The sequence below is a fragment of the Anomaloglossus baeobatrachus genome, chromosome 4, assembly GCF_048569485.1.
Source record: "Anomaloglossus baeobatrachus isolate aAnoBae1 chromosome 4, aAnoBae1.hap1, whole genome shotgun sequence".
NCBI classification, from domain to species: Eukaryota; Metazoa; Chordata; class Amphibia; order Anura; family Aromobatidae; genus Anomaloglossus; species Anomaloglossus baeobatrachus.
In genome coordinates, this window is record NC_134356.1 from 64,215,419 (window position 1) to 64,287,507 (window position 72,089).

Consider the following 72,089-nt stretch of genomic DNA (forward strand, 5'->3'; position numbering starts at 1 on the left):
CCATCTAAAAATCAGTGCATGGAGGCAGATCAGGACCATCAGCAATATCAACGGGAGCAGATTCCCAGATGAGCTCCCCCCGAGAGGCAACAGCACCCAGAGACTTGGTTTACTTATGTGTCAAAGTCTATTTGATGGTCGCACCAACATGCACACGGCCTGAGTGAGTACGCTGTTTTCCTCCTGCGTCCTGACTGCTGCGCGGCTGCACCCCGTGTCCCTGCACCTCCACCATCCAGAGTCTAGGGGCCTGCCCTACCCGTGGAGGGAATATCATCTGGCTGCCCTGCTCCATTTCCCACGGGAAACTCCCATCGGCAGCGGCGGTACTCCCATTTACCACGAACCACAGGTGGTGTCACGAACAATAAACTCCCCTATAAATAGCCCCCTTCTTATTTTTGAGTGTCTGCAAGTCCCGGGGTCCGGAGACCCTTGAGCCACAGCAAACCCTGGACTGACTGCTGCAGGGGCAATACAGTTGTACTTGAGAGATAGTTTAATCTCAATAGAAGCACTCAATATTTGAGTATGACCAAATCCATGAACTTCCTATTGAGCGCACTTTTACCTCTTCCTTTCATCAATTAGTGGGGGTCTCAGGACTGATCAAAGCTACTCTACAGGGTCTACAACATATCAGCATGCACTAAAGAGTTCAATTAACCCGACATGTAGGGCGTCCCCTGACAATAACAGCAGGTTGCTGTGCTGTCCTTGCAGCTGGACCCCCTATAATCAGCCAATCATTGATGGACCTTTTAGATGTATAGGGGATGTCGAAACTTATCATGATAAACAAAAGAAACAGTGACAAAAATAGTCCTGATACATCTACATGTAACATAGGGGGCACATTTGTGTGTCCTAATTATACTACAGTCGTGTCCTAATGTCAGAATACTGCAATTATTCTCAATTTTCAACCAGACAAGAAGCATGGAATCACTGGACACCTGTATTTTATGTTCTTTATCATTTGGACAGCAATGCAGTCGTAAATATAAGTTGCCACTTGCTCTGGCATGAAAAGTGTATGCAACCTCATCCCACGTGTGGGCAGGGCATGGACGTCTCTACCGTGGTATTGTACTGTATCTGGATGGCTATGTCATTATATGGAAAACAAAGCCAATAGCAGCTGTCACGTTCTAATGGCTGAAAGAGCCCCTGGAACATCAATTCAGCAGGCGCGTTATCATTACCAATATCCGGATTAACACTTGGCTGGAGTCCATGTCATCTGTGTTACCGATGAGAAAATATTGGACTGCTCTACATTGGAGCAAGAATTCTGCATGTTTAAAACCCAAATGGTAATAAACAGGATAAAATATTTATCAGTACAAGTAGTCAATTAATAAAAGAACATATGCAAGCCAATTCAAGAAGAAACACAGAAAAACACACATAGCCCAAATCAACTAATGTGCCAAGTAGAGAAAGAGCTTAAAGAGTAAACCGTTGTTTTCCTTTTTATTTCATAAATCAATATTACACATGAAAATAAGCAACTTTGTAATATATTCTATAATAATACCACACTTAGCTGCAATGAAAGAAGGGTTAGCTGCTGGAGTAGGGATAGCATATTAGAGGCATCCAATCAGGGATTTTTTGCTTACAGTTCTTGGTGCTGCCACATACAACCAATAGTCCTTTCAGGGTCAATATAAATAGATTGTATTCTCTAATAATTTAACTCATAATTTAAAGTGTGCAGTAAGGGACGGAGAAGTGGATGGTGGTGCATGCAGAGACCATGGCTATGGGCCAGGACAAACCTGGCCTGCTTTGAGAATAAACCAAACACATGCATCATCTAGACATAGTATCCTGTGTCACTTTGCAAGGGGGTGCTTGACACCAATGTTAAAGCCACACCAGTGCGCACAGGTTGTGGATTGGATTGCAGATAATGCTTCAAGTCTGTTTCCCTGCATGACCATCTCTTCCACATGGTCCAGTCTCACTAGCCAAGAGTCTGAATCACATAATCCTATCTTTGATTCTCCTTCCTCCCGCTATGATGAGTCCCAGTATACAAGTGACTCGGCACTTGGACACTTCGAGGAGCCCCTTACATTTCCATTTATGGCTTTGTTTGGCCTCTCACTGTACATGTGTCAAGAGGGACATGAGGGGATTGTGTGTGGTGATGCACAAATATCTGAGCAGCCATTGTCAGAAGAAGACAATTAGGGTACCGTCACACTTTCGCGACGCAGCAGCGATCCCACCAGCGATCTGACCTGGTCAGGATCGCTGCTGCGTCGCTACATGGTCGCTGATGAGCTGTCAAACAGGCAGATCTCACCAGCGACCAGTGACCAGCCCCCAGCCAGCAGCGACGTGCAAGCGACGCTGCGCTTGCACGGAGCCGGCGTCTGGAAGCTGCAGACACTGGTAACTAAGGTAAACATCGGGTATGTGTTAGGGCCAGGTGGACGGGCAGACCCAGGAGGTGGATCCACTGGGCTGAACACCTCACCGAGGGCAAGGTGCCCGGTAGCCGGGGCACTAGCAGGACAGTCCGTTTAGAGGAGTGGAGTAAAGAAGTCCCTGGGACCACGGGGTCTCTGATGGTAGTCCGGGTGACGGAGCTCAGGTTCGGAGGCCGAGATGTCGTCAGGCAGAGTCCGGAACCAATGGAGCGAGAAGACGGGTCACCACAGGGATCGGAGATGGCAGGAGCTGACGGGATGGCAGGCCGTCACCGTTCGGGGTTCGGGTATCGTCAGGACCGGTTGGCGCGGCAGGATCGGCTCTACGAGAGAGATAGGTAAGTATATCACAGACACAAGGAGACCTGACTCCTAGCTTGGAAAACACGAAGAACAGGCCCCGCCCACTTGGACATTAAACCCCTTTATACCCTGTACCTGTGTGTTCAATATCCTGTCAGTGGATGCTGGCCCTTTAAGAGAGGGTCAATGACCGCGCGCGCGCCCTAATGCGCATGCGCGAGGCCCGGGTGCCAGAAGCCAGGGCAGGGAGCGGTGAGCAGGAGGCAGAAGAGCCAGGCTGGAGCAGGGATGCCGACGGGCGCCGGGAGCGGGGACCGGGCTGCCTGGGGACCGCAGGTGCTGTAGCATGGAGGCTGTGGAGCGGGGGACGCCTGACAGAGGAGCCGGGGAGCGAGGCAGGTGAGCCGGGGAGCGTGGCAGGGGAGCCGGGGAGCGTGGCAGGGGAGCCGGCAAGCGTGGCAGGGGACCCGGGAAGCGTGGCAGGGGACCCGGGAAGCGTGGCAGGGGACCCGGGGAGCGTGGCAGGGGGACCCGGGGAGCGTGACAGTACCCCCTCCCCCACGCCCCCCTCCCCGCAACCGGGACAGCAAGGCACGTATCAGGGGAGTACCCACATTCTCCCAGGGTTCCCAGGACCTATCCTCAGGACCATACCCTGCCCAGTCCACCAGGAAGAACTGTCGGCCCCCGTCATGGCCACGATATCCCTTACCGCATAGATATCATCATCAGCAATAGGAGGAGGAGCAGAACTGGCAGCAACGGAGAAGGGACCAAGGACAACTGGCTTGAGCAGGGAGACGTGGAAGGAGTTGGGTATCCTCATCGTGGCCGGGAGCTGCAGCTTGTAGGAGACCTCATTTATCTTGCTGAGGACTTTAAACGGCCCGATGTAGCGAGGACCCAGCTTGTATGATGGAAGCTTCAATCGGACGTACTTAGAAGCAAGCCAGACCAGATCTCCTGGAGAGAAACACGGAGGATCCAGGCGCCTCTTGTCTGCGTGTCTCTTCATCCGCAGGGAAGCACGTCCAAGGGACGTCTTGACAGAGTCCCAAATTGTTGTAAAGTCACGGACTACAGCATCAGCAGCAGGGACATCCGAGGAAGAGGATACGGGTAATGGGACGGAAGGCTGAAGTCCGTAAATGACATGGAAGGGAGAGCTGGAGGAGGACTCACTGACGTGGTGGTTATGTGAGAATTCAGCCCAAGGAAGAAGCGTGGACCAGTCGTCGTGATGGGCGTTAACGTAGTGACGTAAGAAGGAGGTCAAGATCTGATTGACCCGTTCCACTTGGCTGTTCGACTGAGGATGGTAGGCTGAAGAAAAGTCCAGAGTCACTCCCAGATGTTTGCAGAGAGCTCTCCAGAAGCGGGAGGTAAACTGAGTTCCTCTGTCGGACACAATGTGTGATGGAAAGCCATGCAAGCGGAAGATGTGCTGTATGTAGGCGTCAGCGAGTTCCTGGGCAGAGGGCAGTCCAGCCATAGGGACGAAATGAGCCATTTTAGAGAACCGATCCACCACGACCCATATGACTGTGTGTCCGGAGGACAGGGGCAAGTCTGTAATAAAGTCCATAGCAATGTGTTGCCACGGAACGGAGGGTATAGGCAGAGGCAGAAGACGACCATATGGTAGGTGTTTGGGCGTCTTGTTCCTGGCACACGAGGAGCAGGCTGAGACAAAAAAGGCGACGTCAGTGCGAAGGGATGGCCACCAGTAGTGACGTACAATTGTGCTCCATGTTTTCTCGACCAGCATGGCCGGCTATTTTCGAGGCATGGCCCCAGAGCAACACTTTTTGTCTGTCAGTCTCAGAGACATAGGTCTTCCCGGGCGGTATCTGGGCCAGGGTGACAGGGGCCACCGGAATGATCTTACTTGGGCAGATGATGGGCTGGGATGTCTCCTCCTCCTGTTCCATGGGCATGAATGACCTGGACAGGGCATCTGCTCGCACATTCTTGTCCGCGGGTCGAAAATGGAGCTGAAAATCGAACCTGGCAAAGAACAAGGACCACCTGGCTTGCCGTGGGTTCAGTCGCTGAGCGGACCGCAGGTATTCCAGGTTCTTGTGGTCCGTGTAAATGATCACGGGGTACACTGCTCCCTCCAGAAGGTAGCGCCATTCCTCCAGAGCCAGTTTGACTGCTAATAGCTCTCGGTCACCGATGGTGTAGTTGCGTTCAGGCGCTGAGAAGCTCTTGGAGTAGAAACCGCAAGTAACCATCTTCCCGGAGGAGGACTTCTGCATGAGCACTGCTCCAGCTCCCGAGGAGGAGGCATCCACCTCCAAGGTGAACTGTCTGTTTAACTCAGGACGGTGGAGCACAGGGGAGGAAGCAAATGCCTGTTTTAGGGAGCCAAACGCGGCGTCGGCCGCAGGTGACCAGTCCTTTGGATTAGCCCCCTTCTTGGTCAAGGCGGAGAGAGGTGCAGTCAGGGCAGAGAAGTGAGGAATGAACTGACGGTAATAGTTCGCGAATCCAAGAAAGCGTTGGATTGCCTTCAGTCCAGAAGGAGGGGGCCAGTTGAGAATGGAAGATACCTTCTCTGGGTCCATCTGCAGGCCGGTATCGGAGATTACGTAACCCAGGAAGGGAAGAGAAGACTGCTCGAAGACACACTTCTCGTACTTGGCGTACAGCCGATTCTCTCTCAGTCTTTGTAGTACCAGCTGCACGTTCTCTCTGTGGGTCTGGAGGTCCAGAGAGAAGACCAGGATATCATCAAGATACACCACCACACAGACGTAGAGAAGGTCCCGAAACACGTCGTTCACCAATTCCTGAAAGACTGCTGGTGCGTTACACAGGCCGAAGGGCATCACACAGTATTCATAGTGCCCATCGCGAGTATTGAATGCGGTCTTCCATTCGTCCCCAGAGCGGATGCGGACCAGGTTGTAGGCACCCCGAAGATCCAACTTGGTAAACACACAAGCTCCTCTAAGCCGATCAAACAATTCGGGGATGAGCGGCAGGGGGTATTTATTTTTCACGGTGATCTGGTTCAATCCCCGGTAGTCAATGCATGGGCGTAGGTCGCCCTCTTTCTTCTTAACGAAGAAAAAACCTGCTCCAGCAGGAGAGGAGGATCTCCGAATGAATCCCCTTGCCAGGTTCTCTGTGATGTAGGTAGACATGGCCCTTGTTTCAGCAGGAGACAGCGGATATATCCGTCCTCGAGGTGGTGTAGTTCCCGGGAGTAGGTCGATGGCACAGTCGTAAGGACGATGTGGCGGCAGTACCTCTGACTCCTTTTTATCAAAGACGTCCGCAAAGGACCAATAGGCCGAGGGCAGTCCCGGTAGGGACTCCGGAACCGGAGGTCGTCGGATGGGCTGTATAGTCTTCAGACAGTTCTCGTGGCAAGAGGAGCCCCATCGGATGATTTCACCAGTACCCCAGCTGACTGACGGTTCGTGTGTCCGTAACCAGGGGAGTCCCAGCAGGATTTGATGAGACATGTGTGGGAGGACGTAGAGAGCGATGTTCTCGGTGTGCAGGGCACCGATACGTAGTTCCACCGGCTTGGTGATCCACGAGATGGTGTCAGAGAGGGGTCTCCCATCTACAGAGGCAATCACGAGGGGTTTGTCGAGTGGAGTAACAGGCACCTGGTACTTGTCCACCGTGGCCTGCTGGATGAAATTGCCTGCTGCCCCGGAATCGAGGTACGCCTCGGCCGTGAACCGCGTCTCTCCCGTGGTCACTTGAACAGTCCACGTAACCGGGTCTGAGAGAGTCCCAGCACCTAGGGTGGCCTCTCCTACCAACCCTAGGCTTTGGAGTTTCCCGGCCTCTCTGGACAGGAGCGTAGAAGGTGTGTGCCCTCTCCGCAGTAGATGCAGAGGCCCTTGGCGAGCCGTTCTGCTCGGCGTTGTTCGGACTGCCGCAAACGGTCAATCTGCATGGGCTCATGGACAGAGACACCAGACGACGCTGACTGAAGTACGGCGGGCTTCTGCGGAGGAGAGGAATGCCGTATCGGACGTCTCTCACGGGACACCTCTTTGGATCGTTCCTGGAATCTGAGGTCCACGCGGGTGGCTAGTGCGATCAGGGCATCCAGGGTGGAAGGAACATCGCGGCCTGCCAGCTCGTCCTTGATACGGCTGGAGAGTCCTTCCCAGAAGGCGGCGGTGAGGGCTTCATTGTTCCACCCCAATTCTGAGGCCAAAGTGCGGAAGCGGATGGCATACTGCCCTACCGTCGTAGTCCCCTGACGTAGCCTGAGGAGTGATGAGGCGGATGCAGCGGCACGTCCAGGTTCGTCAAAGGTGTTTCTGAATGCCTGCAGGAAGTCCTGGATGTTGGTAGTCACAGGGTCCTCTTTTTCCCACAAGGGGTTCATCCAGGCCAGTGCCTCACCCTCTAGATGTGACATCACAAACGCCACCTTGGCTTGGTCGGAGTCAAACAAGTGCAGAAGCAGCTTGAAATGAAGGGAGCACTGATTTAGGAATCCCCTGCAGGTCTTGGGATCTCCGGCGTACCAGGGTGGTGAAGCCAAACGAAGTCTGGAAGCATCCGAGGAGGCTGCCACGGGAGCTGTGGCCGTGGATTGTACCGTGGAAACTTGAGATGCCAACGATGTGGCCATCGCTTGTAGCGTGTTCAGGCGGGTATCCACAGAAGACATGAAGTTCAGCATGCGGGTCTGGGTCTCGCGCTGGCGTGTGAGTTCCTGCTGCAAGGCCGCTAGTGCTTCGGCGGGATCCATGGCCTGTTCTTACTGTTAGGGCCAGGTGGACGGGCAGACCCAGGAGGTGGATCCACTGGGCTGAACACCTCACCGAGGGCAAGGTGCCCGGTAGCCGGGGCACTAGCAGGACAGTCCGTTTAGAGGAGTGGAGTAAAGAAGTCCCTGGGACCACGGGGTCTCTGATGGTAGTCCGGGTGACGGAGCTCAGGTTCGGAGCCCGAGATGTCGTCAGGCAGAGTCCGGAACCAATGGAGCGAGAAGACGGGTCACCACAGGGATCGGAGATGGCAGGAGCGGACGGGATGGCAGGCCGTCACCGTTCGGGGTTCGGGTGTCGTCAGGACCGGTTGGCGCGGCAGGATCGGCTCTACGAGAGAGATAGGTAAGTATATCACAGACACAAGGAGACCTGACTCCTAGCTTGGAAAACACGAAGAACAGGCCCCGCCCACTTGGACATTAAATCCCTTTATACCCTGTACCTGTGTGTTCAATATCCTGTCAGTGGACGCTGGCCCTTTAAGAGAAGGTCAATGACCACGCGCGCGCCCTAATGCGCATGCGCGAGGCCCGGGTGCCAGAAGCCAGGGCAGGGAGCGGTGAGCAGGAGGCAGAAGAGCCAGGCTGGAGCAGGGATGCCGACGGGCGCCGGGAGCGGGGACCGGGCTGCCTGGGGACCGCAGGTGCTGGAGCATGGAGGCTGTGGAGCGGGGGATGCCTGACAGAGGAGCCGGGGAGCGAGGCAGGTGAGCCGGGGAGTGTGGCAGGGGAGCCGGGGAGCGTGGCAGGGGAGCCGGCAAGCGTGGCAGGGGACCCGGGAAGCGTGGCAGGGGACCCGGGAAGCGTGGCAGGGGACCCAGGGAGCGTGGCAGGGGTCCCGGGGAGCGTGACAGTATGGTTACCCGATGTTTACCTTAGTTACCAGCGCACACCGCTTAGCTTAGCGTGTGCAGGGAGCAGGAGCCGGCACTGGCAGCGTGAGAGCTGCGGAGGCTGGTAACGAAGGTAAATATCGGGTAACCACCTTGGTTACCCGATGTTTACCTTGGTTACAGCTTACCGCAGGCTGTCAGACGCCGGCTCCTGCTCCCTGCACATTCAGGATTGATGCTCTCTCGCTGTCACACACAGCGATGTGTGCTTATCAGCGGGAGAGCAACAATAAAAAAACGAACCAGGGTTGTGTGTAACAAGCAGCGATCTCACAGCAGGGGCCAGATCACTGCTCAGTGTCACACACAGCGAGATCGCTAATGAGGTCACAAAAAACGTGACTCAGCAGCGATCTCAGTAGCGATCTCGCTGTGTGTGAAGTACCCCTTACTGTCTCAAAAGGTGAATGTTAATGAGACACAGTTGCCAACAATCAAAAAGACTGCTGGAACACCATTGTAAATGTGAACAGGGTGCTAGCTAAAATATACACAATCTACTGTATATGAAGTGAAAGCTGCACACCAAATTCAGAGAAATATGAACAAACATAACTGCTTTATACAGTAATACATAAGGAAAAAAAATACAATTAGCAATATGAAAAATTGAAAAAATTGAAATGTGACATTGCATAACTACTGAGGATTATTTGAAAAAAAAGAGATATTTAGCTAATGTATTGATCAATTCATTACTGCCCCATAACCACTTCACGGTAATCTCTTATTTATGGGGTCCCTAACCAAATGTTACCTCTATATGCGGTTAAAACCTGCTTGTGTGCATGGGTACTTAACCAAATGTTACCTCTATGTGTGGTTGAAACCTGCTTGTGTATGGGAAGCAAGGGACCTGGCTGTATAGGAAATTGAATAAACAGTTTCCAACAAGTCATGTTAAGTCAACAAGTCAGGAGGAGGACCAGAATAAGGAAGTGGAAGACAAGGTGGTGGATGATGAAATCACTGACCCAATCTGGCAAGGTGGCATGCAGAGTGAGCACAGAAGTGCAGAGTAGGAGACATCTGCACAGCAACAAACAGAAAGAGACAGTGGGGTGGCCAGAGGGAAAAGGTGAGAAACTGTTGCCCAGAGCACCCACACTCAGCCAGATGCAAGGCCAAGGGTTAGGTGTTCTCCAGTCTGGCGCTTTCTTTTTTACCGAAAGTGCAGAAAACAAGAAAACAGTCATTTGCAAACTGTGCCTTTCTAAGCGCAGCAGGGTCTAGACCACTACCAGCCTGATCACCACCAGCATACTCAGGCACATCATCCAAGCACCCAAATAGGTGCCTGGTCCAGAATCAGTGACACCACTGACTCTTTGCCTGTGCTACATGCTGGGCAAACCCTTTCGAGGGTGCAGGCACAGATGACAATCAGCAACCACGGCCACTTCCTTGTTCCAGTGTAGCGTTCAGCTGCCTACCCCAGACCTTAGAAGGCAAGCAGAAATACTCAGCCACTCACCCACAGGCCCAAACATTAATTGGCCACAGTTCCAGACTGCTTGCCCTGGAAATGTTGCCGTTTAGCCTTTTGGACACTGAGATTTTCTGCAACCTCATGGTGGTGGGCATCCTTCAGTACTCCGTCCCCAGCCACCACTATTTCTCCCAATGTGCAGTCCCTTCCTTACACAAACACATATTCTAAAACATCACCTGTGCCCTGACCAACGCAGTTACTGAGAAGGTCCACTTACCACCGACACGTGGACAAGTGATTGTGGCTAGGAACACTAGATTTTACTGATCGAACAATGAGTGAACCTTGAGGAGGCTGGAACCAAGCCAGACCCTGGAACGGCACACGTGCTACCAGTACCTACAATTGTGCCCTTTGTTCTGAAGAGATTTCCCTCGCCTCCTAGACCAGTTACTGCACCTCTCCTTTTCCTCCTAATCCTCCATCTCCGAATTGACATCCCTATCCGTCTGACGCTGGAAGCATTGAAGCACTGCCTCAGTGAAACGGCAACAATCTCTGCTGAAACTGATAGCTTTATATAACATTTAGAACACCCCCGCACAGTTGTTGAAAGGTCTAACAGACGAAACAGATCTGTGGCACTCACTGCTGAACCTCCAACCAATCATGATCGTGTGTGATAATGGCCATAACCTGGTGCCGGCTCTGAAGCTTAGCAAGCTGCAACATGTACCATGTCTGTCCAACTTGCTCACCTTATTGGTTCAACATTTTCTGAAAACCTACTCAGATTTACCTGAGCAACCCTTCAAGGTACGCAACATAAGCACCCATTTTTGAAAGTCACCTACAGCTACCGCTAGTCTGGCAGTGCTTGTATGTTTCAGCTCACCAACTGGTTTGTAATCTGCCCAAGGGCTGGAACTCAACATTACATACAGAAAAAGATTGGGCACCCCTATTAATGTTAACCTTTTTTCTTTATAACAATTTGGGTTTTTGCAACAGCTATTTCAGTTTCATATATCTAATAACTGATGGACTGAGTAATATTTCTGGATTGAAATGAGGTTTATTGTACTAACAGAAAATGTGCAATCTGCATTTAAACAAAATTTGACCGGTGCAAAAGTATGGGCACCTCAACATAAAAGTGACATTAATATTTTGTAGATCCTCCTTTTGCAAAAATCACAGCCTCTAGTCGCTTCCTGTAGCTTTTAATGAGTTCCTGGATCCTGGATGAAGGTATATTTGACCATTCCTGTTTACAAAACAATTCCAGTTCAGTTAAGTTTGATTGTCGCCGAGCATGGACAGCACGCTTCAAATCATCCCACAGATGTTCAATGATATTCAGGTCTGGGGACTGGGATGGCCATTCCAGAACATTGTAATTGTTCCTCTGCATGAATGCCTGAGTAGATTTGGAGAGGTGTTTTGGATCATTGTCTTTCTGAAATATCCATCCCCTGCGTAACTTCAACTTCGTCACTGATTCTTGCATATTATTGTCAAGAATCTGCTGATTCTGAGTTGAATCCATGCGACCCTCAACTTTAACAAGATTCCCGGTGCCGGCATTGGCCACACAGCCCCAAAGCATGATGGAACCTCCACCAAATCTTACTGTGGGTAGCACGTGCTTTTCTTGGAATGCCGTGTTTTTTTGCCTCCATGCATAACGCCTTTTTGTATGACCAAACAACTCAATCTTTGTTTCATCAGTCCACAGGACCTTCTTCCAAAATGTAACTGGCTTGTCCAAATGTGCTTTTGCATACCTCAGGCAACTCTGTTTGTGGCGTGCTTGCAGAAATGGCTTCTTTCGCATCACTCTCCCATACAGCTTCTCCTTGTGCAACGTGTGCTGTATTGTTGACCGATACACAGTGACACCATCTGCAGCAAGATGAAGCTGCAGGTCTTTGGAGGTGGTCTGTGGATTGTCCTTAACTGTTCTCACCATTCTTCTTCTCTGCCTTTCTGATATTTTTCTTGGCCTGCCACTTCTGGGCTTAACAAGAACTGTACCTGTCTTCTTCCATTTCCTTACTATGTTCCTCACGGTGGAAACTGACAGTTTAAATCTCTGAGACAACTTTTTGTATCCTTCCCCTGAACAACTATGTTGAATAATCTTTGTTTTCAGATCATTTGAGAGCTGTTTTGAGGAGCCCATGATGCCACTCTTCATAGGAGATTCAAATAGGAGAACTACTTGCAAGTGGCCACCTTAAATACCTTTTCTCATGATTGGATACACCTGCCTATGAAGGTCAAAGCTCAATGAGGTTACAAAACCAATTTATTGCTTTAGTAAGTCAGTAAAAAGTAGTTAGGAGTGTTCAAATCAAGAAATTGATAAGGGTGCCCATACTTTTGCACCGGTCAAATTTTGTTTAAATGCGGATTGCACATTTTCTGTTAGTTCAATAAACCTCATTTCAATCCAGAAATATTACTCAGTCCATCAGTTATTAGATATATGAAACTGAAATAGCTGTTGCAAAAACCCAAATTGTTATAAAGAAAAAAGGTTAACATTAATAGGGGTGCCCAAACTTTTTCGTATGACTGTATGTTGGCAAGGCTTTGTGAGCAGCAGAGAGCAGTAGTTGAATACCAGCTACAACATGCCTATTGGTATTCTGGGTAGCCAAATTTATGTATACCCCCAGAGGTAGATGTTTTTCAGCCCTTGCACTTAGTGCATCTGTAGCGCCCCTGAAGCTTCAGTCGTACTGAGTATTGCAGCTCATTTAAGCTGCGGTATTTGCCTTAAGGTAAAGAGGGGGTTAATCACCGGTGTTCCACATTCACACTTTACATAAAGCTTAGGAGTGTAATGTCAGGGGAGCTAGACTAGGGTAGGCAGGAGGGTGGCCAACACAGAGCTTGGGACTGTTGCGGTCACTAGGACAACCACTTAGGGGGGGGTTCCATTTGGGGTAGAAATAGGAGCAAACTCACATGATCACTAGTCAGTCTACCCGGGACATCAGTTCTGGGACACAACACATGCACCACTTTCTTCTCTTCACAGGGCCTGCAGGTTTGAGCGGATTGCTCAGCCCAGGTTCCTACCAGCAAGAAGGGCAACTTTGGGAAAGGACTTTCTTCTTCTTTTAAACAGCGGTGGCTTCTCCTAACTTACCCAGGGTCGACAGGGCCCATCACAGCGGGTGACCAGTACTACCTAGGCGAGTGGCACGAACTGTGAGTAAAGACACCTGGAACCGCAGTAGCAGACTCAGACTCTTTATTACTGGCACTGCCCCGCGCCACGTTACAGACTCATGCAGTCAAAAGAGACTTCCGGTTTCTACATAGAGGTTAAAAGGGTTCAGCTAGTCTGTTTTTAATCACAGGATCTGCAAATGGCCTGTTCAGAGAGGAAGAGGACTTAAACTCTAGCAGCATCTAAGAGGTTGCAATTCTAAAAGTCAATATCGACACTTTATCAAGTCTTGCCCTTTGACTTAGGATAGAAGCCAAACCAGAATCGTAATCTGCAGACAGTGTTTTGGGTGTATTGCAAAGTATGAGATGTGATAGGCATGTCACTCTCCACAAGGAGAAACCTTACCCCTTAATCATGTGATGTTATAGAAGGAATAGAAAAGAGAAGAATTAAGTGGGTAGAAATGCAAAATGAGCAATTTTAAGTACAGTGTTGTAAAATATGTTGACTGCAGTTGTCGCGGGCGGAGGAGGGGACGCTGCGCTCACCCACTGCTCGGGTCCGGCTACTGCTGCTGCTCGGTGGTGGCTCGAGCGGTGGGCCAGATCCCAGGGTCTCGAGCGGCGTTCCTCGCCCGTGAGTGAAAGGGGGAATTGGTGTGCGGTTTGGGGGATATATTGTCCGTGACGCCACCCACGGTTGTGGTGAGGTTGTGACACCACCGCTGCTCTGGACGGGTATCCCGGGAGCGATGACAGGGAGCAGCTTGGATGTTGGTTCTCCCCTCCATGGGTAGGGGGATTGGTTGTCCCAGGGCCCGGTGAGGGGGGTAGGGATGCAGGCAGGTTACGGGGCCTGGTGAGGTGCAGGGTCGCGGGGGCAGCGCTGTGCCGCACGGCACGGTGGTACTCACTCAGCCAGTAATCCACACAGAGTCTCTGGTCAAACAAACGGCTGGATGGACGGGTCCCACAGGCGGCTGCGGTTGTTCTCCTCCCGGCAGGTTGATGGTGACTGCCTTTCCCTGCACCTGTGTTGTGTTTACGGTTCCAATGGCTTCCCACCGGTAACCCTCTCCCCAGCTTGGATGGATGCTGAGGGAGTCCCTTCTGCCCGCAGGCTCTGGCCCTGGGAACTGTAGCCTTGGCGGTGACTGTGTTTCCCTCTACGGTGTGAGCTGTTGCCTTCAATCGGGTCTTGGCTGCTGGGAAACCCCGGAGGTTCCCTTCGCTATTGGATTTGACCGGTTTTACGGCGACTCCTAGCCTGGTCGGGGTCCATAAGCCCTGCCAAATGGTGCTGGCTTCTCTTCACTCCCCGATCCGGTACCGGCGGGCCACCGCCTGACCCCGGTCCTTACGGTTCACTTCAATCAGCCTCTCCTGCAGACGGTCACCACCGTCTGCCAACCTTGCTGTCTGTGCCCGGGCCACACACCCGGACACCGTCAGGCTGCTCCGCTACCACTTCTCTCCAAAACTAAACTGCCTGGTTTTCCCGCCTCCAGGACTGTGAACTCCTCGGTGGGCGGGACCAATCGCCTGGCCCACCCCCTGGTGTGGACATCAGCCCCTGGAGGAAGGCAACAAGGATTTGTGTTTGACCTAGATGTGCCTAGCCGGGGTGTGTTGTTGTAGTACCTGTGACGACCTGGCTTGTCCAGGGCGCCACACATTATATTAAGAAAATTTAAACTTTGATGGTAGTGCTTCTTTAACTTCATATTTAACAAAATTACATGGGACATGAAGGACATTTTTGGAGATTGCATAGGCAGCACTAAAAGGCAGCGGTGGCACTTTGGAGACAGAGACCTACTGATAAGTTCCCTTTAAACTGCAGATTTCCACTTGTATAGTCCTTTTGTGTTTTTACCCAGTGTATACTTATATGCAATGTAGCATGTTAAGTAATTTTAGAAGCCTATTCTACGGTTCAAGCTGCTAATGAAGGTTTCTTCCCAAGGTCTCTGTTTATTTCAGTTGAGCATCAAGGAGGGAGCAAGTCAAGCAACACCAAACAAGAATGTGCCCACCTCATGAAAAAGTTGGAAATCAGGGAGTTAAGGTAAAAAGCTAAATTACACAATAATTACCTAGTTCCTGTGGTTCTTTGGTATTACTACAACAATGTACAAAATTAACTGAGCCAAACACTGAAAATAGGCTGTAATGAGCCATGCAATTTTAGACTTTAATCAGATAGAGAAGCATTTAAGGTCTAAAGATTGTGGAGAATATAGCTGCAGTGTTTTACGGGAACAGTGGCTATAGGGATAAAGGGTTTATTGCATAGATGGCCCGATGGATGTGCCTGTTGTACCCTGAAATCATCGTGAATTTTAATTTTCTGCATCAATTTAATGCAGCGGGAACAACAATTATAGATGTATGAGGTGGTAACGAGCACCTTCCACATGGCCATTAACCCTAGAATGGCGATTTAAATGATTTTGTCAGCTGCTGTGCAAGTCTGCATTTATCCTGACTTTCACCGGATCTATAGAAAAACACTCTGTGTTATTTTTGCTTCATAAGAAAACACTATAATTGTATAGAACATTACATGTTTCCATCTGTTCACACACCCACTACTCTTTTCATCCTTCCTCTCGGTGAAATGTAGGATCAGCCACTGTCAAACACTTAGAAAGCAAGGGTTGAAAATCCATTTATTCAGCATTGAGTTAATGTTCAATAAATTGTTGTTTTTTTACTTTTCTATAGTTCAGGAGACGCACAGAACCGTCATTAGTAGACGGCAGGGATGCACACGAAAAAGGGTAATTCTATACATACAGAGCAGTGATAAACAGCTACAGCAGGAACAGGTGTAGCATATGTTTGGTAGTCACCGCTGAAGGGACGAGTTTGTCGGTGTTCATGTGCTCTAATGAGTAGTTGTAATGTTAATGGATTTACATAGGACTGCCTGTCAGTTGTCCGGCATTACACATCCAATAGTCACAGTCCGAGAGGACATGGGTCTCCTGTCCCATTATATTGAATGAGGCTATACACTTTTGGTGTACAGATTTGAGGCCAGTTCATACCTTGTGGTCCATACTGGGATCATGAATGTCAAATGTAGTGGCGTAACTAGAATTTGATGGGCCCCTGTGCACAATTTGGACCTGGGCCTCCATCCATCCCCACATGTTGTTCAGATGTATGTATTTGTATGTATACAATTAGAGTTCTAAATCAAGTTGCCCTCCCCCCATTATGTAGTAATGTCTGCTGTCATGTTCTAATGTATCCCATCCTAGTCTCCTTCCTGGTATATATGTTCCTTATCCTGGTATATATGCCCCCCATCCAGGTAATTATGTCCCCCATCCTGGTATATATGATCCCCATCCTGGTATATACTGTCCCCCTCCTGGTATATACTATTCCCCTCCTGGTATATATGTTCCTCTCCTGGCTACCTCCTGGAACATACTATCCCTCACGTGGTATATATGGTACTTACCCTCCCTGGCTGCCATGTTGTACGGCGACCTCCTCTATACCTGGCTCACAGTGGTCGGTAGCTTTCATTGGCATCCGTGCTATGACAACACATGATGTCATTGTCATGTGCCACCTCAGTTACGAAGACACCATTGAAAGCTCCCGGCTTCTGTTTGGACAGCAGTGTGCATTGCAGTGCAGGGACCCAAAGTGTCTATGCACTGCAATACATTTCAGATGGATGTGCGGCCTTGGTTGCACATCCAGCTAAATCAGGGACTGGGGCCGGTGGGCCCCCTACACCCTTGGGCCAGTTTGCAGTCGCAAACCCTGCGACCGCAATCATTCTGCCCCCTAGTCAAATGTGTGACACTAGCCTAAAAGTAATTGTTTAGTATATTGTCTTGTGTGCCTACATGAGGAATAGTGGTATTTCTGACTATTATATAACTTTTATCTTTCAGTTTTCCCCAGTTTTCCTCCCTGTAGGCTCCCACTCTACTTTCTAGCCATCTCTGCACTATTGGGGGGGAGACTAGCCGCTATGATTTTTCTCATATGAAGTATACACAGTCATCGGGGATTCCTGGTATCCAGTCTCTAAGTAAGAGATGCTTAAAAACAAAAACAGCATTGTGGACACTCTATAGTAGTACTAAGTAGTGTAGCTGTGAATCCAACTTTGGGTAAGATAAAAAAAAATCTTACTAGAAATCAGCAACAGAGGTCTGTGTGTGTTTGGGCCTCTCTTTTTCACTCCTGATCTCACTTTACCTCTGTGGGACTTGCTCCTACGACTTATGAATTTTTCAATTACCTGGAACCACCGTGTTCATTCTGCCGGCAGAGCTGTTGATGGAGGAGATTTTGTGACTAGAAACCTTGGGCTGCGCAGACTCTGTCCAGAAATATCCAGTCTGTGCCATTCTGTCTGGCAGTATAGGGATGTGCTGTCCATCTGAAATAATTAACCTGTACTTGGCCAGTGGGACAGCACCCCATCCTACCAAAACACCAAGCTTATTATAGCTGGGAGTTGCCAGGTATAGTTTTATCAGCCCTGGTTAGAGTCTCCAATCCAGCTCCTGTTTAGCCTGTTATTCATGTTCTGATCTCAGCCCATTTCCTAACTATTCTTCTGTCTTTTGATTTTCTTACTTGTCTGCCCTCCTGGAATCGACCCGATGACCTGACCATTGCTGCAAGCCTGCCCTACAGTCATAAATGGAGGAGCTCTCACTAAACTGTAGAATAAATTTGTATCCAGTAAATTTCCCCTAGTAGCAGCAGAAAGAAATTTAGAAGTCAGCTTCTTATACAACTACTAAGTGTTCCCTGTGGTATTGATGTCCTCTCACAGATTTAACTAAAGGTTCATGGCCTGTGGTTTAAAAGTTCAGCGTGCATGTCCCCCATTAATGGTAAAGCAAAATCTCTTCCTACATTACTGCTATGTACAGAGCACACAATTACAGAATCATACATATGTGAATATCATATATAAATAATGCAGCCATATACTGTACTAACAAATAATGGTGCTATATAATGTTTACTTCACCCTCCAACTGAGCCTCTCCCACTTTTTTCGAACTGTGATGGGGAAAGCATGGAAATGCAAAAAGTCATAATTTTTTGCTCAACTATGGTATTACACACTTGTCCCAGATCCGGGCTTTGCTCCCTTCCCTACATTTCACTGGACTCTATTGTGCTCCACGTTAGGCTTTGCAGGTGGCCTGGCATGCACACATTTGATTATCTGCCTGGGCCTATACAAGGCTCACTAAGACACACAAGTGTCTTGGTATTAAGACTTTTAATGGTCCTCTGTCTTTTTTGCCTGCAGCTTCCAGTACCTCTACTATCAGTCTCCACTCTGCCTGTGGCTTCCAGTACCTCTATTACCAGTCTTCTGATTGTGTGTAACTTCAATTACCTCTGCTACCAATCTCCTGTCTACCTGAGGCTTCCAGTGCCTCTGCTTCAGGTCTTCTGTCTGCTTGTGTAACGCCCCTGGACTATTCAGGTCGTCACAGGGTACTGCACGCTCTTTCTCTTCAGTGAAGGATTCAACCCCCCCATGGTTCTGGGTCTCCATCCTGCAGTACTGCCTCCACCAGCATGCACAAATCCTTGATACATCTTGCACCACACCCTGACAGGCACACTAGTGGGCTGCTTAGGCAGGAATAGGGCCGCCCACCTAGGGGTCAGGCAGGGAGGTGAGAGGTGTCAAGTCAGTCGAGTGGTAGCCCTCAAGCTGTAAAGAGCTCTGAGGAAGCTGGGAGTTGTAGCTCCCAGGGGAGAAGCAGACTAGGTCGCAGACGGGGGTCTGGACCTAGAGGAGTCGGACCCCCGGTCGCAGAGGATTGAGGCTGGGTGCCTGGGACCTGTCTTGGAGGACGGTCAGCAGCCTGGGCCTAATCACTGGTCCAGGACTGAAGGCACAACGGGGTACACGGACCTTAGGCCGGAGAGAAGCTTCAGGTGACCCGACAATTAACCTGCGGAGGACAGGGCCTTTATGGACTGTTCCCACGAACCTCAGAGATTGGGAGCACTAGCGCAACGAGGGGGATAGGGCTTTCCCAAACAAGCGGCCCACTGAAATCCCAAGTGTGAGCTCCTGAGAGCAGGCTCCTTCAATTAGCAATAGTGAGGAGTGTGGCCCGGAAAGCTCCAAGCTGACAGGCCTCAAAGGACACTCTAAATTTGTGCCAGGAGGCAGGTCACCGACCACCAGGCAGTGCTGCAGGGGACGGGACCCGGACGAGTTTGCCTCATTAGACAGCGGCAGTCAGAGACTTGCTTTACCCTGTTGTCAGCGTCTGCTTTATTGCTGAGTGAGTACCCGACTGACCCCTGCAACCAGCAAGCCTGCGCTCCCCCTGCATCCCATAGCATCATCCAGAGTCCCAGGGCCTTCCCCTACCCATGGAGGGTAACGTCATCTTGCTGCCCCATTCCATCACCCCGGGTACTCCCAACGGCTGCGACGATACTCCCAATTACTGTACACCACGGGTGGCGTCACGAACTATATCTCCCCTGTAAATAATCCCCTTCTTCATTTGAGTGTGGCCCATGAATGGTGAATGGTTACAAGTGGTCAGCTGGGTCCCAGATTAAATACACGGCAAAGCGGGAAGCAAATTGATTGCACAGTCTCAGTATAAGGAGGGCTACACCCCCATCTTGCGCTAAAGCAAGAAACAGAAAAAAAACACCTAAACAAACTGAGCTGTAAGAATTGTTCAGTAAACATGCAACATTACAAACATGAGAATGGCAGCTTCAAGACTAGAAAAAAAACAAAGAGAAAACTTGTATGAAAAATGGGTATGTGGCGCCCCTGACCTGGTCAGGCACCACTGAGTACTGCACCCATGCTGGGGACAGTACAATACAGGTAATCCAGATGGCTGACTGGGGTGTGGAACACAGGCGCATAGTGATCAGGCCTCACACATGTACCTAAGAGAGGACCCCTGGGGAACCCAGGAGGGGGCAGAGCCTACGCCTTCACTGGAATAGTGGAGGGGGTGAGAGCTTCCATCTCCTCTCAAGGGGTGTGGTAAGAGAGTCTGGTTGCTAGGTGGCGTAGGCAGACACAAGTGGGGAAGAAAAGAGAGATAGGAGGAGTTAGTTAGAGCTTGGAGCTCGGACTGAGGAGATGTCAGCAGAAAGAGCAGAGATGGAAAAACCCACCAGTGAGTCGGTTAGAGCAGAACTCCATAGGGCTCAGTGAGGAGCAGACCTGTGGGGCTGTTGCTGTCTAACAGCGCCCGCGCAGTGGCTATTGACGGGGGAGAACGGTCAACTAGAAGTGCTGCCTGAAAGCCAGCTTCAGCTAGAGAGTGCACGGAGTGGGAAGTACGGAGACTTCTAGAGAGCACCAGGCCCAACCGGGCGGCAGATCCCGAAGCGGGGATAGATTCAACTTTCTTCTGCTAAACCTGCCGGTGTGGGGCTCTTAAAGCCCACACCACAACACTACAAAAGCCGCAGCCACGTAACCGCAGTGAGGGCCCATAGGTCATAGGAGGCAAGAGGCTGGAGTGGCCTGGTCCGGGGAACAAGCACACGGCGAAACAAGAAGGGGAGAGAGGCTTGGAGCATCTTCCCTGGGTGACCCCCATAGGGACTCAAAGTCGGGGTTACCCCAAACCACCAAGGGCTAAGGAAGGCGAGTCAGTAGTCACCCTCATAAAGTCAGCCTGAAGGACACCTGGTTCCCATCTGGTTCATCTCAGCTACGCCCGGGCTACTCACCCTGCCATCTAATGTGAGTAAAAACCCTGAAAGACATCCTGCCTGTGTGGTCATTCTGCGACTTGTGGTACTACAAACCTACACAGGGCCCTGGGGCTTGCCTCACTCTCAGGAGGCTACTACATCTAACTGCACACACCATCAGCCCCAGGCGACCCTCAACCTGCAGTGGCGGTCCCTACTGGCCGCAATACTGAGAGTGGCGTCACGATCAAAAACAGAAGATTTCCTACCAGTGACGGAGATCCAGCAACGTGGAGTCCCTGAAGGTAACGCACCGACACCGACACAACACCCGTGGGGCTTCACATCTGGCGTCACGAACAGGATAAGGACTAGACCTGTTCAGACAGGTGACCATGTGCCTAGGCGGTCCGCTTGAAAAATTGGAAGCGCCGCCATATTGCCACCATGAAAAGCGCGCTGAAAAACAACAGCAGCCCGCGCTGGAAGAAGTTACCGCCCACGAAGAGGTGTGGCTACCCAGAGATCCCCTGCAGAGTTCTGACCTTGCCAGCTATGAGGGTGGAAGCGTCGAGAAACGGCGGAACAGAAAGGGAGCCACAAGCCTGCTGCTGGGAGAGGAGCTGCTGAAAGAGGCAGAACAGAAGCTGGACAGCTTGCTACAGGAGGCAGCGACGAGGCCACCGCTGGGAGATCGTGCGGAAGACGGCGCAGAAGGAATGGCGTCTGACAGCAGGAACCCAGAACCAGGCTCCGCTGCCTGGTGGTATCGGGAGCTGGCCCAGTTCTGTGATCGACTGGAGACCCGGGTCATAGAGCAGGTCAGAGAAGAGTACGCGGAGTTCCTGGGGATGGCTGCGGCGGTGCGGACCTACGAGGAGGGAGCCGCGCGACGCATGTCAGACCGAGCGGCGACGACGCAGACCCCGATGCTGCCACCGGTGGGTGAGTCAAGTGATGCCCCGGCCAGCGCGAGTGCCCCGACCCCTGCAGCCACGCCCGCGGTCCCCGAAGAGGCGCCCGGCGCGGCGATGCTGGACCAGGCCGCAGCCACGCTAGAAGCAGCCCGCCAAGCCCAGGCCGCTGCAGCGATGCCCCGCCTGTCCCGCAGGGCTCCGACCACCACGGCAGTGCTCATCCGTGCTGCAGGTGTGACGCTGACCCAGGCTGCCACCCTGCTGAACCCAGCCCGCCAAGACTCCAACGCAGCAGCGACGCTCGTCCGCGCCGCAGGTGATATGCTGAACCAGGCCGCAGCCCCGCCGGGTGCGGCCCGCCAAGCTCCGACCACCGCAGCGATGCCCTGCCCGGCCCGCACAGACCAGGCCGCCGCAGCGATGCCCTGCCCGGCCCGCACAGATCAGGCCGCCGCAGCGATGCCCTGCCCGGCCCGCACAGATCAGGCCGCCGCAGCGATGCCCTGCCCGGCCCGCACAGACCAGGCCGCCGCAGCGATGCCCTGCCCGGCCCGCCAAGACCAGGCCGCCGCCATACAGGGCGCGGCCCGCCAAGATAAAAGAGACATACCATTTACCCCGGCCTGCAAGGCCAGAGCTGATACCGCTCCCCAATCCACGGAGGTCTCTGATAGGAAGCCCACGCTGGAGGAAGAATACTGGCAGATGAGGGCTGACATGGAGGCCAAGTTTCCCCAGTGGTTGGTGGATCTGTACCTGCGCCCCCCATGCACCCCTGAGGAGATTCAGGCAACCCCTGCAGCCGCGCCGGAGAGTCCCCCGCCCGGGCCAGCAGAAGAAAGTCCATCCCCAGTCCTGCCACCAGAGGAGTGCCAGGAAGAACTAAGGGGGAGAGGAGGCCAGGAAGCAGAAGGGCTAACTCCGACGCCAGCCGCAGCAGACCCCTACCCAGAGCCGGAGATGCTGCCCTATTCCCGCTGGGAGGAGGAAGACTTGACACCGTCAGCAGACGAAGATCAGCCCAAAGACCTCACCTGGGAGCCTGCAGGCATGAACCCAGCCCGCAAGACACGGCGCAGCAGATCAAAGCGTCCTCCGACACCACAGTCCCCAGAACAGAAAGAGGTTACAGCCAGAGATCTGGAGGAGAAAAGGTGCCTAAGAAGGTCCAAAGCCCAGGCTAGAGGACCCCTTTACAGAGGAATAGTAGAGGACTTCAACCTGAAAAGTGGATACGGCTTCATTGTAGTGAAAGGAATAAAAGAGGGCATATTTGTTAACAGGAGAGATGTTCAAGCCCACCTGCCCAGAGGACATTCAGGCAGAAATTTGAAAATTGGAGAAGCAGTACAGTTCACTCTGCATGAAGGTGAAAGGGGATTGTATGCGCTCGATGTAGCACCATGTCCAAGACAAGAAAGACAAGAAAGACAAGAAAGACAAGAAAGACAAGAAAGACAAGAAAGACAAGAAAGACAAGAAAGACAAGACAGAGATAAAGAAACAGATACAGAAAAGGAATCAGATGCAGACCAAGAAAGGAAAGACACAGAACCTATAGATGAGGCAACCACAGATGAAGAAAGAGACAAAGAGCAGGAAAGTCACAGGTGCCAGTGCCCAACGTGCCCTCGCCCTAGTGAAAAAGAGGAGTAAAGTAAAGGAAAGTAAGAAGAGAAGTTACTGTTTTGATCAGTTTTGAAAAGTTTTGTTTTGCAACGTTTAAGAAATGCGCCCACAAAAACTATTGTGAGAAACAAACTTAAGGCTATGAACTTGCTATAGCCACAAACTCTCGCAGTGTAAATAGTTACACCAGTGGCACCACCACCAGGGCCAGCCTGTTTAGGGGCTTGGCTCGTCTGCAACCAGGGGGGCCCGTCCGTAGAAAAGGGCCTTGGCTCACCTGCGACCAGAGAGCACGCCTGTTTATGGGGCCTTAGCTCACCACCACAAAGAGGGTACCTGGTCAGCACCAACTGTGGAGTCCGCCTCTGCATCCTGCCAGAAGAGGCTGACGGCGCGGATCCACCAGGCCAGGTATACCCTGAAACCACCAGCCCATGAAAGCCGCCTATACATCCTGCCAGAAGTGGCTGAAGTTGCGGCCAACGTGAGAGGGTTTTGGGTGGGTTAACGGACTTGTGGGTGGAGGGTGGTGATGTCTGATACCTGGTGCTTTTAAAAATGTTTTACATGTTTTAATGTTTTATGCATTTTAAAATGTTGTCTTGCAGCCCGAGGACGTGCTGGTGATAACTAAGGGGGAATGTGGCGCCCCTGACCTGGTCAGGCACCCCTGAGTACTGCACCCATGCTGGGGACAGTACAATACAGGTAATCCAGATGGCTGACTGGGGTGTGGAACACAGGCGCATAGTGATCAGGCCTCACACATGTACCTAAGAGAGGACCCCTGGGGAACCCAGGAGGGGGCAGAGCCTACGCCTTCACTGGAATAGTGGAGGGGGTGAGAGCTTCCATCTCCTCTCAAGGGGTGTGGTAAGAGAGTCTGGTTGCTAGGTGGCGTAGGCAGACACAAGTGGGGAAGAAAAGAGAGATAGGAGGAGTTAGTTAGAGCTTGGAGCTCGGACTGAGGAGATGTCAGCAGAAAGAGCAGAGATGGAAAAACCCACCAGTGAGTCGGTTAGAGCAGAACTCCATAGGGCTCAGTGAGGAGCAGACCTGTGGGGCTGTTGCTGTCTAACAGCGCCCGCGCAGTGGCTATTGACGGGGGAGAACGGTCAACTAGAAGTGCTGCCTGAAAGCCAGCTTCAGCTAGAGAGTGCACGGAGTGGGAAGTACGGAGACTTCTAGAGAGCACCAGGCCCAACCGGGCGGCAGATCCCGAAGCGGGGATAGATTCAACTTTCTTCTGCTAAACCTGCCGGTGTGGGGCTCTTAAAGCCCACACCACAACACTACAAAAGCCGCAGCCACGTAACCGCAGTGAGGGCCCATAGGTCATAGGAGGCAAGAGGCTGGAGTGGCCTGGTCCGGGGAACAAGCACACGGCGAAACAAGAAGGGGAGAGAGGCTTGGAGCATCTTCCCTGGGTGACCCCCATAGGGACTCAAAGTCGGGGTTACCCCAAACCACCAAGGGCTAAGGAAGGCGAGTCAGTAGTCACCCTCATAAAGTCAGCCTGAAGGACACCTGGTTCCCATCTGGTTCATCTCAGCTACGCCCGGGCTACTCACCCTGCCATCTAATGTGAGTAAAAACCCTGAAAGACATCCTGCCTGTGTGGTCATTCTGCGACTTGTGGTACTACAAACCTACACAGGGCCCTGGGGCTTGCCTCACTCTCAGGAGGCTACTACATCTAACTGCACACACCATCAGCCCCAGGCGACCCTCAACCTGCAGTGGCGGTCCCTACTGGCCGCAATACTGAGAGTGGCGTCACGATCAAAAACAGAAGATTTCCTACCAGTGACGGAGATCCAGCAACGTGGAGTCCCTGAAGGTAACGCACCGACACCGACACAACACCCGTGGGGCTTCACAGGTACACCGTGACGAGGTGGGACAGCTTCTTACCTTGCGTTGGAGGCAGCGCGTGCGCAGATGAGAACTTGAGCCGAGAGCTCCATCTGCGCACACGCTGATTTTGGGCGTCATTATTTGAAGCCCTCACCGCTGACCTCTTCAGAATGGCCCATGCCTCACCGCCCGCCACACAAAGAGCCACACAAAGCAGCGCCGCACAGAGCAGCACCCACAGCACAGCACACAGCACGGCCTCCTGTGACCCTTCTCCACCATCCCCCGGTAAGTTACATTTGTATTTTAAGATGCACCCCTCATTTTCCTCCCAAATTTTTGGGAGGAAAAGTGTATTTTATCATCTGAAAAATACGTTACATGTGTATTTGTAGCATAATCTAAACAGAAAAGCTTAGCATACTACAGAAACCTATAGCCGTAAAACAAGTGACAATTTACTGCAGTTTTAATGATCAATGTTGGAAATTTGAGCAAAAGTTTGTTTTGCCTGATCATTACTGGAGGCCACGTTCTCAACAATATGTTTCACAAAATGTGAGAACAATGACATCTAAGCAGAAATAATGAATTTAGCACATCAAACGCTCACGTTAATAAGGAACACAAGCAAACGCCTACACAATTCTCTCCCATAACCGTGGCTTCTATCTCTTTTCTGGCAGCCGAGTGGTCAGCATGGACAAGTGGTGACTTATTTTCAGCGGCATGTTTTAATAAGTGTCACTTAATAAATAATTCAGGGCCCTGTTTACTCCAGTGATCATCACTGTATACTCATCGGGTAATGATGTGAAAGATTAAATCTTCCTCTGTAGAGAGATGCTGAGTGCTACATTTTTCCTAGCAGTGCAAAGTGATATTTCTCACTCTGAGAAGAGGTAGAAGAAGCCATGACTTTAATATTTAGTTCGATTTAGCCCTCTCCATGACTTTGATGCTCCAAAACTAAAGTGCACATGGGCCCGGAGGGCATCTGTTACCTCTTTACCCTTATCATGCCTCCTTTTCCATCTATGCTGAACCAACTTTACGTAATTATGGCATATATCTAGTGAGAATATGCTGTATAGCTTGCTGTTAAATATAATCCTACACTTTCCTATGCATTTATTATTATTACTACCCCTGCAGAACAGAAATTCCCCAGAGGGGCGGCACCAAAGTCACTTATGAGATCCAGAATCAATAGCAGGGATGGAGACAGTGAGACGTGACCACAGTTTTTATCACCACTGTCACTGCTTCTGTCCCCACCACATTTTTCACTGACATGAGACATCATCGGGGGCAGTGATAGAAGTAGGGTGAGGGACCCTAGTGCCACCCCTTGATGATGATTCATTTCAGGGCAGTGACAGCATCTGCTGTCACTTACCCTGCTTCTATCACTGCACCCTGATGATGTCTTGTTTCAGTGAAAGAAGGGGCCAGGACGGAAGATGTTGTCATTGGGTATGAAATGACAGAGCAGGGGCTCCTAGGCTGACACTCAAACTTGAGACCCTGCGCTGTCCCTTATCTCAGCTTGATGGTAGCGAAGTCTGAGCCCCCATTGTGACCCTGACTCCTGTCCGAACCCTGATCTTACTCCCCTCTCCCCAACCCTTGGGGCTGGCCGGAAATACGGTAAGAAAACCCCCCAGAAACGACAAGGAAGAACAAAAACTCGTACACACTGCACTCAAACACAAAAGGAGAGACTATCGTGTGCAGGGGAATAAAGAAAAAGGAAGGAAGTAAACGCACGACAGGGAAACTTCCACCCGACTCAAAACAGCAACTACAGATCACCAAGAACTAGATCACCACAAAGACCGGAATCACTGGAGCTATGCTGAAGTTATTATCGGCTTAGAAACACAGGCTCCCATACCTTAAATTCTAAGTGTGTGCACACTATTTTCTTAATTTTAAATAGGAAAGAGACAGCTGTGGGTTGTAACTGTCGTGGGCGGCGGGGCACTGTGCTCGCTAACGCTCGGGTCCGGCGCTTCTGCTCCTGCTGCTGCTCGGTGGCTCGAGCGGTGGGCCGGATCCGGGGACTCGAGCGGCGCTCCTCTCCCGTGAGTGAAAGGGGGTTGGTTTGTTTGGGGATTTAGTCCGTGACGCCACCCATGGGTTGTGGTGAAGATTGGTGGTGTTGTTTTCCCCCTCCATGGGTAGGGGTCGGTGGTCCCAGGGCCCGGTAGTGTGACGGGGAGGCAGGGTCGGTGAGGTGCAGGGTTGAAGGGACAGCGCGGCGCGGTGCCGGATGGCACGGGTGTACTCACTCAGCAAGAGATGCACAAAGTCTCCGGTAAACCAAACGGCTGGATGGACGGGTCCCACAGCTGGCTGCAGTGTCTCTCCCCAGACAGGTGATGGCGGCTGTCTTTCCCTGCACCTTTGTGTACTGTTTGACTACGATGGATCCCCAATGGTAGTCCGCTCCCCGGTGTATGGATGCCGGAGGAGCCCGTTTGCCCGCAGGCGCTGCCCCTTGGGTCTCTAGCCTTAGGCGGTAGCTGTATACCCTCACGGTGCAGACGGTTGCCTTCTAACGGGTCTTTGGTTGTTAGGAAACCCCTGGGGTTCCTGTCACGCTCGGATTTGACTGTTGACGGCGACTCCAAGCCTAGTCGGGGTCCGATGGCCCTGCCTGTGTGTGCTGGCTTCACTTCGCTCCCCGGTCGGTACCGGCGGGCCACCGCCCGACCCCGGTCCTACGGTTCCGCGTCGATCCACCACTCCTGCAGACTGCCACCACCGTCTGCCAACCTTGTTGTCAGTGCCTGGGCCACAAACCCAGACACTCGCCACTTTACTCCTCTCACTTCAACCTCCAAAACTAATCTGACACTTTTCCCGCCTCCAGGACTGTAAACTCCTTGGTGGGCGGGGCCAACCGCTTGACTCCGTCCCACCTGGTGTGGACATCAGACCCTGGAGGGAGGCAACAAGGGTTTTGTGTTTGGCTCATGTAACTGTCTAGTGGGGGGTGGGGGTGTGTGTGTTACCTGTGACGACCTGGCTAGTCCAGGGCGCCAAATTCCCCCTTGGTGAAATGCAGACCGTCTGCAGGCTAACCGTCCATCACCGGTTTTATTTTTCCAACTGTAAAAGACATAAATAACATGTAAACATATAAAACATAAGCATTCTTTTGGTCACTTGAACGTGCACATCTAAACATTTTTTAACAATGACGGATGGACAGACGGATGTCTTCCGCTCTCCCACCCAAGCAACCTAGCCCTGATGCTGCCCCTAAGAAGTGGGCAGCACCCCTTGACCCCAGTCCAGGTTCAGGCTGCCCGAGCGGGAACGGGTACGGTAACTCGCACCCGACTGTCACTTCAGGGGACCCCACGTCCAGGGGGACCCCTGACCGCCGGAGGATGGCCACCAGTCCAGGTGGTGGCAGGGCCCCAGCCTGCTCAGCTGCGGGCCCTTCCTCCAATGTGCCTCTCCAGAGGCGGCAACGGTATCCATCCCACAAAACTATTTACAGGCCCACAAGTTCGTGGGTGGCCTGCCAGTTCTCGGCCTTGTTCATGAAGAGTTTCTCATGTGGGTATGGGAATGAACTTAACAAGGACAACTCCAGTCCCAACAGGGACGGTTCTCTTTCCGGATGGTAATCAGATGATTTTTCGGTTTGATTCATTTTCATTCACTCACATAAGCAACGGTGCTGGGAGTCCCAACGGGGACAACAGGTTGCAATGGTGGACCGCTGCCAATTCAACTCTCTTCAGAATAAACGTGGGCATGCACATCCGCTCTCTTGCCCAGGAGCCAGGACCACCTGGGTGCCCACAGCGCCGGCCATGACTGGCCTCTCACACTGCCGTGGGCCCCACCGATCAGTGGCCTGCTCTGGGTCAGCCTGTTTGGGGGACGGGCCCAGCTGGAGTCCCTCCGTGACGGCTATGACCGGCACCTTGAGTAATGAGGGACCGCGCTGTGACGTGGCCTGCTCTGCCGCTTGGCAGCTGCGTCCCCGCCGTGCTTCAGCCGAGGCCGGGTGTCTGGACTTCTGGGCGAGGGTCGCCTCCGTTGCGGCCGGGTTGTCTGCCGGGGCCGTCGTCATCTCCGTCACGGCCGGGATGGAAGCCGGGACGGGTGCCAGGGCGGTGACAAAGGTAAGGCCCGGGGGCCCCAGGTCTGGGCCCTCTCTCACAGATGCTGTGGGCTCCGCTACCGGTGGCAGGGGTAACGGGTCGGTCGGGGCGTTGGCCATGGGCATGGGCAGTGAGGGAGGTAGCGTGGTGGATGGCAGCAGGCCGGGCCCCTCAGCCGTATCGACCGATCCCTCGGGGACATAGGGGCGTGGGTCGCTTACCCACTCCTCTGAGACCACCTCCACTTCGGATGCCCAAACGGTTGCGGCCAGGCCCTTCATCTCCGACGTCCACTTCGCCAGCATGAAGTGGACTTGGGCCTGGAGCTCCTGGCACATCTTGCGGCTGGATCCAGGAACGTGTTTCAGCAAAGTCCTGGCGTCCCTGCATGCTGCAGCGCTAGTTACATGCCGCCGCGGCTGCGACCGCCACTCCTCCAACAGCACCTCACTAGCGCCATGCTTGTACCCGCCCATAATCTCGTGCCTGCACATTTAATTCACCGGCACGAGCGAGGGCAGCTGTTTTCTGCTCTGCCCACAATATGGCAGAGCAAACTGCGCCTGCACGATCCAAGCACAGGCGCGAGATTTGAAAATGCGATGAGAAGGATGACGGAGGGCGTCATCCCGTTAATCAAGAAAGGAGGATGGCGATCAGCGGCAGGAGGGGGAATAGGAGCAGAAAATGAGCCCGCCCATCTGGCCAACCAAGTTCATTAGCATACCTAACGGCCAAGTTTTATAAAGTTATTTTTGGGGTCTGGAAGGGGAGTCAGGGCCAAGGTGCACCTTCATAGAATGCAGCCCAGGAGCTGCAGAAGGAGATTCTTTTAGTTTAATAGGAAAAAATCTGGTGACAGGTTCCCTTTAACGCATATCCTATCCATTAATTGAAAGATAAATATCTGACTGCTCCGACCCCAAAATTACTAAAATACGGGATTCAAATCCCCTTTTACTCCACCTCGGAAGAAGCCGGTGAGAAGTTTTAATGGAATAATCACCAGAACAGCAACCATATATTTTTGAGGAACATCTTTGAAGAAGCTATTCTTAGAAGACACATTGTAAATCCTATTGGAGCCACGGGCGCAGGACGACATGCAGGCTTTGCATCTTCTTTGTTGTTTGTATTTCCATTGAAGCCAATAAGAAATCACAAACACAACATGCAATGATTAAAAAAATAAAAGACAAAAGAAAACACAGCATCTTCTAAAAGATTGGGAAACTGTGCAGTGTCTCTATGTATATGACACATTTGGCTCATGATGTAAAATACTTCAGTGACACCAATGGTACCATAATGCCAAACCTAGATAACCTGAACTATACTTGCTGTACATTGCTGTCTACAGAGGCAAAAGTAGAACATACAGCTCTTCACCCTCCAAAAGCAAACTTTAACAGACACCTTTATACTATGTGTCCTTTTTTATAGACATAGACTTCTTTCAACATTGCACGTGCTACATCCGAACTCAAAAGCCTGTTGCCTTCTCACTGACTTCACTATACAGTGTGTCCACCCATATCCTGTCCACCGCCATTAACTTAATAACAGCGGCAGCTATAGGTATAGAAGTGGTGTCTAGGTATAGTAAAGTATCCATGCGCTACGCAATGAAACCACCTATGGCACCACCTGGTGGAAAACAACGGAGTTACCATTTTTATCTTGAAAACGGATAGAGAAAAAAAGTGAATTAAAAAATTGTAGGGCATCATCAATTCAATACAAATCAACACCTTGCATACAGAAATTCTATTATATGAAACCCATGACCCCCCCAAAACATTGAATGCTGGTCACGATATGGCGCTCATTTAACTTTGAAGCTCAAAGTGGCCCCCGTCAGCTGCAATGCACATCTGGACTCTGCACAGCATACTGTATCTGCTGCACGTTGTGCAATATGGTAGTTGACACGTTTGCACAAGCATCTGTGATACGTCGTCGTAGGTCCTGCAATGTTGGTGGAGGGTGTCGCATACACCTGTTGTTTGATGTGACCTCACAGAAAGAAGTCCAATGGGGTCAGGTCAGGTGAGCGTGGAGGCCACTCCATGCAGGCACCATACCCAATGACTTGTAGGAAGGTCTGTTTATTTTTCCATCTGTCCTGATTTTTGGCGGTTGGTGGCTGTTCACACTTGCCATCCAACCCCGTCCACTGGCTATTTATTCTAAGCAGCATGTGCTCGGGCCTGTCCCGCCCACAACCATGAATCAGTCATGGAGACGGTGACTGAAAAGCACAAGGTACGTGCTGTGCAGTCCTAATTTTGCATATGTGAGGCCACATGGCACACTTTAAATAAAAATATTTTAGTGTTAGGACTGCCCCAGGAGATTTGCCGTGACGTTGGCGGGGTGGCTCGAAAAATTGCAATTTTTTGCCAAAAATCTCATTTTTTCAATAGTACAGCTTGGAATGTTGGTACTGTGCACACTTTGCAATACATAATATTTTTGAGTGGAGGTTGTTTTTATGCTGTTTTTTCTTTTTATATAGGGTCCCAGGTGAGCGTGGAGGCCACTCCATGCAGCCTTCATAGCCAATGACTTGTAGGAAGGTCTCCATGAGGTATCGCTTCACGCCCGCAGCCTTGTGAGTTTTACACATTCTAATCATAGCATTTCTGTATATAATGTGTCGATTCGTATTGAATTGATGATGCCCTACAATTTTTTATTTCACTTTTTTTCTCTATCTCGTTCCATTTTCGAGATAAAAATGCTAACTCTGTTGTTTTCCACCAGGTGGCGCTATAGGTGGTTTCATTGCATAGCACATGGCTAGTTTACTATACCTAGACACCACTTCTATGCCTATATCTGCCTCCGTTCTCAAGTTAATGGCGGTGGACAGGATATGGGTGGACACACTGTATACTATTCTGTGAAAAAGTATTCATGCCCCATGAACTTTTCCCCATTTTTTCACAATACATCCACAAACCTAAAATGTCTATATTGAAATTTTATGTGATATACCAACACAAAGTAGCAAGTATTTGTGAAGTGTAAATGAAATGATGGTTTTATAAATGTTTAAAAATATATAAATATGAAAATTGTGCAAAGATCACCTTTCGTTGCAAGTCTTTTGGGCTATGTCTCTATCAGCTCTGCACATCTAAAGGCTGAAATTTTGCCCATTTTTCTTTGCAAATTTGCACTAGCTCAGTAAGATTGGATGGAGGCGTCTGGAGAGCAGCAGTTTTCAAGTCTTATCACAGATTCTCCATGTTATTTAGGTCTGGACTGTGACTGGGTCATTCACACATAGGAATATGCTTTAATCTAAATCCTCTATTGTAGCTCTGGCAGGATATTTAGGGTCTTTGTCCTGTTGGAAGGTGAACCTATGCTCCCTTCTAAAGTCTTTTCCAGCCTCAAACAGGTTTTCTTCCAGTATTGCCCTCTATTTAGCTCCATCCATCAGTCCATTAACTCTGACCAGCTTTCCTGTCCCTGCTGAAGAAAAGCCTCCCCACAGCATGATGCTGCCACCACTATGTATGATGGTGGGGAGGGTGTTTTCAAGGTGATATGCAGTGTTAGTTTTCCACCACACATAGCATTTTTCATTTAGCCCAGAAAATTCTACTTTGGTCTCATCTGACCAGATCACCTTCTTCCACATGCTAGCTGTCTGCAAACAGGACTTTTTATGGTTTACTTTCAAAAAAAGGCTTTTTTTATTGCCACTCTTCCATAAAGGGCAGATGTGTGGAGCATATGGCTAATGGTTGTCCTGTGGGCAGATTCTCCCACCAGAGCTGTGGATCTCTGCAGCTCATCCAGAGAGACCATGGTCTACTTGGATGCTTCTCTATTTAGTGCTCTCATTGTTTGGGATGTCAGTTTAAGTCGACAGCCATGTTTTGGTAGGTTTGCAGTTGGGTCATACTCCTATTTTTGGATGATGGATTGAACAGTGCACCATGATTGACATGCGATGTTTAGCTCTGCACACACCTGCGGGCACTGTGATGCCAGACTTTGTTCACACTGCAGAATCTAACAAGCAACCTAAAGCCAGCTTTACACCTTACAATTAGGTGTGCGATCTCGTATGCGATGTGACACGCCCAGGTCGCATATGCGATTGAATGAGATTGCACATAGGTCGTTCATTTGCTGTCACACGTGCGTTAGTAGTCTATGTTAAATTGATCAATTTTGTGTGCGATCCTTTAGATCATGTGTTCTGTGACGTATGCATTGGACACCCTTTTTTTTTTTTATTTATTGACTTGCCAAGCGTGTGTAATGTGTAGGGATGCGTTTTTACTATGTCATCTGTCATTCAGCTCTGCTACATGGCCGCTAACAGCAGACACAGACAGCCATGTAGCAGAGCTGAATGGCAGATGACAGCAGACACAGACAGAGCCGCACTGTCAGAATGAACTCGGGTGAACTTCACCCGACTTCATGGTCATGCTGCGGCTCTGTCTGTGTCGCGTCCTGATTAGCGGTCACCTGTGAAGGGCTCACCGGTGACCGCTAAACTCCTGAGTAAGTGAATTGAGCAGCCCTCTCTCATACTCACCGATCCCCGGCGCTGCACGGCATTCACACTGCTCCGGCGGCTTTTACTGTTTTGAAAAAGCCGGCCGCCCATTAAACAATCTCGTATTCCCTGTTTTACCCGCCATATGGCTTTATCTGGCTGGTTTTAAAATTGGGGGGGGGACCGCACGCTGTTTTTTTTAATTATTTAATTGTTTATTTCACTGCACAGAATAGACACGCCCACCGGCTGCTGTGATTGGGCGCAGTGTGACACCTGTCACTCAGCGTGGGGGCGTGTCTCACTGTAACCAATCATAGGCGCCGGTGGGCAGGTAAAGCAGGGAATACGAGATTGTTTAATGGGCGGCCGGCTTTTTCAAAACAGTAAAAGCCGCCGGAGCAGTGTGAATGCCGTGCAGAGCCGGGGATCGGGGATCAGTGAGTATATGAGAGAGGGGGATAGACTGACATGGACAGAGAGTGAGGGACAGAGATAGTGACCGACTGACAGAGATTAGTGAATGACAGACATTGTGAGGCGCTTCAGAACGCAGCTTTTCAGCTGCGCTCTGAAGCGGACCTTTTTTAAGCTGCGGTGCAGAGCGCACACCTGCGCACATAGCCTCAGACATCAAAATCGTATGAGGGATGTCACACGTTACAATTCACTAGGTTCATACAACAAAACGTCCAATGTATGAGGAATAAACGACGTGTATGCGATCACCGTATTTTAGTTCAATCTTGATTGCACGTAGGTGTCACACGCAAATATGTCACGAACGATGCAGGATGTGCGTCACTTACAACTTGACCCCGACGACGGATTGAAAGATTTATTGAAGCGTGTAAAGCAGGCATAAGGTTTCTGGATTGTACAGCCAGAGCCAGGCATTGCCTGGTTCAGGTTCACTGGTCTTCATCTCTGCAGGAGTTAATTCCTGTAGACTGCTGAGTAGTAAGTGCTCAGGTTGCTGATTACCAAGTGCAGCTGTCACTTGCCTAGTTAAGGCACTGCCTCCTTCCAAGAGATGACGATGATAGCTTCAGTTTTTACTCCAGCAATCCTGGTCTTTGTGCTTTGCCTGTGTAAGGTGATCTGTACTGCGCTTCTGAGTGGTGTGAGCGTCCTCCTGTTGTGCATTACTTCCTCCCCTTTTTCGTTACTCCCCAGTACACATATTGTCTCTTCTGTGTGTTTTCAGTGCAGTGTATACGAGTTTCAGTTCTCCCTTGTCCATGTCATTTTGTGGGGTATTGTCTTTGTGTTTTCAGGCCCGCCTCGAGGGTGTGGGAGAGGGGGAATAAGATCAGGGTAAGGACAGGAGTTAGGGTCACACTGGGGGCTCAAACTTGGTTACCAACAAAAAACCTAAAATGTGTAGCCCCAAAATACCAATAAAATTGTATAAAAGAGGGGATACAGAGAGAAAAGACCACAAACTGATCAAGGTGAAATACAAATTGCTTTATTAAACATAGATAGGTGATACAGAGTGCACAGCAGTTGCAGGCAAGGTGGAAAAAGCCTGCCAGAAACAACCCACAGCAATACCAGGACAAACCACCAGATGGCAATGATACCTGGTGACAGGCAACAATATAAGTAAGAGATTATACAAAGTGTGGTAGCCCGTGAGAGACCAGATGGGGACAGTGTAAAATTAGTTAAATACAAGAGAGATCTGTAAAATCTCACATAAGTCCCACAGTGGCTGAAGGGCATAAGCGGTTAGAGAGTATTACCTTGCGTCATGTCAGAGCAGGAGTGGTGGAACTGTCCAGGCGTGGGGGCGGGGCCTCGGCGCGCGTTTCACCAAAGGCTTCATCAGGACGTCTGACATGACGCAAGGTAATACTCTCTAACCACTTATGCCCTTCAGCCACTGTGGGACTTATGTGAGATTTTACAGATCTCTCTTGTATTTAACTAATTTTACACTGTCCCCATCTGGTCTCTCACAGGCTACCACACTTTGTATAATCTCTTACTTACATTGCTGCCTGTCACCAGGTATCATTGCCATCTGGTGGTTTGTCCTGGTATTGCTGTGGGTTGTTTCTGGCAGGCTTTTTCCACCTTGCCTGCAACTACTGTGCACCCTGTATCACCTATCTATGTTTAATAAAGCGATTTGTATTTCACCTTGATAAATTTGTGGTCCTTTCTCTCTGTATCCCCTCTTTTTTACAATTTTATTGGTATTTTGGGGCTACACATTTTAGGTTTTATGTTTGTGGACCCTTTCCGGTCATAGGAAAGTTTGTTTAGGTTATGTTGGTTAGCAACAAACATACCTTATAGATAAGGAACAGTGCTGGGTCACAGTCTTAGAGCCAGCCTAGGGGTCTCTGTCCTGTCTCAATTTACCCCATGACAGTGATATGTTCAGAGCTTGGGCTAATTTTTTTATAACCTAACCTAGCTTTATTCTTTTCCACAACTTTATCCCCGACCTTTCTGGTGTGTTCCTTGTTTTTTTCTGATGTTCTAATGTTCTCAAACAAACCTCTGGGGCCATCACAAAACAGCTGTAGTTATACTAAGAATACATAGCACACAGGTGGATTCAATTTACTAATTAGGTGAGTTCTGGAGGAAATTTGTCACTCAGGATTTTATTTGGGGGTATCAAACTACAGGGGGCAGAATACAAATTCATGTCAGATTTATATTTTTTAAATATTTAGAAAACCATATATCATTCCTTTTCAATTCACCAATACTTGCTACTTAGTGTTAGTATTGTTCTGTCCTCCCTACATGGACCCTGGGGTGTATGTGTCGCGGGCGGGGAGGGGACGCTGCGCTCACCACGCTCGGGTCCGGCGCTGCTGTTGCTTCGCTTGCTGCTCGGTGGCTCAAGCGGTGGGCCGGATCCGGGGACTCGAGCGGCGCTCCTCGCCCGTGAGTGAAAAGGGGAATGGTTTTGGGGATTTATTGTCCGTGACGCCACCCACGGTTGTGGTGAGGTTGTGACACCACCGCTGCTCTGGACGGGGATCCCGGGAGCGATGACAGGGAGCAGCCTGGATGTTGTTTTTCCCCTCCGTGGGTAGGGGGGTTGGTTGTCCCGGGGCCCAGTGAGGGAGGAATGGCAGGCGGGTTATGGGGCCTGGTAAGGTGCAGGGTCGCGGGGACAGCGCGGTGCCGCACGGCACAGTGGTACTCACTCAGCCAATGAATAATGCAAAGTCTCTGGTAAGACAAACGGCTGGATGGAGGGTTCCACAGACGGCTGTGGTGGTTCTTCTCCAGGTAGGTTGGCGGTGACTGCCTTTCCCTGCACCTGTGTTATGTTCTCGGTTCTGGTGGCTTCCCACCGGTAACCCGCTCCCCAGCTTGGATGGAGGCTGAGGGAGCCCCTTTTGCCCGCAGGCTCTGGCCCTGGGAACTGTAGCCTTGGCGGTGACTGTATTTCCCTTCACGGTTTGAGCTGTTGCCTTCAATCGGGTCTTGACTGCTAGGGAACCCCGGAGGTTCCCTTCGCTAACGGATTTGACCGGTTTTACGGCAACTCCTAGCCTGGTCGGGGTCCGTAGGCCCTGCCAAATGGTGCTGACTTCTCTTCGTTCCCCGATCTGGTACCGGCGGGCCACCGTCCGTCCCCGGTCCTTACGGTTCACGTCAATCAGCCCCTCCTGCAGACGGTCACCACCGTCTGCCAACCTTGCTGTATGTGCCCGGGCCACGCACCCGGACACCGTCAGTCTCCTCCGCTACCACTTCACTCCTTAACTTCCAAATTCACTCCCCTGAACTCCCTTCTTTTTCCCGCCTCCAGGACTGTGAACTCCTCGGTGGGTGGGGCCAACCGCCTGGCTCCACCCCCTGGTGTGGACATCAGCCCCTGGAGGGAGGCAACAAGGATTTTTGTTTGACCTAGATGTGCCTAGCTGGGATGTGGGGTGTGTTGTTGCAGTATCTGTGACGTCCTTGCTTGTCCAGGGCTCCACATATACAGTTTGACAAGCAGCTAAACCTTTATCCACTAAGCAATAAGGAGACTGTTGCTTGAAGGAAGTCTGTATATATTGAACATTAGCAGATTTCCTTTTAGGTGAAACTGGAACAATAAGATGTGTACAATTAGTACATGTATAATATAACAGGGAACATACATACATACAGAGCCTGACAATAGACATACAGATGTAAGGTAGCTTAAACCTAACTTAATACATGCAGCTATCTAACATGGTCCAGAGCTGCGGATGGCAATAAAGGACATATATTTCCTTACCAGCGATGCTATCATACAGGGGATAAAATGGAGAATGTCCTCGGTTTGTGAGTCAGCAGGAAATGGAGGATTCCTACCCAGAATGCACCACAAAGGAGGAAAAAGGAAACATGAAACAAAGTATAACCTAGTAAAGGAAAATTGATGTAAAGCAAACAATGAAAAACACAATCTGCTCCCATCACGTGCTTCTTATTCTCCTCCTTGTGGAATCAGCTGTATTCATTCTATACCATCGAGCTACAACCCATTTTATACAGTAGATTTTACTTCTCATATAAATGAATATGGACGGTATATATTCAGTGTGTGGTTTAGGAAATGATTTCTGATAGTACTGCTTGCATGTTAGTGCCGATACTCACCTTTTTTTTTGCCTTTTATAAATCAGAAAAAAAGCTAGGAATGAATAAAATGCCGGGCACAACTTTAATCTATAATGAAACACACAGAGCTCTTTCATTTAATAATGCACAGGCCGTGACTTATAAAGTATTAACAAAGTATTGCGTAAAGCACCAAGGCTACAACTGGGCAGCCAGCGCGCGGTGGAGAGGAGGCAGCATCCGGTGCCAGGTAGTTAAATCGAAGAGAAGCGGGCAAACTTAGCAGATGTGGCAGAATGTAAGCAATGAAAGGCTTGATCTGTGCCTTGCTGTAAAATGTGTGTGTTACTTAGCATTCCGATTTCTACCTTTTAACTATAACTCCTGCTTAGAAAATAAATCCTAACTGCCTTGAAAGGGAAACTCTACGTTTGTGAAGCAAAAAATGATTAGCTGGTAAATAGCTGTTCTAATGTATTTACAAGTCCACGGCTCAGTAAAATGGCTGTGAGAGCAATTCATAAAACTATTGCACAGGGGCATAGATAGGGGTTAAGCTCCGGGGGCAAAACATCTAGTGTGCCCCTAATCGGGTAACCATGCATACAACATGGGTGGTGCAGCCTAATCAGGGGTGGGATTCAAATTTTTAACAACAGGTTCTCTGTAAACCCCGCCCAATTGAAACCACGCCCCATTCTGTAACCACACTCATTTTGTTAGCCACACCCATTTTTTTGTGCACTTTCCTCAACCACAAAATACAAGAAATTAATAATAAAAACTTTCCCCTTCTTACTCTTCCTATACCTTCACTTTCCTATCAAGTACGTACCAGTTGTTTCAGTCAGTGCCAGTCACTTATTTGTCATATTGTATGAAAGTTTTTCTACAATGCTTGAAAATTATTACTAAAGGAACCCTGCTCAAATTGGAACGAACGACCTATCCCATACAGATCCCATCCCACACAGATCCCATCCCATACGGCCTCTTTACCCATGCAGATTTTATGCGGCCTCTACCCCCCTGCAGGCTCCCACGCAGATTCCATGCAGCCTCTACTCCCCTGCAGGCTCCCACCCAGACGGCCTCCACACCCCTGCAGGCTCCCACGCCCTGCGGCCTTCACTCCCTTGCAGGCTCCCACCCCATATGGCCTCCACTCCCCTGCAGGCTCCCACCCCATGCAGCCTCCACTCCCTTGCAGGCTCCCACCCCATGCGGCCTCCACTCCCCTACAGGCTCCCACCCCATGCGGCCTCCACTCCCCTGCAGACTCCCACCCCATGCGGCCTCCACTCCCCTGCAGGCTCCCACCCCATGCGGCCTCCACTCCCCTGCAGACTCCTGTTCCATGTGGCCTCCTGCCCTGCAGAGTCGCATCTTACCTGCTCCAAGTGCTGGCAGCCTCTCTTCCGCCATCCTCCGCGGCACTCTGCATACAGACACTGACAGGCGGCAGCGTGGTGAGGTCGTGACCTCTGCAGCGTCATCACGCCGCCGGACGCCGGGTCAGAGAGCAAACTGGCTCCACTGAACCTGGAAGTGCGGCGTGCGCGGATGTACGGGGATTCATTTGTATTGGCATCTTAAAGATGCTGATAGAAATGAATACAGGGAACCGGGTCGCGGACCAGCTGTTATTTTAACAACTGGTTCACCTGAACCGGACAGAACTGGCTGAATCCCACCCCTGAGCCTAATCATTAGTAGATGACCACGCTGTTTCTGAAAATCTCTATACAAAGATTAACACTGATATTATCATCACACGGTGACAATATAGTGGTAAATACCAGTCCTGCAGAACATATAAGAGATTACATTACAGTTATAGATAGAGACTTACAGCTGATGTTCTTTCTTATGTAGTCGTTCACTTTTCCCATCTTTTCCATCTGGCTCAGACCGTCATGACAACTTCTTCCAGCCACGACTCATCTACAGAGATTAGAATAGTGACACATCTGACTTCTCACATTTCTAGCACAGTCCCTATCTATTCACAACCTGCAAAAACTCCTCATTTTGGAGATACCCCAATACTGAGCCACTGCTGTTGTATGTCTTTATGTGACGCCCTGGACCCCAGGGGTCACAGAATAACATCCCATACCCACACACCCCCTTCCCTGGTAGGGAACATCCGTCAAACAAAACCCTTGTTGCCTCCTCCGGGGTCTGATGTCCACACCAGGTGAGGCGGAGCAGGCGGTTGGCCCCACCCACCGAGGAGTTCACAGGCCTGGAGGCGGGAAAAGTAGTCAGTTCAGTTAGGAGTGGAGTGGAGGAGTTGAGAGGAGTGGAAGTGGAGACTGTGTGTGTCTGGGTCGGAGCCCAGGCGCACTCAGCAAGGTCGGCAGACGGTGGTGGCTGTCTGCAGGAGTTAGTGTACGTCTGCGGAACCGTAGGACCGGGGTCGGGTGGTGGCCCGCCGGTACCAAACCGGGGAGCGGAGTGAAGCTAAGCACCAAGGCAGGGTACTCAGACCCCGACTAGGCTCGGAAGCCGCCGTAACGGTCAAATTCTCTGATTGCGGTCTGGACTTTAGGGGTTCATTCCCACCCAAGTCCCGTCAGAAGGCAACAGCGCAACCCGTCCGGATAAGAGCCACCGCCAACGGCCAGAGATCCAAGGGCCAGCGCCTGCGGGCAAAACGGGCTCTCCCGACACGTACAAGCCGGGGAGCGGACCACCCGTGGGAATCCATAGGGGTCAAACACTTACACACAGGTGCAGGGAAAGACAGCCACCATCAGCCCGTCCGGGGAGAGTGAAGACGCCGCAGCCGACTGCGGGCCTCGTCCATCCAGCCGTTTGGTTTACCAGAGACTCTGTTATTGACTACCTGAGTGAGTACACCAGTGCCATCCGGCACAGCGCTGCACCGTATCGCTGCCCTGCTTCCGCGCTGCCTCCCTGCATCGGCACCTGCACCTAGCCCCTACCCACCAACATCCATCCATCCCCCCAACCGGGGCCCCGGGACCAAGCGCCCCTACCCACGGAGGGGCCAACACTTCATCTGCTCCCCGCCATCGCTCCCGGGAACCCCCATCACCAGCAGCGGTGGTGCCCACCATCACCACAACCCCGTAGGTGGAGTCACAACCGACATCCCACCACCAAACCTTCCCCTTTCACTCGTGAGCGAGGAGGTGTGACGCCCTGGGCAAGCCAGGGGTCACAGGTCACAACATCACATGCACCCCACATTCCCGGCAGGTACATCTAGGCTAACCTCAAATCCTTGTTGCCTTCCTCCAGGGGCTGATGTCCACACCAGGGGGTGGGCCAGGCGGTTGGCTCCGCCCACCGAGGAGTTCACAGCCCTGGAGACGGGAGAACCAGGCAGATAGAGTTTAGAGGAGTTGGAGTCTAGCTGAGGGCTAGAGTGGAGGAGTAAACAGTGGAGTTGTAGTGAGAGAAAAGTGACAGCAAGAAGCCTGAAGTTGGTCCGGGTGTGTGCCCCGGACTGAGACAGCAAGGTCAGCAGACGGCAGTGATAGTCTGCAGGGGGACTGCTTGGAGGTTGCTGGAAGGACCGCGGATGGGTGGTGACCCGGCGGTACCGGAGCAGTATACGAAGAACAGTCAGCACAAGGGCAGGGGCCTTTCAGATCCCGGCAAGGCTAGGAGTCGCCATAATTTGCCAAATCCGTCAGTGAAGGGGACCTCTGTCTCCTAACAACCAAGTCCTGATTGAAGGCAACAGTCCGACCGTTAAGGGGAGACACCGCCACCGCCAAGGCACCAGTTTCCCAGGGCCAGCGCCTGCGGGCAAGAGAGGGGCTCCTCCGGCTCATGTCCAGGTCGGGGAGCGGGTAACCGGTGGGAACCCATCACTACCAAAGAGACTTTTCATAGGTGCAGGGAAGAGACCGTCACCGCTAACTGCAGGGAACATCAGCACCGTAACCGTCCGAGGGACCCGTCCAACCAGCCGTTTGTTTACCGAGAACTGTGTCGTGTTTACTGGCTGAGTGAGTACCTCCGTGCCGTGCGGCACAGCGCTGCCCCTGCGCCCACACAGGCCCCATACCCGCCTGTCCACCATACCAACCCCATCACTGGGCCCCGGGAGCACCAAAACCCCTACCCATGGAGGGGCAAATCAACAACTGTCTGCTCCGTACCATCCCTCCCGGGCTCCCCAGACAGAGCAGCGGTGGTGTCTACTTAATCACCACAACGGTGGGTGGCGTCACGGACAATAAACTATCCCAAATCCCAATCCCCTTTCACTCACGGGCCAGGAGCGCCGCTCGAGTCCCCGGGATCCGGCCCATCGCTCGAGCCACCGAGCAGCAGCAGGCCGCAGCAGCCGCGGCAGCCGGACCCGAGCAGAGGGAGAGCGCGGCGTCCCCTCCTCCGCCCGCGACAACTTGGCGTCACGAACAGGATCTTACCGCTCTGCCGTTGGGTAGAGGTGCGCCTTGTGACCGCTGGAGGTATCCGGCCGAAAAATTTCGGAAGTCGCCATCTTTGGCGCGAAAAGTTCCCGCTCGAGCGTCTTCTCGAGTAGTAGAGGCGCGAAGGCCAAAACCCCGCCCCGATAGAGGAGGGGCCGGAAAGAGGCTAAGGGGGACGCGAATGGAGAAATGGCGGCGTCCTCGAATTGGAGCATGGGAGTACCCGCTACTGGGGCATCCAAGCTCTGGGGAAAAAGAGGAGGAGTAGCTTTTGAAGACTGCGGCCCGGGTGAGCTCCCCGCCGGGACCGCTGAGTGGCTTGAGCGGGAGTTGGGTCGGTTCTGCTTGAAGGTGCGGGCGCAGAGCCTGCAGCAGTTGATGGACTGGAAGGCAGAGATGCGCAGGATGATTGCCGTAGTGGGGGCCCATGAGCAAGGGGCCGCTGCGGCCATGCCGCGTCGCGACCAGTCCACCCAAACCCCAGAACCAGCCCTGATTGAGTGGGAGATGGACATCAGCGCCGCTGCCGGGGGGCCGGAGAGAATGCCGATGATGGAAGAAGAGGTCCCAAGTATGCTGTCTCCGCCGCCGTACCTAACGGCTGTCAGTGGGTCGGGGTTGAACTGCCGATGGGAGGAGAACCCCAAGTACCGTTCGGTCCCTGAGTGGGCCGACCCCCTGCGGTGGTAGCCGCCTCAAGGTCAGCGGAGTACCGCTGCACAGTCCCCGTTGGGACCACCAGTGTGTTTGTTTGAAAGTTCTGCAGATAATGAAAAGATGAAAATGCGTGATTACCGAACAGTCACCTGATTCAACTGTGATTGAAACTGGCCGTTGCCGGCACCGTTGTCCCCGTGGGGACTGTTGGAAAAGTTTGCATAGAGAACTTTCTATGGACAAGCCCATGAACTTGCAGGGCAACCACAGACGCTAGTGGCTTGTAAATAAGTTGTGTTACCGTTACCGTTTCCGCAATTACCGCCTCCGGAGAGGCAGGTTGGAGGGAGGGCCCACAGCAGAGCAGGCTGGGGCCCAGCCACCACAGGAACTGGTGGCTACCCTCTGGAGGGGAAGGACAGATCCCGCTCGGGTAACTTGTGCTGGACTGGGGTCAAGGGGTGCTGCCTGGGCTTTAGGGGCAGCATCAGGGCCAGGTTACTTGGGTGGGAGAGAGCGGAGACCGTAACCGTTAACCGTTTTAATGTTTGCAACGTTTAAGAACTGAACCTCCTGATGTGGGATGATGTCATAATTTGTATATATGTTACCGTTTTTTCTATCTTTACAGAAAAAAAAAGGAAAATAAAACCGGTGTTGGACGGGCAGCCCGAGGACGGTCTGTGTTTTGCTAAGGGGGAATGTGACACCCTGGGCAAGCCAGGGGTCACAGGTCACAACATCACATGCACCCCACATTCCCAGCAGGTACATCTAGGCTAACCTCAAATCCTTGTTGCCTTCCTCCAGGGGCTGATGTCCACACCAGGGGGTGGGCCAGGCGGTTGGCTCCGCCCACCGAGGAGTTCACAGCCCTGGAGGCGGGAGAACAAGGCAGATAGAGTTTAGAGGAGTTGGAGTCTAGCTGAGGGCTAGAGTGGAGGAGTAAACAGTTGAATTGTAGTGAGAGAAAAGTGACAGCAAGAAGCCTGAAGTTGGTCCGGGTGTGTGCCCCGGACTGAGACAGCAAGGTCAGCAGACGGCGGTAATAGTCTGCAGGGGGACTGCTTGGAGGTTGCTGGAAGGACCGCGGATGGGTGGTGACCCGGCGGTACCGGAGCAGTATACGAAGAACAGTCAGCACCAGGGCAGGGGCCTTTCGGGTCCCGGCAAGGCTAGGAGTCGCCATCATTTTCCAAATCCGTCAGTGAAGGGGACCTCTGTCTCCTAACAACCAAGTCCCGATTGAAGGCAACAGTCCGACCGTTAAGGGGAGACACCGCCACCGCCAAGGCACCAGTTTCCCAGGGCCAGCGCCTGCGGGCAAGAGAGGGGCTCCTCCGGCTCATGTCCAGGTCGGGGAGCGGGTAACCGGTGGGAACCCATCGCTACCAAAGAGACTTTTCATAGGTGCAGGGAAGAGACCATCACCGCTAACTGCAGGGAACATCAGCACCGTAACCGTCCGAGGGACCCGTCCAACCAGCCGTTTGTTTACCGAGAACTGTGTCGTGTTTACTGGCTGAGTGAGTACCTCCGTGCCGTGCGGCACAGCGCTGCCCCTGCGCCCCTGCACCTACACAGGCCCCATACCCGCCTGTCCACCATACCAACCCCATCACTGGGCCCCGGGAGCACCAAAACCCCTACCCACGGAGGGGCAAATCAACAACTGGCTCAACATCCCTCCCGGGCTCCCCAGACAGAGCAGCGGTGGTGTCTACTTAATCACCACAACCGTGGGTGGTGTCACGGACAATAAACTATCCCAAATCCCAATCCCCTTTCACTCACGGGCGAGGAGCGCCGCTCGAGTCCCCGGGATCTGGCCCATCGCTCGAGCCACCGAGCAGCAGCAGGCCGCAGCAGCCGCGGCAGCCGGACCCGAGCAGAGGTAGAGCGCGGCGTCCCCTCCTCCGCCCGCGACAGAGGCGTTTCTCGAGCCCCCGGGTCCGGCCCCGTGCTCGAGCCACCGAGGAGCAGAAGCACCGGACCCGAGCGCTAGAGATTCCCCAGGCGAGCGGCGTTCCCAAAGAAAACCCCTCTCCGCCCCTCTCATTTACTACTGAGTTTCTTATACTTGTCACGCTAGGTACAGGAAAGTAGCAAGCGAGCTGCAAAAGGGAAGGGAAGGGGACCCTGCATCTAGGGAAGGGGAAAATGGTGACCCCTGACCAAAACTACTGCTAGTCCCTAGGGTCTCCCACCCACCCTAGATAGGTTCTACACCTATGCGCTAAGCCAGATACCTGACCCTAGGTCTCCCTAGTGCTGAACCCTAAATAGGGAATGGGTGAGATGAGCTCTTCGTCAACCTCACTAAACTTTATAGAAGACACAAGAAGGACACACAAGGGGAAAATGCATGAATTACGTATCCTCAGATGACTCAGGCAGGAGTTCAGCAAAGCTTCAAGAACGATACCACAAATAAGTACAAGCCACCTGCTTGCAACTAGAGCTTGAATGAACAGAATAATATCACCACCGGTCCAGGGAAGATAGGAGTATTTAAGCACAAGTGGAATACTGTTAGTATTCATTGTACTAGGTAGCTTTTCTGCTGGATTTTAATCTCTTCCCCTTTGGGACCCAGCAGCTGGGTGGAAGTTGAGCTCTTGCTGAGTTCTAAAGGGGAAGAGATGAAAATCCAGCAGGAAAGCTACCTAATACAATGAATACTGACAGCAGGAACAATATAAAGTCAGGGAGCATTTTGTGCAGCCAAACGCTGTGACCTTCTCTTGCCAGAAACCACATGACTGTCTGTCACCCGTGACATTAATGCCCAAATAACAATGTCCACCACTGTCTCTCTTACAAATTAAATATGCCTCCTTTGCACCGCCTTGATGGTAAAATTGCCAATAGAAAATATTAATCCCTGTACAAATGCCCTAGAAAGCAGTGCCCACATTTTGCCCTCTAGAAATGCCTCCAATGTGCCTATTTCCCAATCACAATACACTAAATGCCCTTATAACAATAATGCTTCTTAAGTGCCCACTTAACATTTAATAACATCTCCTGAGTCACCCCATATATAGTGCCTTACACACAGCATGTTGGGCCCCACAGTAGCCCCCTCCCACTGTATGAAAGTTCTCAGTAGTCCTACTCTATGATGGCCCCCAGGATTTCACTCACACTGTAATACAGCTCCCAGTATTTCCCCTACACTGTAATATGGCCCCCAGTATTTCCTCCTACACTCTAATATGGGCCCTAGTATTCCCCAACACTATAATATGACCCCCAGTATTTCCTCCCACACTATAATAAGGCCCCTAGTATTCACCCACACTGTAATATGGCCCCTAGAATCTCTCTTACATTGTTATATTGTAATATGGCCCCCAATATTCCCCTGACACTGTAACATGGCCACTATTATTCTCCCACACTATAAAATTGCCCCTAGTATCTCCCTCACCCTATAATATAGCCAGATGATGACTCACACTCACAAAGTGACCAACAGTTCACTTTAGGCCGGGGCCACAAGGGGGACTACTGCGAACCTCACACGACACTTGGCTCATGCTGGCAGCACAGCGGGAGCTGAGTGTCATGCGAGTGGCACTGCGACTGAGGTCCGATCGTGCGATCGGACCACAGCTGCGGGGGGCGGGCCGGCACTGAGGAGGGGGTTGGCTCTGAGAAGGGCGGGCCAGTGCTGATGAGGGGCGGGCCGGCGCTGCGGAGGGGAGGGAGGGATTTATCTATCTCTCCCCTCCATTGCTGGCTATTGCCATTCTCGCCCTGCACTCGCAGTACACCGGTGTACTACGACTGCAGTGCGATTTTTCTCTCGCCCCATAGACTTGAATGGGTGCGAGAGAAATAAGGATCGCATTGCACCTGCAGCATGCTGCGACTATTTTCTCGGTCCAATTAGGGCTGAGAAAATAATCGCTCATGGATGCTGGCACATAGGCTAATATTGGTCCGATTTTCATGCCGTGTGTCTTAGACCTTAAATAACAACTCTTTACTGTACGGGACATTCTCATTCACAGTTTTATGTTCCAGATAGCGAGCACATACCTTCTTCCATCACATTACAGTTTCACTCAGACACAGTTCAACTTACCTCTTGGTTGTGTCGCGGGCGGGGAGGACGCCACTGCGCTGCGCTCGCTAACGCTCAGGTCCGGCGCTGCTGCGATGGCTGCTCGATGGCTTGAGCGGTGGGCCGGATCCGGGGACTCGAGCGGCGCTCCTCGCCCGTGAGTGAAAGGGGTGGTTGGTTTGGGGGATTTTAGTCCGTGACGCCACTCACGGGTTGTGGTGAGGTTGGGCACCACCGCTGCTGGTGACGGGGATCCCGGGAGCGATGGTAGGGAGCAGCTGAGATGTTGTTTTCCCCCTCCGTGGGTAGGGGTTGGTGGTCCCGGGGCCCGGTGAGGTGACGGGGAGGCAGGGCTTGCAAGGTGCAGGGTCGCCTGGACTGCGCAGCGCGGTGCCGGATGGCACGATTGTACTCACTCAGCCACAAATGTACGCAAAGTCTCTGGTAATCCAAACGGCTGGATGGACGGTCCCGCAGCCGGCTGCTGTGGTTTCTCCCGGACAGTTGGTGGTGGCTGCCTTTCCCTGCACCTTTGTGTATGTTCGGTCCCGATGGCTTCCCAACGGTAACCCGCTCCCCAGCGTGTATATGTGCCAGAGGAGCCCTTTTGCCCGCAGGCTCTGGCCCTTGGAACTAGCTGTGGCGGTAGCTGTATTTCCTTCTACTGGTCGGACGGTTGCCTTCTATCGGGTCTTAGATGTTAGGAAACCCCTGGGGTTTTGGTCACTAACAGATTTGACCTATTAACAGCAACTCCAAGCCTGGTCGGGGTCCACAGGCTCTGCCGGTGTGTGATGGCTTCACTTCGCTCCCCGGTTCGGTACCGGCGGGCCACTGCCCGACCACGGTCCTACGGTTCCGCGTTGATTCACCTCTCCTTCAGACGGCCACCACCGTCTGCCAACCTTGCTCTTAGGGCAGCTTTGTACGTTGCGACATCGCAAGCCGATCCTGCGATGTTGCACGCGATAGTCCCCGCCCCCGTCGCAGGTGCGATATCGTGTGATAGCTGGCGTAGCGAAAATTATCGCTATGCCAGCTTCACATGCACTCACCTGCCCTGCGACCGTCGCTCTGGCCAGCGACCCGCCTCCTTCCTAAGGGGGCGGGTCGTGCGGCGTCATAGCGACGTCACACGGCAGGCGGCCAATAGCGGCGGAGGGGCAGAGATGAGCAGGATGTAAACATCCCGCCCACCTCCTTCCTTCCGCATATCGTACGGAAGCCGCAGTGACGCCGGTAGGAGATGTTCCTCGCTCCTGTGGCTTCACACACAGCAATGTGTGCTGCCGCAGGAACGAGGAACAACATCGGACCGTCGCGTCAGCGTAATTATGGATTACGCTGACGCTGCACCGATGATACGATTACGACGATTTTGCGCTCATTAATTGTATCATCTAGGATTTACACACTACGATGCCAGATGTGCGTCACTTTCAATTTGACCCCACCGACATCGCACCTGCGATGTCGTAGTGTGCAAAGCCCGCCTTAGTGCCCGGGCCACACACCCGGACACGGTCAGTTTGCTCCTTCTAACTCCTCACTTCACTCCTCTCACTTGCAGTTCCTTAACTGACTGACTTCCTTTTCCCGCCTCCAGGACTGTGAACTCCTCAGTGGGTGGGGCCAACTGCCTGGTTCCACCCCACCTGGTGTGGACATCAGCCCCTGGAGGGAGGCAACAAGGATTTGTCTGGCTGATGTGCCTGTCTCGGGGTGGGGGTGTGTGTTGCAGTACCTGTGACGACCTGGCTAGTACAGGGCGCCACAGTTGCATCTGATCTAACTGAGCCAGTGAGTATCAATGCAAAGCAGTTCATCTTTACAGCACACACCGTGATTGTTATCTTTCTTTCCTGCAGATCCACATCCAGTCTCTTTAGGCGTCTCATAATGAACGGAATAAAACTTTACACTCCGGACACCTAGCAAGAAAATGCTTGTTTGGTTTACTATGTTCATGTGGCGCCCTGGACAAGCCAGGGGCCACAGAGAACAACACCCACACACCCCACACTCCCGGTCAGGCACACTGAAGTCAGACACAAAACCCTTGTTGCCTTCCTCCAGGGGCTGATGTTCACACCAGGGGGTGGGACAGGCGGTTGACCCCGCCCACCGAGGAGTTCACAGTCCTGGAGGCGGGAAAAGTGAGGAGTTCAGCTAGGGAAGTGAAAGTGGAAGGAAGGAAAGTGGCAGCTGAGCAGACTAAAGTTGGTCCGGGTGGTGACCATCTGCAGGAGTGGCCTATCAGAGCTTACCGTAACGACCGTGGACGGGCGGTGGCCCGGCGGTACCGGACCGGTACGCAAAGAGAAGCCAGCGCCATCTGGCAGGGGCTTACGGACCCCGGCAAGGCTAGGAGTCGCCGTGAATTTGCCGAATTCGTTAGTGAAGGGAACCTCCTGGGTTTCCCAGCAGCCAAGTCCCGACAGAAGGCAACAGTCCAACCAAGAGAGGGAGACACCGCCACCGCCAAGGCAACCGTTTCCCAGGGCCAGAGCCTGCGGGCAAAAGGGGCTCCTCCGGCCCATATCCAAGCTGGGGAGCGGGTTACTGGTGGGAACCCATTGGAACCAACTACCGTACATAGGTGCAGGGAAAGGCAGTCACCATCAACCTGCCGGGAGAAACAACGCCGCAGCCATCTGTGGGACCTGTCCATCCAGCCGTGTGTTTTACCGAGAACTGTGTCCTCATCATTGGCTGAGTGAGTACCACCGTGCCGTGCGGCACAGCGCTGCCCCCGCGACCCTGCACCTCACCAGGCCCCGTAACCTGCCTGTCATCCATTTCTACCCCATCACCGGGCCCCGGGACAACCAACCCCCTACCCACGGAGGGGAGAACTAACAACCATGCTGCTCCCTGTCATCGCTCCCGGGATCCCCATCCAGAGCAGCGGTGGTGTCACCAATATCACCACAACCGTGGGTGGTGTCACGGACAATATCCAATCCCCACAATCAAATCCCCTTTTCACTCACGGGCGAGGAACGCCGCTCGAGTCCCCGGGATCCGGCCCACCGCTCGAGCCACCACCGAGCAGCAGCAGCAGCAGCCGGACCCGAGCAGTGGGAGAGCGCAGCGTCCCCTCCTCCGCCCGCGACATTCACACGATAGTTGACCTTAACCAGGTACCTTGACTGCTAAGGGGCCTGGCCACTAGAGTCCTGCACCAGTAGAAGTCACCCAATAGCTTGACGGATTAAGGAGACTGGCTGCTAGCGTTCTGTCTTCTGGCACTTATCATCTGGGGCCACTCCATCCAAGGATCAATGTCTAGTCACAACACTGTTCACATCCTGTGCCATTAGCCATTGAAACTCTTGAGGTTCATGCTATCTTGACTCTTGTTTCTTTTCCTGTGTTGCCACAACCCCCACACACACACACACTGTATGCGACCTTTACAACTGACCAACTAAACGTCTGTTCATGTTTGCTCACTAGGCTTTCACTGACTTTTCCAAAATGAACCTTCACTTTCCCTTTCACTTGAGTCCTCCCAGGGTGAGCTAGTCCAAACGTTAACTTTCTCTGTCCCTGCTGTTTGTTGAAGAAAGAAAATGAACTGTTGTTCTCCGTGCAGCTGCTTGTTTCCATTCATTGGGGGTTGGTTGGGGCATGGATTAGTAAGAGCTTAGTCCTCCTGCTTCATGACTGAAATATGCTTAGACCGGAATGTCATTGAGTGCTGAATGATCACTGCCACAGCACCATGACTTTAAGCAAGCAACTGCAGGGAGAATATAAATGCATTTTCTCCCTACAGCTGCAATTCTCATTAGGCCACCACTTTACCATTATGGCCACAGGTAAATGCTTTTTTTTGGCTGAGAGGTTCCCCTTCAGCCATCATGTTTAGATATACTGGCCATTAAGCAGGGAAGATCTACTGCCAAAGAACTCCAATACCTAATTTTTCTGAAATCTTTCCTTACCACTGTCATGCCCCTGGTCACTGGCTCGGTTTCGCTTGGGCAGGGAAATCAAAGTTCTCCCTGCACCTCCATTCCTGCCCCTGGTTCGGCCCTCCGCTGCTGGCTCCACCGCTGCTATGCAGTGTGTCACTCACCCTGCCTGCATTCACCTGCCTCCTTCTCCTCCCAGAACCTGCGTTTTCTTAGCAGATCCTCTGGAAGCACTCTTAGGTGGCACGCATCGCACTCTGCTGTAATTTAAAAGAGCAGTACATCTATTCATTTTTGTGTTGTAATTCTGATTGCAGGAGTGCTCTGTGTTTATGAGGCACCTTTTCCCTATGGGTGGTTTCTGGGCAACGTGTTCATTCGTTTGGAACGTTGCTAGGGTTCCCTCTGCTGCAGTGCTCTGTGCTATGTTCTGCTGTGAAAGATACTTACCTCTCTCTCCACAGTATCTCCTGCCGGTCCATCATTCCTGGCTTCACTGCATGCCTTGAATCTCACTTCTGCTGTTTAACCTCTGTGGTCATTCTGGAACCTTCTGGGTTCCTTCAACAGCTGGATCTGCTTCGCCAGGACGGTGCAGACCATTCCAGATTCTCTCCTCTGATTGAGCTGGCATTCCACAGTTTTGTTTGACTGTTTGAGTTGTCCCTTTGGCTTGTGGCTTCCTGACTCTCCGAGGTTGTGCTGGGATAATCCCTGTATAGGGGTTCCCTTGCCGGTTGCTTCTCCGGCGCTGTTCAGCATCTTGACCCATAGGGTTCTCTCTCCCTCTCAGCTTTAAAGGTTTACTAATTAGGGAACCGAGGTGGACCGGGCCAGGGTTGTAGCCCGCCGGTACCGACACGGGGAACCGACCCGGAAACCGTAACACAAAGGGGGGTACTCGGACCCTGAAGCCAGGAACCAGAACCTACTGGAACTGGTTAATTAACCGATTGAGGCCAGGACTAGAGGTCCTGCCCCACCCAAAGTCCCTCATGAAAGACAACAGCCCACCGATTAGGGATAAGAGGTCACCGCCAAGGCCCATAGATCCCACGGGCCAGCGTCTGCGGGCACAGCTCCTTAGGCCACATCCAGCTGGGAGCGGACTCTTGAGTTTCAAGCTAGGAAGTCTAATTCACACAAAAAAGTACAGGAAAAGGATAGAGACCACCAGCCGAGTGGGGGACCAGGACGCAACCGGCCGCGGCACCGGCCACCACCACCTTGGTTTACCAGAGACTTGTGTGTGTTACTAATCGTAAGCACACCAGCACCCCCTGCGGTCGTCATTCCCCCTGCACCAGAGCCACCGGGTCCCGGAGCCACCATCCCTGCCCACGGAGGGGTTAACAACTTGCTGCACAACATCTCCCACGGGTGCCCCGTAACAGCAGCAGTAGTGTCCCACCTCATCACACACCGTGGGTGGCGTCACGAACTTACTATGGCCTAGCCTGTACATGTATATCCCCCCATTTTATTCGGCATGTCCGCGAGAGCCCCAGGTCCGGAGACCCTCAAGCCACCACCCCTGAAGGTATGGGCCTGAGCAGCGTCGGCTGCTGGCACGGGGGCGGCACAGTTGCAGTGAAATTGTGGACAATCAGTGCCAGGTTTGTGGCTGTGTACAAATGGAACAATATGTCCATGATTTCACTGCAACCACAGATCTACCAAAGATTTATCTCTGTGTGTGACGGGGCCTATAGTCTCCTTTCTGTGGTCTCCCTCCACCCCAGCTCCTGGGCCATGGAATGGGTCACGGGTGCCTGCTGCACTCCACGAGAACCGTGGGATTCCCCTTCTTCTCCTAAGACCCTTGGTCGAGCCTCCAGCTCCAGACCACGGGCCCCAAACTTTTCGTTGCCTCCTGCTCCTCACAAGTGCAACCTCACACGGACACTGTCCAATGCTGATTGCCTATTGTGTGTCGGATGGCTCCTAACTTCCCCTTGTGGAAGCCTCCACTCCTGCGTTCCTGACTAGTGGGCATGAGGTCCCATACCTTGTGATGGCTGCCCCAGCTCCTACCCTAGCCCGGTCCCAGTGACAGAACCCCCATGTTATGTGTTGGTGGAGGTTGTGGTTGTTACTGGGGACGACTTCCTCCGCATCCAAGATGAATTCTTCACCTTAAGTGAGGTGCAGTACCCTGTGGTGACTGAAGCCTCAGGGGTGCCACAATATTTCCAATGGGAAGAAATACCTCTCTGCTGAATTACTAAAGTGGTGGCTATTATAAGATAAGAACCTGAGTTAAACATATACTCCACCCATCGGTATTCCTATATGCCTATTTCTAGACATACATAAACTACATGAGAAGGATTGAGAAGGATTCATAGTGGAGTATATTGAACATATGATGTCCATTCATTTATCCCACAGATGCTCGCTTTCCATTACATCCTCACCCTATGTCTACTCGCCCATTAAGACATGTAAAGCTCAGGGGCATTTCATTAATAATCCCACCTGACAGAGCCAGACACTTCCCATCCCCAAAACATCTGCGCACATCCTTGTAGCCTGAAAGTGTTTTCACCCTGACTCACCCAAGCAGCTCTTTTCTTGCATCTTGCCCTGGTAAAAACACTACTACTGACAGATGATTGATGAATAATGCTTAAGACAGACAATAAAGGACCAGAGGATATAGCGCCGCTACGTAGAGTCTGATGCTCCATCCGAGTTCTTCCCAGACGTGTTGTAATCTAATTCTATAGGAAGCAGAGATTATATAATCTTCTTGGAATAAAAGAAGCTGAAATTTTCATAGTGTAATAATTTTACTCCAGTAAGAAAGAAAAAGAGTATCTCGATAGTGCCACTAATTAAAGGTAACTATCTTGCCAATCAAAGTCCAAATCTCATTAATGGTTCTGACATTGCCTTACAGGGTGCCTAACTCTAATAGGTGACATTATTTAGCACATATATATGTTTGTGTTCATTATATATAAAAATATATACAGTGCTGGCCAAAAGTATTGACACCCCTGCAATTCTGTCAGATAATACTCAGTTTCTTCTTGAAAATGATTGCAATCACAAATTCTTTGGTATTATCTTCATTTATTTTGCTTGCAATGAAAAAATACAAAAGAGAATGAAACAAAATCAAATCATTGATCATTTCACAAAAAACTCCCAAAATGGGTCAGACAAAAGTATTGGCACCCTTAGGCGGGCTTTGCACACTAGGACATCGCAGGTGCAATGTCGGTGGGGTCAAATTAAAAGTGACGCACATCCGGCATCGCATGCGACATCGTAGTGTGTAAAGCCTAGATGATACGATTAACGAACGCAAAGTCGTCGTAATCGTATCATCGGTGCAGCGTCGGCGTAATCCATAATTACGCTGACGCGACGGTCCGATGTTGTTCCTCGCTCCTGCGGCAGCACACATCGCTGTGTGTGAAGTCGCAGGAGTGAGGAACATCTCCTACCGGCGTCACCGCGGCTTCCGTAGGATATGCGGAAGGAAGGGGATGGGCGGGATGTTTACATCCTGCTCATCTCCGCCCCTCCGCCGCTATTGGCCGCCTGCCGTGTGACGTCGCTATGACGCCGCGCGACCCGCCCCTTAGGAAGGAGGCAGGTCGCCGGCCAGAGCGACGGTCGCAGGGCAGGTGAGTGCATGTAAAGCTGGCGTAGTGATAATTTTTGCTACGCCAGCTATCACATGATATCGTACCTGCGACGGGGGCGGGGACTATCGCGTGCGACATTGCAGCATCGGCTTTCGATGTTGCAATGTGCAAAGCCGCCCTTAGCCTAATACTTGGTTGTACAACCTTTAGCCAAAATAACTGCGAACAACTGCTTCCGGTAACCATCAATGAGTTTCTTACAATGCTCTGCTGGAATTTTAGACCATTCTTCTTTGGCAAACTGCTCCAGGTCCCTGAGATTTGAAGGGGGCGTTCTCCAAACTGCCATTTTGAGATCTCTCCACAGGTGTTCTATGGGATTCAGGTCTGGACTCATTGCTGGCCACTTTAGTAGTCTCCAGTGCTTTATCTCAAACCATTTTCTAGTGCTTTTTGAAGTGTGTTTTGGGTCATTGTCCTGCTGGAAGACCCATGACCTCTGAGGGAGACCCAGCTTTCTCACACTGGGCCCTACATTATGCTGCAAAATTTGTTGGTAGTCTTCAGACTTCATAATGCCATGCACACAGTCAAGCAGTCCAGTGCCAGAGGCAGCAAAGCAACCCCAAAACATCAGGGAACCTTCGCCATGTTTGACTGTAGGGACCGTGTTTTTTTCTTTGAATGCCTCTTTTTTTTCCCTGTAAACTCTGATGGCTTTTCCCAAAAAGCTCTACTTTTGTCTCACCTGACCAGAGAACATTCTATCAAAACGTTTTAGGCTTTCTCAGGTAAGTTTTGGCAAACTCCAGCCTGGCTTTTTTATGTTTCGGGGTACATAGTGGGGTCTTCCTGGGTATCCTACCATACAGTCCCTTTTCATTCAGATGCCGACGGATAGTACGGGTTGACACTGTTGTACCCTCGGACTGCAGGGCAGCTTGAACATGTTTGGATGTTAGTCGAGGTTCTTTATCCACCATCCGCACAATCTTGCGTTGAACTCTCTCGTCAATTTTTCTTTTCCTTCCACATCTAGGGAGGTTAGCCACAGTGCCATGGGCTTTAAACTTCTTGATGACACTGCGCACCGTAGACACAGGAACTTTCAGGTCTTTGGAGATGGACTTGTAGCCTTTAGATTGCTCATGCTTCCTCACAATTTGGATTTTCAAGTCCTCAGACAGTTCTTTGGTCTTCTTTCTTTTCTCCATGCTCAATGTGGTACACACAAGGACACAGGACAGAGGTTGAGTCAACTTTAATCCATGTCAACTGGCTGCAAGTGTGATTTAGTGATTGTCCACACCTGTTAGGTGCCACAGGTAAGTTACAGGTGCTGTTAATTACACAAATTAGAGAAGCATCGCATGATTTTTCAAGCAGTGTCAATACTTTTGTCCACCCCCTTTTTTGGTTTGGTGTGGAATTCTCTCCAATTTGGCTTTATGACAATTTTTTTCTTTTTTCATTGAAGATAAATTAAATGAAGATAATAATACCAAAGAATTTGTGATTGCAATCATTTTCAAGAAGAAACTGAGTATTCTCTGACAGAATTGCAGGGGTGCCAATACTTTTGGCCAGCACTGTATATATTTTTATATATAATGAACACAAACACATATATGTGCTAAATAATGTCACCTATTAGAGTTAGGCACCTTACGTGTCCTTGTGTGTCCCCCCTGACAGCTCCCCACCAAGTCCTCTGCATCACTAGCCCCTTCCGGTCACGTCTTCCATCTCAACAATGTCCTTCAGTAGCTCTAGTACTCACTTGACCTCTCGCTTAAGGCAGGAGGTCAAGTGAGGGAAAGGTTTACACCAGGGCAAGTTAACCCTTTCCCGATTCTTAAAGAAATCCAACAAAATGGTATCTAGTCAACATCTTTTGGAATCTGAACAAAATAAATTACAAAAAAATGTTTGTTTTTTTTGTAAAATTGGAAGCGGATTTAATTTGCTTTGAATTACTCTAAATTGTTCATCTCTGTTCCTTAAACATCTCTCTATAAGGACAGCTAGGCCTCTATGGGTATAGAATACATGTCAAACATTTCAAGTAACACATGTTATGCTTAGATTATTAATGCTGTCAGAAGAACAATTTGCCAATTTTTTCCACAGCTGCATTCAAAACTTGACCATAAAGGAGTTGTGAGAGTTTAGCATAATGTTTTTTCATCTCCAAAAAACAGTCCCACATCCATATTGCTGTTAGGTATTGTTGCTGAGCCCTATAAAAATGCCCTAGCTTAGTAGAAATACGTGACACAAGGAAGTGTTACATGCCTTTCCTGGATCTAGTCTTTACTCCCCTCTTCCCAGTCATCTGCTGAACCTGTGCTTCAAGTTGGGTCTGGCGTACCCCTTTGTGACAGTTTGTCTGGACCTATATAAGGCCTAACAATTCACACTCCTCTGTCTTGATATTAATACTTTTAGTGTCAGAACTGTATAAAAAGACATGGACTGCACAATTCCAAATAATACATCTAATGCCACTAGGCAAAAATTTATACAACTGAATACGAGGTTTTTAGTTTAAAATTCTGACCAGACTGTATGAAGCAGACTGCCATGTCACGGCAAACCTTTTAGTGGGTTCTTAACTTGTAATAGCCTTAAAGGTGAATCGCAATGTGCCAACCACGGCAGCACTGACATTGACCAGTAGGGCGGGCAAACTGGTGCCTCACAACACCCAAGCTGTAAGACTTTTAGTGTATCTGCAGTTTCTAGTGCTTTCACTGCCTGATTCCTCATTTCCTGTCTGCCTGTAGCCTCCAGTTCTTCAACTACCTGTATCCTGGTCTCCTTTCTGCCCGTGGCCTCCTGTGCTTCTTCTACAACCTGCTTCCTTTCTCCTGTCTGCCTATGGCATCCAGTGCTCCTATTACCCACTTCTAGTTTTCTGTCTGCCTGCAACCTTCAGTGCGTCTACTAAATATATCCCGGTCTCCTTTCAGTCTGCTGCCTCCACTGCTTCTACTATCTGCTTCCAGTCTCTTGTCTGTCTGCTGCCTCCAGTGCTTCTACTATCTGCTTCCAGTCTCTTGTTTGTCTGCTGCCTCCAGTGCTTCTACTGCCTGCTTCTCGGTCTCTTGACTTTCTGCAGCCTGCAGTGCTTCTATTATCTGCTTACCGTCTCTTGCCTGCCTGTTGCCTCCAGTGCTTTTGTTACCTGCTTCCCATCTGCTGTCTGCCTGCCACCTCCAGTGCATCTACTACCCTTTTCTTGTGTGCCTCCACTGCCTGCTGCACCAACGCTTGGGGCCTCTGTGCCCAACTAAACCTTGGGCTTGAAGGATCCACCTCAACAGTTGAGCTGAAACACCAAAGAAAGTAGAAGCAGCATATCTAAAGATGGAAGACATGTTTACAACATTATAAAACATGGTGGTATGTCAATAGAATATGTTATCACTTTATGACAACATCCACACTAATCCAAACCTCTCACTCCCGGATCCAAGACTTCTCCCGAGCTGCACCAATCCTCTGGAACACTCTACCCCAAGAAGCTAGGATGAATTACAACTTCCGCAGCTTCAGACACTCCCTAAAAACACATCTTTTTAGAGTGGCCTATCACACTCCCTAGCTGAATTAAATTCACATAGTCCCTCAATGACCTTTCAAAACATAACTGCACGTCAAACTTCACTGCACCCAAATTCTTCTCAAGGTTCTCGCTGACTGGTAAAGGCATCCCTAATCTATCCCCCATCTCCTTGAGATGGCTGGTTTATCATCGTAAATAAGCACTTGCACCTTTTGTGTCCCCCCCTCCCCATCTCATTGTGCTCTCACGTCATGAACAAGGTTGTCTTTTTTTTCCTACTCTAATTATTATATTTTCTTGTTTGTATATGATCCTCCTGAATTGTAAAGCGCTGCAGAATATGTTGGCGCTATAGAAATAAAGATTTATTATTATTATTATTGTCATTATTGATGGTCGCACCTCTAGCGTCCCACTTGGGCCTTGAAACTCTGTACAATACATACTTTATACTATCTAAGGCCCCCTTCACACGCACGTGTCTCCGGTACGTGCTAGGTCCGTGCCTGTGTGGCGCCCTGGACAAGCCAGGGGCCACAGATAACAACACCTACACACGCCACACTCCCGGTCAGGCACACCGAAGTCAGACAAGAACCCTTGTTGCCTTCCTCCAGGGGCTGATGTCCACACCAGGGGGTGGGCCAGGCGGTTTCCCCACCCACCGAGGAGTTCACAGTCCTGGAGGCGGGAAAAGTAGGGCATATGAGTTGAGGAGTGGAGAGAGATTAGTTTGGGAAGTGGAAGTGGAAGGAGTGAAGTGGCAGTTAAGCAGCCTGAAGTTGGTCCGGGTGTGTGGCCCGGACAGATCAGCAAGGTTGGCAGACGGTGGTGACCGTCTGCAGGAGAGGCCTATTGGAGCTAACCGTAAGGACCATGGACGGGCGGTGGCCCGGCGGTACCGGACCGGTACGCAAAGAGAAGCCAGCACCACCCGGCAGGGGCTTACGGACCCCGGCAAGGCTAGGAGTCGCCGTGAATTTGCCAAATACGTTAGCGAAGGGAACCTCCTGGGTTTCCCAGCAGCCAAGTCCCGTCAGAAGGCAACCGTCCAACCGAGAGAGGGAAACACAGTCACCGCCAAGGCTAAAGTTCCCAGGGCCAGAGCCTGCGGGCAAAAGGGGCTCCTTCAGCACCTATCCAAGCTGGGGAGCGGGTTACCGGTGGGAACCCATTGGAACCGTTACACTACATAGGTGCAGGGAATGGCAGTCACCATCAACCTGCCGGAAGGAGAAACACCGCAGCCGTCTGTGGGACCCGTCCATCCAGCCGTGTGTTTTACCGAGAACTGTGTCCTCATCATTGGCTGAGTGAGTACCACCGTGCTGTGCGGCACAGCGCTGCCCCCGCGACCCTGCACCTCGCCAGGCCCCGTAACCCGCCTGCCATCCATCCTTCCCCCTCACCGGGCCCCGGGACAACCAACCCCCCTACCCACGGAGGGGAGAACCAACATCCAAGCTGCTCCCTGTCATCTCTCCCGGGATCCCCGTCCAAAGCAGCGGTGGTGTCACAACCTCACCACAACCGTGGGTGGCGTCACGGACAATATCCCTAAACCCAAACCACCCCCTTTCACTCACGGGAAAGGAACGCCGCTCGAGTCCCCGGGATCCGGCCCACCGCTCGGGCCACCACCGAGCAGCAGCCGGACCCGAGCAGTGGGAGAGCGCAGCGTCCCCTCCTCCGCCCGCGACAACTTGGCGTCACAAACAGGATCTTACCGCTCTGCCGTCTGGTAGAGGTCCACCTTGTTACCGTCGGAGGTGTCCGGCCGAAAAATTGGAGCAGCCGCCATCTTGGGCGCGAAAAATTCCCGCTCGAGCATCTCCTCGAGTAGTGGAGGCGCGAAGGCCAAAACCACGCCCCTGTAGAGGAGGAGCCGGAAAGAGACGAAGGGGGACTGATGGCGTCTGGCCGCATGTAGCCCGCGGCTATGGAAGTAGGGATGCCAGGACCCTGCGGCCATTTACTGGTTCCTGGAAGAGGCCGCTGCTAAGGATGCTGAGTCCGACCGACAACACCATGGTCCCCGCGCCTGGCACCGCAGCGTGGGTGGAAGTCCAGACCGTCCAGCTAAGCAGCCGTCTGCAGGTCCGCATGCAGCTCCTCCTGGAGGAGTGGGAGGCCGACATGGCGGAAGTGGTGGCGGCCATACAGAGACGCGAGGTGGAGGGAGTCTTGGAAGGGAGGGTAAGTGACCCACGCCCCTGTACCCCTAGTGGGTCGGTCATCGCGGCCGAGGGACCCGGTCCATACCCGCTCGCCCTGCTACCTCCCCCGCTACCCGTGTTGGCTGCTGCTGTCCTGCCACTAGGCCCGCTACCACCACCACCGGTAGCGGTACCCTGCCAATCCGCCCTGGCGGACCGACCTGCAGCAGAAGCTCGTGACCACCCTGATCCGCTTCCATGGAAGAAGCCGAAGGCTGAGCCCGTCAGCAAAGATGCACCGGAGGCACGGTGGGGATGCAGCTGCCAGGAGGCAGAGCAGGCCATGTCACAGCGGGGTCCCTCATTACCGAAGGTACCGGTCGTAGCCGGCACAGGGGGACTCCGGCTGGGCCCGTCACCCACACTGCCTGAACCGAAGCAAGCAGAAAGTGCTCTGCATCGGGAGCGGCAGCAAAGGCAGCTGCGCCGCGGGATTGCTGATTAAGAAAGAAAAGTTAGAGCATGGTAGTGGTTCCCGGTTACCTTGCTGTCGGTCCCCATTGGGACTCTGCTGACGTTCCAGACGGCCCTCAAGGCTAAGGAGTCCGGTTGGAGGAGCAGTCGTACCTGCATCATCGGCAGCTGAAAATGGAGTCCTGTGGGACAGTGTCACCCCTGTGTGAGGGTGGCATTGGGGGCTCGTGCTGTTCGATGGTGGACTGTGGGAAAGCTGCAGGAGGAAGCTGTACCGGAGCCAGGTGCTGTGGATGGCCCCTGGGACCCAGCTGACAGTCCCCGTTGGGACCCTATGGCAAGTCTCCGTTGGGACCCTACAGTTTTGTTTGTGGTAGCCCGTTGGCTACGAAGCACTGTTGTCCCCGTGGGGACTGTTTGCAAGTTTATGCGTAGAAACTGCTACGGACAAGCCCGAGAACTGGCAGGGCAACCACGAACTTGTGGTGTGTAAATAATTATGTTTGTGGCTTTCACTGTTGCCGCCTCCGGAGAGACAGATTGGAGGAAGGGCCCGCAGTGGAGCAGGCTGGGGCCCAGCCACCACCGCAACCGGTGGCGATCCTCTGGGGGTTTCAGGGGCTCCCCATGGACGTGGGTCCCCTGAAAAGGACAGAACCCGCTCGGGGAACTTGTGCTGGACTGGGGTCAAGGGGTGCTGCCTGTTTGCTTAGGGGCAGCATCAGGGCCAGGTTACTTGGGTGGGAGAGAGCGGAAGTCGTAACCGTTTTGCAACGTTTACGTAAGAGTACCTCCCGATGTGGGAAGATGTTATTATAATTGTAACCTGTTTTACCGTTATCTTTTCCAGTTTATGAAAATAAAACCGGTGATGGACGGGCAGCCCGTGGACGGTCTGCATTTTACTAAGGGGGAATGTGGTGCCCTGGACAAGCCAGGGACCACAGATAACAACACCTACACACCCCATACTCCCGGTCAGGCACACCGAAGTCAGACAAGAACCCTTGTTGCCTTCCTCCAGGGGCTGATGTCCACACCAGGGGGTGGGTCAGGCGGTTGGCCCCGCCCACCGAGGAGTTCACAGTCCTGGAGGCGGGAAAAGTAGGGCAGATGAGTTGAGGAGTGGAGAGAGATTAGTTTGGGAAGTGGAAGTGGAAGGAGTGAAGTGGCAGTTAAGCAGCCTGAAGTTGGTCCGGGTGTGTGGCCCGGACAGATCAGCAAGGTTGGCAGACGGTGGTGACCGTCTGCAGGAGAGGCCTATTGGAGCTAACCGTAAGGACCGTGGACGGGCGGTGGCCCGGCGGTACCGGACCGGTACGCAAAGAGAAGCCAGCACCACCCGGCAGGGGCTTACGGACCCCGGCAAGGCTAGGAGTCGCTGTGAATTTGCCAAATACGTTAGCGAAGGGAACCTCCTGGGTTTCCCAGCAGCCAAGTCCCGTCAGAAGGCAACCGTCCAACCGAGAGAGGGAAACACAGTCACCGCCAAGGCTAAAGTTCCCAGGGCCAGAGCCTGCGGGCAAAAGGGGCTCCTTCAGCACCCATCCAAGCTGGGGAGCGGGTTACCGGTGGGAACCCATTGGAACCGTTACACTACATAGGTGCAGGGAAAGGCAGTCACCATCAACCTGCCGGGAGGAGAAACACCACAGCCGTCTGTGGGACCTGTCCATCCAGCCGTGTGTTTTACCGAGAACTGTGTCCTCATCATTGGCTGAGTGAGTACCACCGTGCCGTGCGGCACAGCGCTGCCCCCGCAACCCTGCACCTCGCCAGGCCCTGTAACCCGTCTGCCATCCATCCTTCCCCCTCACCGGGCCCCGGGACAACCAACCCCCCCTACCCACGGAGGGGAGAACCAACATCCAAGCTGCTCCCTGTCATCGCTCCAGGGATCCCCGTCCAGAGCAGCGGTGGTGTCACAACCTCACCACAACCGTGGGTGGCGTCACGGACAATATCCCTAAACCCAAACCACCCCCTTTCACTCACGGGCGAGGAACGCCGCTCGAGTCCCCGGGATCCGGCCCACCGCTCGGGCCACCACCGAGCAGCAGCAGCAGCCGGACCCGAGCAGTGGGAGAGCGCAGCGTCACCTCCTCCGCCTGCGACACCCACATGTACCGGAGATATGGGCACACGTAAACCCATTAAAATCAATGGGTTTATGTGCACGCACGTATGCAGCCATTGTCCTGTGCCTTTGTGTGAAGCATACGTGTGTCTGTGTGCTCCACACGGATTCATGTCCGTTTTTCTCCAGCAGCACGGGTGTCACACGGCCCACACACGTACCACATGGATGTAGTGTGGATGCGGTCCCATGTGACACGCGCTGGAGAAAACTCACGTGTCAGAAAAAAAAATAACAAATCTTTACTCACCTTCTCCTGTCCTCCTGTCTCTGCCGCTGCTGCCACTTGCTGACAACCGCCGCTCGTTATGCTCATTTAATATTCACTTCACTGCGGCGGAAGCAGCATCAGCGGGGAGTCGGCAGGACAGGAGACCGAAAATCAGCACCACGACAGCGATACCAGGGACAGGTGAGCACGTAGTGCCATAAACACGGCACACGGAGGGGAAAACGCACCTCTAACACATCCGTGAAAATCACGCACGTGTCTCACGGACGTGTGAAGGGGGCCTAATACAAACTATTACTACATATACTGTATATTCCCTACCGTAATTACACAAAACCAAAAAGCACCAAAAACTTTTTACATCATGGATTAAGTATGAAAGTGGCATCCATAATAATATTTTGCCACCAAAATACGGCAGCACTTTACTTTCCGAAGATGTGGGGCGCTAAACCGTTGTATCCCTGGAACAAATTGGATAAAGAAGCTGTATAAGTTGTACGATAAGATCAAATTGGCAAGTCTGAAGACAGAAGACATTCTACTGCCGTTCAAATCTAAATCAGGTTTTTTTTTTAAGAAACTCCGGTATTTCAAATTTTCTCGAAGTTCTTACTAATTGAAATAAAATAACTCTGAAAGTTTTATTATTTTTTGACTCTTCTTATTATAATACCCCAGCTATTTGTCTGTGCCCTTCAGCATCATGTACCGAGCTTATAATTCACTGTCTATCGTAAGCTATGCATAAAGCTAAAGTAGTTGACTCAAAAAACTAATTTTCATTGCAAATTAACTTTGCTTTTTCACTGTTTAAATATACCATTATGGAATCCTTTGGAGGTTTTCTATTAAGGATGAATTTTGTAAAGTAAAGCACTGTGGCTCAGATTGGCCTGACCACCCTTGATGATTTTTTTTTCCCATCTGTTGAATTTTTCAAAGCTCATGAATACATAAAATGAGAATGTTAAGAAATGGCCTGCTAATTACAGACGTGCTCCCCCAGAAAGAAAGCTTAATAAGACCAATATTAAAAATTACTTACATTTTATTTTTACTTCCAGTTCTTGGTCAGACACGCTCAATGGAAGTTTTCGGATCCCTTGGGAGGTCCATGTAAAAGCTCATTGCCGATTACTTGAAGTGACAGTTGTCTTATGTTTTGTTTATTCTCAGAAGAAATAACTAAAAGCTTTGGACACTTGGGCAAAAGATCTCACCTAGGACAAATCCGACTCATACACAAGGGCATAATAAACATAAATAATGCATTCATATACTATACATAATAATTAATTTAAAGATAAATGGGTTGTCTGGGAAAATTAAATAAATTTTTTTAACTATGGGCTTAAAGGGAACCTGTCAGGTCCCCTAGGACCTGCAATCCAGCAGCATTGATACCTCTATGCCCAAATTCCCTCGTTAACAAGCCCTGTATAATGCTATTGACTAATATGAATGTTTAAAAAAATTAGTTATAAACCTCCCTTTCTCTAAAATAATTAGGACTGTGACAATAGTGCATTGTTTCCCTAGATTAAAAAGGAGACAGCTGCACTCTGTTTTGCTAATGTCATGATTCTGCTCAGTAGTGTTCTGCTCTCCTGCAGAGCCTATGCTAGGCCTCATATTTTCCCCAGTTCCCAGTCGAGTCTTGTGTGGTATGGGAGGGGTCTGTTCTTTGGAGCCTTGTTCCGGGTGATTGCTCTGCTTTATCTGGGAGCTGTCAATGATAGTTCCTGTTTTGCAGTGCATGTCTCTGGTTCCCGTAAGTGTCTGACCTGATCTTGTTCCGCTACTGTGTTCTGCTGTTCCCCTCCTGTCTCCTTACTTACTGATTTGACTCCCTGACTCCCTGACCTAGGCTCGTCCCCTGACTCCGGCTCTCCTCGCTCCCTTGTACTTATGTGACCTTTCTGTTTACCGACCCTGACTCGTCCCCTGACTTCGGCTCTTCTTGCTCTCTTGTACTTATGTGACCTCTCTATTTACAGACCCTGGCTAGGCCTCTTACTACGGCTCTTCTTGGTCCCTTGTACTTACGTGACCTCTCTGTTTACTGACCCTGGCTTGTCTCCTGACTCCGCCTCTGCTCGCTCCCTTGTACTTACGTGACCTTTCTGTTTACCAACCCTTTCTAGTCCGCTGACTCTGGCTCTGCTCACTCTCTCGTACTTACATGACCTCTCTTTACAGACCCCGACTCATCCCCTGACTCCAGTTCTGCTCGCTCCTTTTCTCATTTAAGTTATATCCTGATTTTTGTCCTCTGTCTTGTTTGAGTGCCCCTCACTAGGTGTATCTAGCGACACCTAGTGTACAAACCCGGCAGATCCTCTCCACTAGTGTGCCTGGTAACACCAAGTGATTTGGTGTCTTATTTCACCCGGGTTCTCATCATCACAGCTAAGATGTGAGTAACAATGAATATGGGAATATAAACATAGCTGATACCAGGAAGCAACATTATTGTTCTGTTGGCTTAGGCCCCACCCCTTCTGGTCACATGGGTATGATATCAGCACAGGTCCTTCTAGCCACTTAGCAAAACGCTTCTACAATAGAATTAGCATAAATAACAGGGGGAGGACGGACAGACAGGGGGACGGGAATCACTATGTATACCCACCCCAGCTATTAGCTGATCGGCAGCTGCTGCTATACAAAAAGCTGCTCATTTTACAAACTTCACTTGCTTGTGTTTCAAACCCTATACATCCAAGCTGACAACTAAAGGTATGTATAGAATCAGCCTGATAGTGACAGTATAGCACTGGCTTTAGGATATATAGGAAAATCCTGGTGATTGGTGCGCTTTAAGCAGGAATTGTTTTTAGCAGACTTCCAGATTTTAGTGTATCTCTTATATGAGCTTTATTAAAGTTTGTCAATTTTCCTTGGAAGTTTTTAAGTTTTAGAAGAGTGACATCAGCTTTGTTTGATTCTTTAGTGGAGAAATTAAATTACATTTCTTTAAATCTTTACGAATTTATTTCCCTTCGGAATTAGAGAAAACGTCTAACAAATTGTTTCACTTTTTGGCATGAAAGCATGTCTTAACCCCACTAGACTCTGACTCGTAGGATATGGTATTTCTAGGTGATAGGATAATAATTGGACGTTAACCCCATCATTCCCACTTTGCAGCTCATTTCCAAGAAGCTTGATTGATATAATCTCTTGTCTCGGAACATGTCTGCATTATTGGGAGGGGTCAAAGAGTAATTATTCCCATCACTGCCCAAGAGAGCATTCGGTGGGATGTAATTAACCTCCCGTCTGCCCCCCATTGATGACGGACCATGCTCAGTAGATAATTAACCCCCACTTGGAGGTCACACCAGTCTTGCATAAATTCATATTGAAAGTCTCAGTTCATTCCTTTAAACTCTTGCACTTTTCTATTGGGATCACTTCTATTGTCTTGTGCAAGTCAGTCATGTCACATCGAACTTACCGAGGTCTCATTTTGAACCTAAATGAGGACAGAACAGTAGAAACAAGAGCGAAAAGTAATATTTGGAGGTATTTTGCATGTTTAAAGTGAATCTTTCACCAAGTTTTGCTACCCCATCTGAGAGCAGAATAATGTAGAGAAAGAAAGCCTGATTCCAGTGATGTGTCACTTACTGGGCTGTATCCTCTGATTCTGATAAAATCCCTTTTTGATCAACTGCAGATCTTACTAGTTCTCTGAATGTTGATCTCTGCGTAACCTCTCCCACACCAGTGATTAGCAGCTTTCTGCCTTTGTACAGTGACACAGAAAGCTGCCAATCAATGATGGAGTTAGAGTTATCCAGAGCTCATGAACAGTGGCATAACTGTCTGATGATGTCACACTATGTACGGGGAAGCACCAAGCGAATGGCGAAAGGTAAGGGAAACCCTGTGTCTAGGGAAGGGGAAGATGGTGACCCCTGACCATACCTACTCTAATCTCTGGGGTCCCTAATCACCTCAGATAGGTTCCACATCTATGCGCCAAGTCGGATACTTGACCCTAGGTATCCCTAGTGCTGGGCCCAAAATAAGGAACGGGTAGGATGAGCTCTTCATCAACCCCACTAAAAACACTAAAGAAGACACAAGGAGGACACACAGGGGGGAAATGCATGAACTACTTATCATCAGATGACTGAAGTAGAAGTTCAGTAACGTTTTCAGCAATGATATCACAGAGGAGTACAAGCCACCTGCCTGCAACTAGGGATTGAATGAATTGAATAATATTACCAGCACCAGTCCAAGGAAGGAAGCGGAATGATGGCCCCCATAGCCCAATAATATAAAAAGTTATACTCACCAATGTGCTGTACTGGTTAGCAGAAAGAAAGTACAATACTGTATCCACAAATGCAAATTGATAGACATGCTATATAGTATATACTGTAGAATGGTATACTGTATACAATATACAGTACATACTGTGTGTACAGAAAGTCACCTCCAGAGCGGGTCATAGCGCGGTGAAAGGATGGAACTGGAAGGTGCACGGTGAGTATTTGCTCTTATTGCAAATCATTGCCCTGAAACCAAGTTACAAATTTTCAAAAATGTTTGCTTGTCTTGCAAAACGCTCTCAAACCAAGTTACTCTTAAACCAAGGTTCCACTGTATTCAGACCCCTTTAAATTTTTCACTCTTTGTTTCATTGCAGCTATTTCTTAAATTCAAAAAAGTTTATTTTTTTCTCATTAATGTACACTCTGTACCCCATCTTGTAACCCCCCCCCCCAGAAATGTAGACATGTTTGCAAATTTATTAAACAAGAACAACTGAAATATCACATGGTCATAAGTATTCAGACCCCTTGCTCAGCCACTCATATTTAAAGGGAACCTGTCATCAGAAATTTAGCTATAAAGCTAAAAGTTTCCCCCTCTGCAGCTCCTGGGCTGCATTCTAGGAAGCTTCCTATAGTTTTTGTGGCCCCTTTTATTCCAAAATAAATACTTTACAAACTTGTACCTTTTCGTATGCAAATTTCTTAAATCTTCCATGGGGGCGGGCTGTTTGATGTACGTTGCTGTCCTCCTGCCGATTTACGCCGCCCCCAAACGCTGGATTTCAAACCTCAGGACGCCACCCCTGGGCGCCCGTGGTCCCGCGCATGCGCTGTGCTACTGTAGCGGTGCCGTGCACTGTGTGCACGTGTGACCGCTAGTGACACTTTGCGCGGGCACGAGGTTATGGGTGGCGATGTGAGTGTCATCAGCAAGTGCCGCCCATAACCTCGTGACCGCACTTTCCCCTCTTCCTCCAGCGTTCTGCGCAAACGCTCGCTGGCCAGATGACCGGACGTCACCTCCTTCCCATCCTGCTCAGCAGCAGGAAATAGATGGGAGGAGCGGACGGTGCAGTCGGTGCCCACGCAAAAGCGTCACCAGCGGTCACACGTGCACGCAGTGCACGGCACCGCTACAGTAGCACAACGCATGCGCGGGACCACGGGCGCCCAAGGGCGGCATCCTGAGGTTTGAAATTCAGCGTTCGGGGGCGGCGTAAATCAGCAGGACGATAGCAATGTACATCAGGCAGCCCGTCCCCATGGAAGATTTAAGAAATTTGCATGCGAAAAGGTACAAGTTTGTAAAGTATTTATTTTGGAATAAAAGGGGCCACAAAAACTATAGGAAGCTTCCTAGAATGCAGCCCAGGAGCTGCAGAGGGGGAAACTTTTAGCTTTATAGCTACATTTCTGATGACAGGTTCACTTTAAGTCACATGCTGTCCATTTCCTTGTGATCCTCCTTAAAGGGGTGGTTCAGCCATATTTGTTACATTCTGAGCCCATCTGCTCCCTGCTCCTCCTCCCTCCTCCCTCACAGCAAGTCTCTTGCTTGCAGCGTTCTGGGAGGGGGGATGGGGGAGGGGAGAGCAGGAGACGTGCCGTGCTGTGCTAGGAGGGAGGAAGGAGGGGGGAGCAAATGGGCTGTGACAGCAGTGAAACACTGCTCACAGCTCAGAGTCTGGAAGACTGCAGCCGGCTGCACGGATGTGACGAGGCAGCATTGGACTGGTACGTCACTGGACGGGGAGCAGCGGTCTGCAATAGCGCCTCTCACAGGCACTATTGACAACACAAGGTATTTGAGAGAAACATTGTTTCTCAATATAATATCGATCTAGACAATAAAAAATATGGGTGAACCACCCCTTTAAGATGGTTCTACTCCTTCATTGGAGTCGAGCTGTGTTTAATTAAACTGATAGGACTTGATTTGGAAAGACACACACCTGTCTATATAAGACCTCACAGCTCACAGTGCATGTCAGACCAAATGAGAATCATGAGGTCAAAGGAACTGCCCATAGAGCTCAGAGACAGAATTGTGGCAAGGCACAGATCTGCCCAAGGTTACAAAATAATTTCTGCAGTATTCAAGGTTTCTAAGAGCACAGTGGCCTCCATAATCCTTAAATGGAAGAAGTCTGGGACCTCTAGAACTCTTCCTAGACCTGGCCGTCCAGCCAAACTGAGCTTTCGTGGGAGAAGAGCCTTGGTAAAAAAGGTAAAGAGGAACCCCAAGATTACTGAGCTCCAGAGATGCAGTAGGTAGATGGGACAAAGTTCCACAAAGTCAAATATCACTGTAGCCCTTCACCAGTTGGGCCTTTATGGCAGAGTGGCCCAACAGAAGCCTCTCCTCAGTGCAAGACATATGAAAGCTCGCACAGAGTTTGCCAGAAAACACATGAAGGACTCCCAAACTATCAGAAATAAGATTCTCTGGTCTATTGAGACAAAGATAGAACTTTTTGGTGATAATTCTAAGTGGTAAGTGTGGAGAAAACCAGGCACTGCTCATCACCTGCCCAATACAATCCCAACAGTGAAACATGGTGGTGGCAGCATCATGCTATGGGGGAGTTTTTCAGCTGCAGGGTCAGGACGACTGGTTGCAATTGGTTGAAAGGTAAATGTGGCCAAGTACAGAGATATCCTGGAAGAAAACCTTTTCCAGAGTGCTCTGGACCTCAGACTTGGCTGAAGGTTCACCTTCCAACAAGGCAATGACCCTAAGCACACAGCTAAAATAACAAAGGAGTGGCTTCAGAACAACTCTGTGACCATTCTTGACATCCAGAGCTCTGACCTCAACCCAATTCAGCATCTCTGCAGAGACCTGAAAATGGCTGTCCACCAATATTCCCCATCCAACCTGATGGAACTGGAAAGGGTCTGCAAGGAAGAATGGCAGAGGATCCCCAAATCCAGGTGTGAAAAACTTGTTGCATCATTCCCAAGAAGATTCATGGCTGTACTAGCTCAAAAGGGTGCTTCTACTTAATACTGAGCAAAGGGTCTGAATACCTAAGACCATGTGATATTTCAGTTTTTCTTGTTTAATAAATTTGCAAAAATTTCTACATTTCTAGTTTTTTTCTGTCAAGATGGGGTGCAGAGTATACAATAATAAGAAAAAAATGAAGTTTTTTGAATTTACCAAATGGCTGCAATGAAATAAAGAGTGAAAAATTTAAAGGGGTCTGAATACTTTCCGTACCCACTGTATATTTTGTATTTTGGCTTGCATTTTTCTTGTGGTGTTTACTATCAAGGTGGCATCTGATTTGCTCTAAAGTTATCCAGCAGCAGGAGAATGACCCCAAACATACAACCAATGTCTCTAAAGCCGGCGTTACACACTACGATATATCGTGCGATCGCATGAGAGATTGCACCTGCCCCCGTCGTTTGTGCATCACGGGCAATTCGTTGCCCGTGGCGCACAGTGTCGTTAACCCCCGTCACACGTACTTACCTCCCTAACGACGTCGCTGTTGGTGGCGAACATCCTCTTCCTGAAGGGGGTGGGACGTTCGGCGTCACAGCGACGTCACACAGCGGCTGCCCAATAGAAGCAGAGGGGCAGAGATGAGCGGCCGGAACACCCCGCCCACCTCCTTCCTTCCTCTTTGCCGGTGGGATGCAGGTAAGCTGTGTTCGACATTCCCGGGGTGTCACACGGAGCGACGTGTGCTGCCTCAGGAACGACGAACAACCGGCGCGCAGAAGGAGGAACGACATTATGAAAATGAACGACGTGTCAACGAGCAACGATAAGGTGAGTATTTTTGCTCGTTAACAGTCGTTCGTAGCTGTCACACGCTACGACATCTCTAACGATGCCGGATGTGCGTCACAAATTCCGTGACCCCAACGTCATATCGTTAGATATATCGTAGCGTGTGACGGGGCCTTAAGAGCTGCCTTCATCGAGCATATAGGCTACATAGGGTTCATATCTTATTATCCTGAAGAGGACAGTTGCTCCATATATATTTGTTTTCCAACGAGCCGCATACCAGATACATAAAAGCCCTGTGGGGCCCCTTTGGATAACGCTGGCTTTCTACCAAAGGAAAATAGTGATTATGAACATCAGATTGTGTATACATATTATTTTTCCAGAGTATATAATTTCTTCTTAGTAAAATCACTACATTAGCACTGAACATAAAAAAATATAATCGCATTCAAATACTACATGTAAGTATGTGTCATTTTCCAT